A 64,964-nucleotide genomic window follows, 5' to 3' on the forward strand; every position below is an offset into this window, starting at 1 on the left:
CGATGAAACCAGACCTGAGAGTCTGCCAGCTCCTATGGGATCACTAGTGACAGAAGAGGGCCAACTCCATATAAATCTTGCTTTTATTGCTCTTTCTCTCCTTCTCCCTGTCTTATTCCCCCACTCCGTCCCTCATTCAGTATGCAGTGTCCTCAAGCAAAGTGAGATCATTATAAATCACACTTTTTCTTGTTTTCATGTGCCTTTCTCCCTCCCTGCTGCTGCTGCATCTGCACTCCTCTCTCTGCCCCTAGGGCAGCTGTGTTGCTGTGCATATGGGTCTTTCTATAAACTAGGGTACCATTTCTTGTAATAGACAACTGTTTGGAGCTTAATAATTTTCCTTGTTTTTTTACACGAATACATTAAGATATAAGGGGGAACACAGATACCTTCAATTTAATTCATGAGTTAAATCAGAACCTATGTTTAAACAATTTCTCATGCTTGTGTAACAGTATAACTTTAAACCGTCCCCTCGCCCCGAGACGGGCGCGAACCAGGGACCCTCTGCACACATCGACAACAGTCGCCCACGAAGCGTCGTTACCCATCGCTCCACAAAAGCCGCGGCCCTTGCAGAGCAAGGGGCAACACTACTTCTAGGTTTCAGAGCAAGTGGCGTAACTGATTGAAACGCTAACTAGCTAGCCATTTCACATCCGTTACACTCACCCCCCTTTCAACCTCCTCCTTTTCCGCAGCAACCAGTGATCCGGGTCAACAGCATCAATGTAACAGTATAACTTTAGACCGTCCCCTCGCCCCGACACGGGCGCGAACCAGGGACCTTCTGCACACATCAACAACAGTCGCCCACGAAGCGTCGTTACCCATCGCTCCACAAAAGCCGCGGCRCTTGCAGAGCAAGGMGCAACACTACTTCTAGGTTTCAGAGCAAGTGACGTAACTGATTGAAACGCTACTAGCGCGTACCCGCTAACTAGCTAGCCATTTCACATCCGTTACACTTGGAGTCTTCACAGATTTGGCAAAAATCGTGTGACATTAAACACTACCTTTCTTTCCTTACATAAGACTTCTGTTTGTCATTATATCATATACTAAGCATTTAACAATTGAATTACACAATGAACTATGATCCTGTTGAAATTCCTGGATATTGCTGTTGGACTCGTTTTTTGTATGGAGTTCTCGGAAGTGCACTGTAACCTCGTAACATCTCCGTATGTTATGMTGTGAAAACAGTTATCATGGGCACATCTCCATATTGTATGGATTGCGAAATAGAATAATTCTAATAGAAAGAGTAACTTTAACAAGATCAAACAAAAATCGATACTGTCATTAACGGGGCTCTTCAATAATGATGCATAATAGTTGATTGAGGTGTATTTGATGTCTAGCTGTTTAGTTTTGTGGGGAGATGATCGTGCAACGTCAGCTGATTCAGGAAAGGTGACAGTGATATGGTTCTGGATAGTGCACGCGATTGAACAACAGCCAAAGTGAAGGGAATTGACAACATTTTGGTGTGTATGTTGTTACTGCTTTCAGGATAATTAGCTTATGTCATGGACAACATTATGTAAAAATTCCTCGGCTAAGTTTACTGTCCATGTATGTTTTGATCGTTTGTTTTTCCAAGTTAAAAGGGAGCAATCGGGAACGTGAAAGCGGCTTCGATTTTTTTTTTAAATGGCTTCTATTTCATTTTTGCATATAAAACCAAACAAAACTAAATGTGAGATGTGGATTTTCACATGTGGGTGGGTTTAAATGTGGAATGCCTGCCATTGGTTAAGTGCATAGCCAACACTTTCTGTGCTTTCAAAGTAGGAGTTCACCCTTTTAACTCCATTCTATGAATCTATTATCTATTAATTAATCGATTAATAGCTGCCCATACAGTGCCACGATAAAGTAAGATTTCTCKATTTCTGCATAAGATTTAGTGTGTATTGACTTGTTAATGAACTGCTGTTACTGTAAATGGTTAGTTGACTGATATATCCTGGTTACCTAACTAACCATTGGTAATCTTATTCAATGATGCCATACAGCCAAAACAACAGTATCTATTGCTAGACTAGACACATGCCCCTAGATATAGTTAGTCAGTGGTGACACATCTAACTAGTTTCTAGACTCTGGGCAGTAGGGGCTAGGAGTTGTTTCTGGACAGGCCATGGGTATTATGGTAGTGCAGTCAGTCAGTCTGGCACTGTCTAAAAATGTTAAAGGGGCAGTGCATATAAAAACATGATTTTTCTGTTTTTTTACGATACACTACATTACCAAAAGTATGTGGACACCTGTTCGTCGAACGTCTCATTCCAAAATCATCGGCATTAATATGTATTTGGTACCCGCTTTGGTGCTATAACAGCCTCCACGATTCTGGGAAGGCTTTCTACTAGATGTTGTAACATTGCTGTGGGAACTTGCTTCAACTCAGCCACAAGAGCATTTCTGAGGTCGGGCACTGATGTTGGGCGATTAGGCCTGGCTCACAGTCAGCATTGCAATTCATCCCAAAGGTGTTCGATGGGGTTGAGTTCAGGGCTCTGTGCAGGCCAGTCAAGTTCTTCCACAACGATCTCAACAAACCATTTCTGTATGGACCTCGCTTTGTGCAAGGGGGATTGTCATGCTGAAACAAGAAAGGGCCTTTCCCAAAATGTTGCCACAAAGTTGGAAGCACAGAATCATCTAGAATGTCATTGAATGTTGTAGTGTTGAGATTTCCCTTCACCGGAACTAAGGGGCCTAGCCCAAACCATGAACCATTACAGTTGGCTATATGGTAGCGTTCTCCTGGCATCTGCCAAACCCAGATTCATCCGTTGGACTGCCAGATGGTGAAGGGTGATTTCATCACTCCACGGAACACGTTTCCACTGCTCCATAGTCCAACGGCAGCGAGCTTAACGCCACTCCAGCCGATGCTTGGCATTGCACATTGTTATCTTAGGCTTGTGTGCGGCTGCTCGGCCATGGAATCCCATTTCATGAAGCTCCCGACGAACAATTATTGTGCTGACGTTGCTTTCAGAGGCAGTTTGGAACTTGGTAGTGAGTGTTGCACAACGATTTTTACTCACTACGCACTTCAGCACTCGGCGGTCCCGTTCTGTGAGCTTGTGAGCTACCACTTTGCGGCTGAGCCATTGTTGCTCCTAGACATTTCCACTTCACAATAACAGCACTTACAGTTGACCAYGGCAGAAATTTGACGAACTGACTTGTTGGAAAGGTGGCATCCTATGACCGTGCCATGTTGAAAGTCACTGAGCTCTTCAGTAAGGCCATTCTACTACCAATGTTTGTCTATGGAGATTGCATGGCGGTGTGCTCGATTTTATACACCTGTCAGCAACGGGTGTGGCTGAAATAGCCGAATGCACTAATCTGAAGGGGTGTCCACATACTTTTATATATATAGTGTATTTCCACACACACACTATGAGGTAGGGCCGGGACGACATCAGTATCACAATATTTTTTCCATGGCAAACATGAAAACATGAAGCAGATCAAACTCTTTGGTCCTTTAATAACCTGCTGTATGAAAAATATTGTGTGTTACAGGTTGGAAAATTAATAAATGTGACTCTGGATGACAACATATGATGTTTGTTTACAACGTTAGTGTTTGAGTGCCACGATACTAACGAGTATCGCGATACTGGTATCGTCCCGTCCCTACTATGAGGTTGAAATAAAACTCTGAAATTCTGATAATGATGATAAATGCAGTTTTTGTGTAAGAGCTATTTGGAAAAAAAGCCTTGAATTTCAACCTGTTCAGGTGCTGATGGAACTTTTGGCCCACATCATGACATCACAATGTGATCTGATTATAATAGACCATTGACTGTTCATCTGGGTTAGGGGGTGGGCTCTAAACCATACTATCAGCCAATCAGGGATGTGTATGTAAATACAGTACCTGTCAAAAGTTTGGACACGCCTACTCATTCAAGGGTTTTTCTTTATTTTGACTATTTTCTACATTATAGAATAATAGTGAAGACATCAAAACTATGAAATAACACATATGGAATCATGTAGTAACCAAAAAAGTGTTAAATACTTATTATATTTAGATTCTTCAAAGTAGCCACCCTTTGCCTTGATGACAGCTTTGCACACCCTTGGCATTCTCTCAACCAGCTTCACCTGGAATGCTTTTCCAACAGTCTTGAAGGAGTTCCCACATATGCTGAGCACTTGTTGGCTGCTTTTTCTTCACTCTGCGGTCTAAATCATCCCAAACCATCTCACTTGGGTTGAGGTCAGGTGATTGTGGAGGACAGGTCATCTGAGGCAGCACTACATCACTCTCCTTCTTGGTCAAATAGCCCTTACACAACCTGGAGGTGTGTTGGGTCATTGTCTTGTTGAAAAACAAATGATAGTCCCACTAAGGGCAAACCAGATGGGATGGCATATCTCTGCAGAATGCTGTGGTAGCCATACTGGTTAAGTGTGCATTGAATTCTAAATAAAWAACAGACAGTGTCACCAGCAAAGCACCTCCACACCATCACACCTCCTCCTCCATGCCTCACGGGAGGAACCACACATGCAGAGATCATCTGTTCACCTACTCTGCATCTCACAAAGACACTGCGGTTGGAACCAAAAATCTCACATTTGGACTCATCAGACCAAAGGACAGATTTCCACCTGTCTAATGTCCATTCCTCGTGTTTCTTGGCCCAAACAAGTCTCTTCTTCTTATTGGTGTCCTTTAGTAGTGGTTTCAGTGCAGCAATTTGACAATGAATTCTTGATTCACGCAGTCTCCGTTGAACAGTTGATGTTGAGATGTGTCTGTTACTTGAACTCTGTGAAGCGTTTATTACTGCTACAATTTCTGAGGCTGGTAACTGTAAGGCATTTATCTTCTGCAGCAGAGGTAACTCTGTGTCTTCCTTTCCTATGGCGGTCCTCATGAGAGCCAGTTTCATCATAGCGCTTGATGGTTTTTGCAACTGCACTTGATGAAACTTTCAAAGTTCTTGAAATTTTTCGCATTGACTGACCTTCATGTCTTAAAGTAATGATGGACTGTCGTTTCTCTTTTCTTATTTTAGCTGTTCATTCCATAATATGGACTTGGTCTTTTATCAAATAGGGCTACAGTATATTCTGAATATGCCCCCTACCTTCTCACAACACAACTGATTGGCTCAAATGCATTAAGAAGTAAAGAAATTCCACAAATTAACTTTTAACAAGGCACACCTGTTAATTGAAATGCATTCCAGGTGACTACCTCATGAAGCTGGTTGAGAGAATGCCAAGAGATTGAGCATTGCAAGGGCCAAAGGAGGCTCCAGGAAATAAATATATATATATTTTGGAGTTATTTTCATTAAGTAAACACACACAGTGATTTATTAGACATACAGTGATGATTAAAAATTGCAATTACGTAGACTGCATGGGGGCTTTAATAGCTGTCAAATACTTGCTTCCTCTGTCCTTGGGAGAATCTGAATCCTCTCTCTTCGTCTCCTTCTCAAAACCCATTGAATGAGAAGGTCAGAGGTTCTTCCCCTCTCAACTTCTTATTCAATAGGTTATGGGAAGGAAGCGAGGAGAGGACGTGAGGAATCAATGAAATGCAATTGAGATTCTCCCCTTGTTTCCCCCCATTCCTCACCTCCCTCTCAAAACACACTGGGGGAAAGGAGTGAAGGTTCCTCCCCTCAAGCTACAACGCACTTTCAATTAGAGGCAAGAAGTGGAGGAAACAAGGACAGAGGAAGCAATAATTTTACGTCTAGTTTTCAGATACAGACTCACACACACACAATGCTTGAAGATTTTACTGATTTTAATGATTTCATTATTGGTTATTAATCAGATCAAATCAAATCAAATTTTATTGGTCACATACACATGGTTAGCAGATGTTATTGTGAGTGTAGCGAAATGCTTATGCTTCTAGATCCGACAGTGGAGCAGTATCTAATAGGTAATATCTAACAATTCCACAACGAAACCTAATATCTAACAAATTCCACAACAAAACCTAATACACACAATCTAGTAAAGGAATGGGATGAGAATATTTAAGTATAAAATATGTGGATGAGCAGTGACAGGGCGGCTAAGATGCAATACAAAGTAAATAATAGATAGTGAAGGATACAGTATATACATATAAGATGAGTAATGGGAGATATGTAAACATTCTTAAAGTGGCATTATTAAAGTGACTAGTGTTCCATTTATTAAAGTGGCCAATGATATCAAGTCTGTAGGTAGGCAGACACTTCTCTGTGCTAGTGGTGGCTGTTAAACAATCTGATGGCCTTGAGAAAYAAGCRGTTTTTCAATCTCTCTGTCCCAGCTTTGATGCACCTGTACTGACCTCGCCTTCTGGATGAAAGCAGGGTGAACAGGTAGTGGCTCGGGTGGTTATTGTCCTTGCTTATCTTTTTTGCCTTCCTGTGACATCGGGTGTTGTAGGTGTCCTGGGGGGCAGGTAGTTTGCCCCCGGTGATGCGTTGTGCAGACCGAATCACCCTCTGGAMAGCCCTGCTGTTGTGGGCGGTGCGGTTACCGTACCAGGCGGTGATACAGCCCGACAGGATTCTCTCAATTGTGCACCTGTAAAAGTTAGTGAGGGTTTTCGGCGACAAGTCACATTTTTTCAGCCTCCTGAGGTTGAAGAGGCGCTGTTGCACCTTCTTCACCACACTGTCTGTGTGCGTGGACCATTTCAGTTTGTCGGTGACATGTACACCGAGGAACTTAAAACTTTCCATTATTATTATTATTATTGTCTATGATTTTGTTGACTTAACCCATTGTATTATATTATATTATTATTATAAACTATTAAAACATATAGAAATGCTGTTGTTTGTCTTTTTTATTCTTCAGGAATGTTTAGCATGGCTATAAATGATAGAGAAGTTGACTAAAGCACAAAAAGACCTGGCCACTAGGCATGAGAAAGAAACATGCAGTTTTCATGTTTCTTATGACATTTTGAATGACATGTAAATGTTTTGTTGTTGCTTGGTTGAGTTATGGTCTCATTGTGCCTACCTATACTTTTATTCCTGTAACTACGCATGTGAAGTTGCAAGAAAATAATATTTAAATGTATCTCAAACCATTTTTAAATGTTGACCCTGATGTCAGACATTGGCCCCTTAATTTATGGGAAGACCCATAAGACCCCCAGGTTATGGGACTTGTCGGGGAAATGGCAGTCCCTGATGGATTCTATTAATAAGAGCAGCACCCTCTGAAAGGGTTTCATCTCACCCTCTTTCTCTCTCACACATAAACACACTGTTTACTAGAGACAAACACACATGGAAAGATGTTGTTTACTGCAGATAAATGGAGGTGTAAATGAAGGGTTGCTCTGATTCTCAGTGGAAGAGGAATGGAGACAGGGATGGAAAAGAGGTCTATCTCAGTGTCTGGCTGCTCAGAATGCCTGGCATATCCTCTGTATATCAGCCTGTTACACATCTTAAAAATATTCACATATGATACATTTATATTAACATTCCAGTGAAGAATGGCGTACACCAATCATTGATCCCTTTATGACATGAAATCGGCTACTTTGATCAATATTGTAGGGAAGTTTAGGGCTGAACTTGGAATGGAGGGAATGGAGGGCAGTGCCGTGGTGTCGGAATGGAGGAAGATAAGGGGGTGAGCGATGGTACTGAGATAAAGAACCACAATGCCATGATATATTTTTTTTCACCATACTTGCACCATGTGCACATACTTTCTGCAAGCTGACACAAATCTAACCTTTGAGCAGTCATGTGGATAATACAGATGTTATAGTGGTTGTTCTGAGAGGGAAGCAAAAATAGACTGTTTTTGTGAAATGTTGGTTATTTTTGATCTCTTCAAATACATGATTCTRTTCCATGGGAAGGTTTTACTACTACTACCGTCTACCATAGGGCTTATTATTGTTGCGGGCGTCCATAACAATCTAACAGTATTACAAAGAAGGGTTGTCCGCTAYGGGTTTCAAATACAGTAGCCAATCAGGATGAATTATCGATAAAATGTAAATTGTTTKATGAATTGAATAAATAATATCACAGGGAGTATTGTTAAACATATTTTGAGTATGTGTGAAATAGACTATCTGTTACATATTGACTGACATCCCATCACGCCCTCCCGCCTCGGTGAAGTAGCTTCGGCGTCTTCCATAGAATCAATCTAATTCATCATGGGGTTCGGAATCGGATACGGCAGCTGGAGTTTGTTACTCCCGTCGGTCTTTCCAAAACCGTGAATTTCCCGGTTTAGATACATGCTCTCTTGGACTAGGACAGTGCAGAATAAAATGTCGTGTAAAGATTTTCTCTCCGTGGAGCAGAATAGAGGGTGAAAACTATATTACCCGCCAAATAGGCTATTTCCCAAATCGCTCATTCGCTATCCAAGTCGGAGAGAGAAATTGTTTGGAAAGGAGAGGTGGAAGAGGCCCGACTTTGAGGTAAGATTTATGTTTTCAAGGGCGATTGTTTTTCTAACTTCAAACATATAATACACAAAATGGTAGGTGATTCAATGGCATTATTTAATCATTTGTATTGGTTTACACACTAATAACTAGTAATCACACAGCTACAACTAACTTTAAAATCCCTCCCTCGTTTTGACACTGTTGTTTCTCAACAAACTAACCTAGCTAGCCAGACAAGTAGCGAACAAGCTAACCTCGGTTATCATACATAATCCTATGGGACGCACTTAACTTTTTTCTTATGACCGACTCTTAGCTAGTTGTGGCTTTAACTAATGTCTATTTCGTACTGTGTGACATTGTAGCAAAGTTACGCAAGAAATTGTTGTTTTTCTTATTTTCTAAAAGTCATTTGTTGTGAACGTTCTTTTCATAACGTAACCATTGTGATCCCAAATCTTGCGTTCTACGAAGTGGTCGTATTGTGTCGCACAAGGTCGTTATATTTCTTTCAATTGTACCTATGTAGTTTGTTACATTCAGGGATTATGGCCATCACAGCTCTTTCTTATAACATTCATTGGCACAGATACGCTTTCCTCCCGGTTAGTTCTGGACACAGAAATGCACACAAGTTTTGAGTTTTGCGCGGTTGTAGTGTATGTAATCCCACCGCTAGAACGTGTCAACATCTCTTGCCAGGGTTTCAAATGGTCTTTAATCTAATAATGCACGTCTGTGAATTAAATTACATTCTCCCAAATTAATATTTTATGTTGCGTTCTCCAGTCAACAAACGGTAAATGTTTTGTTGTGAAAAATATTTTATCAGGATATATTGACTGGTATAAATGGGGAGAATGCGATCGAACGTATCTGTACCACTTTAGAAGACGAGGTGAAGGCATTCTGTGTTTCTTTTACCTTTGGATGTGACTGGCATGATGACAGAGAACTTTGGAATGTAACAGTCTTGAACTTTGCTACATTCCGTACATTATAGTAGCAATACCTAGCATAATAGCACCCCGTTATATGCAGGAATCAGACTGTTGCCATGTAATCTTTTTATATGTGGAATAACAAAGGATTTACCCCCATACTACAGCTGCTGCAGGCGCTATGGCCATAGCTGCGGCATGGGAGTGACGTGACATTCAGCACGGAAATGGCTTCCTAAACACAACCCCTAACCAACACTACCATCATGCTTGTCCCACTGAAGTAGAAGCAAAGCTCAGAGGTGGAGGCAGAAAGCATGGATGAATCAGTGCTGTTGGACTTGCTGGAATGCCCAGTGTGTTTGGAGCGGCTGGATGCCACAGCCAAGGTCCTCCCTTGCCAGCACACATTCTGCAGGCGCTGCCTTCAGGGCATCCTGAGCTCCCGGGCAGAGCTGCGATGCCCAGAGTGCCGTACGCTGGTGGAGTGTGCTGTGGACGAGCTGCCCAGCAATATCCTCCTGGTTCGGCTGTTGGATGGCATCAAACAGAGACCCCGCAGGGCGGGCCCTGTAGCTGGAGTCTGCACCAACGGCACAGCTGGAGTCAGGATGCAGGGCAACGGGCCCAGAGACTCAGGCGCTCCAGGAGCACAGCCCCAGAGAGGCCAGGCAAAGAGCACCCCAGTGAGGGTAAGTAGTCCACTTTCAGGGGGTTGTTAAATATGGATGAGTGAGCATGTATGTGGTTTCTCATAGTTTGAGCCAGGGCTGAAACAAATCAGAGCAAATCTGCAGGGATTAAATAGCAGCATGTTGCATTACTGGCTCTAATCTTTGGCCCAGATGAACAGTTATCATAGTGATCCTACAGCTGGCCAGCTGACTAACAGCCCAGTGCTGAATACAACAGGGACTACTGAGCAGATGACAGTTGAGCCAACAAATGTTTCCGTCCTCCTGGCTGCTAAGTACAATAGTGTCATGAGGTTCATATTGAACTGTTGTTGAACCATTCGTTAGATTGGAACATATGTGTGTCAGGTCCATGTTGTTGTGAGGGTTTTGGAATGAAGGTGATGCAGGTGTTTGTTAGGACTGACAGTTACTGTGCAGCACAGAGAGATAGTCATCAGGGGTGATGCAGAGCCAGAGGTAAGTGCTAGAATCCTATTAGCTCTCCGACAACCAGCTTGGTGCTCTGATGGCCAAGTTATGCAGCTGAGAGAACCGTCTCCACTAGAGGTCAACCGATTATGATTTTTCAACACCGATACCGATTTTTAAAAATATATAAAATAAAAAATATGTTTTTTATTTGTAATAATGACAATTACAACAATACTGAATGAACACTTATTTTAACTTAATTGATTTTATTGATGTATTATATTAAGCCTCAAATAAATAATGAAACATGTTCAATTTGGTTTAAATAATGTAAAAACAAAGTGTTGGAGAAGAAAGTAAAAGTGCAATATGTGCCATGTAAGAAAGCTAACGTTTAAGTTCCTTACTCAGAACATGAGAACATATGAAAGCTGGTGGTTCCTTTTAACATGAGTCTTCAATATTCCCTGGTAAGAAGTTTTAGGTTGTAGTTATTATAGGACTATTTCTCTCTATACGATTTGTATTTCATATACCTTTGACTATTGGATGTTCTTATAGGCACTTTAGTATTGCCAGTGTAACAGTATAGCTTCCGTCCCTCTCCTCGTTCCTACCTGGGCTCGAACCAGGGACACATCGACAACAGCCACCCTCGAAGCAGCGTTACCCATGCAGAGCAAGGGGAACAACTACTCCAAGTCGCAGAGCGAGTGACGTTTGAAACGCTATTAGTGCGCACCCCGCTAACTAGCTAGCCATTTCACATCGGTTACACCAGCCTAATCTCAGGAGTTGATAGGCTTGAAGTCATAAACACCGCAATGCTTGAAGCGTTGCGAAGAGCTGCTGGCAAAACGCACAAAAGTGCTGTTTGAATGAATGCTTACGAGCCTGCTGCTGCCTACCACCGCTCAGACTGCTCTATCAAATATCAAATCATAGACTTAATTATAACATAACACACAGAAATACGAGCCTTAGGTCATTAATATGGTCAAATCTGGAAACTATAATCTCGAAAACAAAACGTTTATTCTTTCAGTGAAATACGGAACCGTTCCGTATTTTATCTAACGGGTGGCATCCATAAGTCTAAATATTCCTGTTACATTGCACACCCTTCAATGTTATGTCATAATTACGTAAAATTCTGGCAAATTAGTTCGCAACAAGGCAGACGGCCCAAACTGTTGCATGTACCCTGACTCTGCGTGCAATGAACTCAAGAGAAGTGACACAATTTCACCTGGTTAATATTGCCTGCTAACCTGGATTTCTTTTAGCTAAATATGCAGGTTTAAAAATATATACTTCTGTGTATTGATTTTAAGAAAGGCATTGATGTTTATGGTTAAGTACAGTCGTGCAACGATTGTGCTTTTTTCGCAAATGCGCCTTTGTTAAATCATCCCCCGTTTGGCGAAGGTGGTTGTCTTTGTTAGGAAGAAATAGTCTTCACACAGTTCGCAACGAGCCAGGCGGCCCAAACTGCTGCATATACCCTGACTCTGTTGCAAGAGAAGTGACACAATTGTCCTATTTAAAAGAAATTCATGTTAGCAGGCAATATTAACTAAATATGCATGTTTAAAAATATGTACTTGTGTATTGATTTTAAGAAAGGCATTGCTGTTTATGGTTAGGTACACGTTGGAGCAACAACAGTCCTGTTTCGCGAATGCGCACCGCATCGATTGTATGCAACGCAGGACACGCTAGATAAACTAGTAATATCATCAACCGTGTGTAGTTAACTAGTGATTATAATTGATTGATTGATTGTTTTTTATAAGAAAAGTTTAATGCTAGCTAGCAACTTACCTTGGCTTCTTACTGCATTCGCATAACAGGCAGGCTCCTCGTGGAGTGCAATGTAAAGCAGGTGGTTAGAGCGTTGGACTAGTTAACCGTATGGTTGCAAGATTGAATCCCCTAGCTGACAAGGTAAAAATCTGTCGTTCTGCCCATGAACAAGGCAGTTAACTCACCGTTCCTAGGCCGTCATTGAAAATAAGAATGTGTTCTTAACTGACTTGCCCAGTTAAATAAAGGCGTAAAAAAAATCGGTGTCCAAAAATACCGATTTCCGATTTATGTAAACTTGAAATCGGCCCTAATTTAATCGGCCATTCCGATTTTAGTCGGTCGACCTCTAGTCTCCACTGACGAGAGTAAGCAGAATTATGTTCTTCCCTCTTATCCTTAGGAGCCACAGGGAGAAGACTGGTTGACGTGTTTGGTTATGTTAGGTGGATATTTGGGATCATATGTAGCATGAAACCAGTCCATGATGTTCTTTTCAGATGGTGCCTTCAGAAGGTATTCACACCCCTTGACTTTTTCCACTTTTTGTTGTGTTACAGCCTGAATTTGAAATGGATACATTTAGATTGACATTATGGGGTAGTGTGTAGGCAAGTGACAAAGTGGAATTGTGTTTTTTGCAATTTTTACAAATGAAAAGCTGAGATGTCATGAGTCAAGTATTCAACCCCTTTGTTATGGCAAGCATAAATAAGTTCAGGAGTAAACATTTGCTTAACAAGTCACATACGTTGCATGGACTCACTCTGTGTGAATGTTTTGTATATTTTATGACTACCTCATCTCTGTACCCCACACATACAATTATCTGTAAGGTCCTTCAGTCGAGCAGTGCATTTCAAACACCGATTAAACCACATAGACCAGGTAGGTTTTCCAATGCCTTCCATAGAAGGGCACCTATTGGTAGATGGGTAAAGAAAAAGGCAAACATTGAATATCCCTTTGAGCATGGTGAAGTTATTAATTACATTTTGGATGGTGTATCAATTTACCCAGTCACTACAAAGATACAGGCATCCTTCCTAACTCAGTTGCCAGAGAGGAAGGAAACTGCAGAGGGATTTCACCTCGAGGCCAATGGTGACTTTAAAACAGTCACATAGTTTTTCTATCACAGCCGTTAAACTGAGGTTGGATCAACACCATTGTAGTTACTCCAGAATACTGACCTAATTGACAGAGGAAAAAGAAGCCTGTACCGTTTTTGTTCTGATTACAGTGTTATGTTTGGGGTAATTCCAACACACTACATTACTGAGTACCACTCTTCATATTTTCAAGCATAGTGGTGGCTGCATCATGTTATGGGTATGCTTGTAATCATTAAGGACTGGGATTTTTTTTTCAGGATAAAAAATTTACGTAATGGAGCTAAGCACAGGCAAAATCCTAGAGGAAAATCTGGTTCACTCTGCATTCCACCAGACACTGGGAGAGGAATTCACCTTTCAGCATAAAAATAACCTAAAACACAAGGCCAAATCTACACTGGAGTTGCTTACCAAGAAGAGAGTGAATGTTCATGAGTGGCCGAGTTATTGTTTTGACTTAAATCTATACTGACCAAAAATATAAATGCAACATGCAACAATTTCAAAGATTTTACTGAGTTACAGTTCATATAAGGAAATTGGTCAATTGAAATACATTTAATTAGGCCCTAATCTATAGATTGTTGGTCACAGATACTTTTTATTTTAAAAAGGTAGGGGCATGTGTCAGAACCAGTCGGTATCTGGTGTGACCACCATTTTTCTCATGCAGCGTGACACGTCTCCTTCGCATAGTTGGCTGTTGATTGTGGCCTGTGGAATGTTGTCCCGCTCTTTAATGGCTATACAAAGTTGCTGGATATTGGTGGGAACTGTAACATTCTGTTCTACTTGTCGATCCAGAGCATCCCAAACATGCTCAACGGGTGACATGTCTGGTGCAGGCCATGGAATAATTGGGACATTTTCATCTTCCAGGAATTGTGTACAGATCCTTGCAACATGGGGCTGTGCATTATCATGTTGAAACATGAGGTGATGGGTGCYGATGAATGGCACGACAATGGGCCTCAGCATCTCGTCACGGTATCTCTGTGCATTCAAATAGCCACTGATAAAAAGCAGTTGTGTTTGTTGTCCTTAGCTTATGCCTGCCCATACCATAACCCCACTGCCACCATGGGGCACTCTGTTCACACCGTTGACATCAGCAAACCACTCGCCCACACAACGCTATACACGTGGTCTGCGATTGTGAGGCCAGTTGGACGTACTGCCAAATTCTCTAAAACAACGTTGTAGGCGGCTTATGGTAGATAAATTAACATTAAATTCTCTGGCAACTGCTCTGGTGGACATTTCTGCAGTCAGCATGCCAATTGCACTCTCAACTTGAGACATCTGTGGCATTGTTGTATGACAAAACTGCACATTTTAGTATCCTTTTATTGTCCCCAGCACAAGATGCACCTGTGTAATGATCATTTAATCCACTTCTTGATATGCCAAACCTGTCAAGTGGATGGATTATCTTGGCAAATGAGAAATGCTCATTACAGGGATGTAAACAAATTTGAGAGAAATAATATTTTTTGTGGGTATGAACTTTTTTTGTAATAGGCTAATGTTGCACAATCCAGGTGTGGAAAGCTCTTAGGGACTTACCCAGAAAGACTCACAGCTGTAATCGTCGCCGAAGGTGCTTCTACAAAGTATTGTCTCGGGTGTGAATACAAGTATAAATGAGATACATTTGCAAAAATTTTCACTTTGTCATTATGGGGTGTTGTGTGTAGATGGGTGGGAAAGAAATCTATTTAAATTTTGAACTCCGGCTGTAACACAACAAAATGTGGAATAAGTCAAGGGGTGTGAATACTTTGGTGCTGTAGTTGTCATGGCATCTGCTCATCTGCTCTTTCTCACCCGCCAACAAGAACTAGCATTATTTTCTTTTTAAATGGAATAATCTGGGAAAATGGTAAGTACAATGCTTACTGGCACGGCATTCTATCACTCATGTCATATGAAATGGCCTACCAGTGATGCAACATAAGATTACTGCATGTACTGTAACAGACAATCTGTAATGTTTAGCCTAGGTATTGTATGAGCTGGCTTCACTCAGTATTTAGGTATTGACAAGTTGTGTTTGGTGTATTGTACCTCATTCAATAATACTCAGTGAAGAAGCTGGGTCAATGGACAGGTTGTATGTAGTCAGTGGAATGTTCTGTTACTGTGTCTGTTTTAACCGTTCAGGTATAGAGATCCCATCTCCGCTGGGTGAAACTACCTAATGCTGGTTGAGCTGCCTCATTTACTGCAGTATCACTTCAAAATTCAGCCCATTTCAAGCTGGGCCTGTTGGAACTTCCCTCTTTTGAAAAGCCTGTTTATTGGAGATAAGAGCTAGTCATACTTGTGACTGCTCCATTATATGGTCCTTTTGAGGTTTATATGATCCCCTCAGTAAGGGGATGGAACTCGCAATGCCCTGAGCTATCATGTTTAGCCTAAACAACCGCGTAACGCATGAACGCACGCACGCACACCCACACACTACACAATACTGGGAAATTATCCAGACTCCTTCGCTTTTTCCACATTTTGGTAAGGTTATAGCCTTGTTCTAAAATTGATTTAAATTTGTTTTTCCCCCCCTCATCAAGCTACACACAATACCACATAATAGCAAAGTAAAAACAGGTTCTTTCAAATGTTTGCTAATACTTTATTACATAAGTATTCAGACCCTTTACTCAGTATTGTGTTGAAGCACCTTTGGCAGTGATTACAGCCTCGAGTCTTCTTTGGTATGACGCTACAAGCTTGGCACACCTGTATTTGGGGAGTTTCTCCCATTTGTCTCTGCAGATCCTTTCAAGCTCTGTCAGGTTGGATGGGGAGTGTTGCTGCACAGCTATTTTCAGGTCTCTCCAGGGCTGTTTGAGTTGGGGTTTTGGTTGGGCCACTCGAGGACATTGAGACTTGTCCCGAAGCCCCTCCTGCATTGTCTTGGCTGTGTGCTTAGGGTTGTTGTCCTGTTGGAAGGTGAACGTTTGCCCCAGTCTGAGGTCCTGAGAGCTCTGGAGCATGTTCTCATCAAGGATCTCTCTGTACTTTTCTCTGTTCATCTTTGCCTCAATCCTGACTAGTCTCCCAGTCCCTACCGCTGGAAGACATCCCCACAGCATAATTCTGCCACCACCATGCTTCACAATAGGGWTGGTGCCAGGCTTCCTCCAGACATGACCCTTGGCATTCAGGCCAAAGAGTTCAATCTTGGTTTCATCAGACCAGAGAATCTTGTTTCTCATGGTCTGAGATTCTTTAGGTGCCTTTTGGCAAACTCCAAGTGGGCTGTCATATACCTTTTACTGAGTGTCTTCCGTCTGGCCCCTCTACCATWWWGGCCTGATTGGTGGAGTGCTGCAGAGATGTTTGTCCTTCTGGAAGGTTCTCCCATCTCCACAGAGGAACTCTGTCAACGTGACCATCGGGTTCTTGGTCACCTCCCTGACCAAGGCCCTTCTCCCCCTACTGCTTAGTTTGACCGGGCGGGCAGCTCTATGAAGAGTCTTAGTGGTTCCAATCTTCTATTTTGTTGGTACCCTTCCCCAGATCTGTGCCTCGACACAATCCTGTCTCGGAGCTCTACGGACAATTCCTTTGACTTCATGGCTTGGTTTTTGCTCAGACATGCACTGTCAAATGTGGGACCTTATATAGACAGGTGTGTGCCTTTCCAAATCATGTCCAATCAATTGAATTTACCACAGGTGAACTCCAATCAAGTTGTAGAAACATCTCAAGGATGATCAATGGAAACAGGATGCACCTGAACTCAATTTCAAGTCTCATAGCAAATCTTATGTAAATAAGGTATTTCTGTTTTGCTTTGTCATTATGGGGTATTGTGTGTAGATTGCTGAGGATTTATTTTTTATTTAATCAATTTTAGAATAAGGCTGTAACAAAAAAAAATGTTTTAAAGTCAAGGGGTCTGAACTTTCCGAAGGCAATGTGCGTATTACCAAGTGTCTTCAAAGCACGTTCAGCATCATTTCTCTGCTGTAGCATGTTGTCTTTGTGAAGTCTGTTCTGCTCCCTCCCAAGGCATCTTACTGTAGAGAGAGAGAGAGKTGAATGGGAGAGGGGAGGGTAATGCAGGTGGAATATGTCAAAACATGAAAGGCAGAGATCAAAGCCTGGCTGGGTGCTAGAACAGTTTTATCCCTCCCTCCCTCCCTGCCCAGTGAGTCAAGGAGTGCTGGTCGACTCCTCAGGGACCCTTCGCCTCGCTGCCCCCACTTGGTTCTCCTCATATTGAACTCAGTCCTCCACCACCCCACACTGACTCCCTCTCTCCTATTGGACTCGGTCCTCCATCACCCCACACTGACTCCCTCTCTCCTATTGGACTCGGTCCTCCATCAACCCCAACACTGACTCCCTCTCTCCTATTGGACTCGGTCCTCCATCACCCCACACTGACTCCCTCTCTCCTATTGGACTCGGTCCTCCATCACCCCACACTGACTCCCTCTCTCCTATTGGACTCGGTCCTCCATCACCCCACACTGACTCCCTCTCTCCTATTGGACTCGGTCCTCCATCACCCACACTGACTCCTCTCTCCTATTGGACTCGGTCCTCCATCACCCCACACTGACTCCCTCTCTCCTATTGGACTCGGTCCTCCATCACCCACACGACTCCCTCTCTCCTATTGGACTCGGTCCTCCATCACCCCACACTGACTCCCTCTCTCCTATTGGACTCGGTCCTCCATCACCCACACTGACTCTTCGCTCCCTCTCTCCTATTGGACTCGGTCCTCCACAACACCACACTGACTCTATCGCTCCTCTCTCTTATTGGACTCAGTCCTCCACAACACCACACTGACTACCTCGCTCCCTCTCCTATTGGACTCGTCCTCCATCACCCACACTGACCCCTCTCTCCTGTTGTCTCAGTCTCTCCTTCAGTTGTTGTGCGTCTCTCGTTCTTTGAACTGGCCCCTTCAGCTTGGCGCTCCTGTCCAGCCCTGCCTTCCCCTCTAATTCTTATCTGGCCCAGAGAATGGACTTGAGGGAGGAGGGTGGAGCCTGACCGACAGATGCATACAGGGTTTTGTTTCTGCTCTCCCTCTGATCTGACTGACTGACATGGGTGTCAGGAGGGACTTGGGGGAGGGCTGTGTTTTTTTTGGGGGGGGGGGGGGGGGATGCTGAGGTGGCAGACAAAGGGTAAGGAAGGAATGCTATGGGAAAGGTGTTAATTGTAAAAGGGTCAATGGTCCCTCCCCTTCCTTGACCCTGGCCTGTCACAATGTAACAGAAGTCACCAGTGGTGTGACACCGTGGCCCTGGCATGTCTCTGAATAATGGGGAATAAAGGAGTTGAGCAGGCAGCCTCAGGGAAAGGCTGTGTGACTGTGGAGGGGACCTCATCACTGATGAGTCAGGTTAGCTCTATGGCTCTCCGATTACTGGGATGTTCTGTCCTCCTGGCTTTGTTGTTGAGTCATACTAGAACAACACAGTAGTTTTCCATCCTCCCACAGGTTTGGATGAGATGATCATTATCATGTGATGTGGGTAAAAGCCGTTGTAAGTGGAAGTCAGGGGTCAGGCTCAGGGGTCGTGGCTGTGTGGGGTCGGAGCCAGCAGAGACGGATTAAAATAACCTGCTCATTAACACAGAGGGGGAGAGGTCCCTCCCCCTGGATGTCTTTCATTTGCATTTTAGTCTTAGAGAAATTGTTATTCTACTGAAAGCTTAGGCTGGTTTTAAAACATAATATTTTGTCAGCAATGGATTGCTATAGATGTGTGGACGATTGGCCAAGTGTCTTCAAACTGAAAACTGATTTAGTAGAATGAATCAGTGTATCTGAAATTGGTCCACAGCTGGTGTCATTATCACATTGCCACTTTTGATGGGACGTTAGCTTTGTGTGAAACCCAGRGCGTACATTTTGTAGAGGAGGTTGTCTGACATCCTGCTCGACGGCAAATGTTGAATTAACGACGCCGGAGGAGAGTTGTGTGAGCTGGACCTCCTGTCGTGTGGGCACGCTAGCGTGTGTGCGTTGAGGGGAGAGATGCAGCAGTATCCTCTCCTGTCTAGCTGAAGCTCGGGGCTAGAATTAGGCCGTTGTTTCCTCTGTAGTAATGATGCGTTAGTAGAACTCATGGCTGCTTCCCTCTCTTTCTAGGGCTMGTAATTGCCGGAGACCTATTATCACGTTAGTTAGGTGCCGATACGATATGTATTACGATTCTCACAATTCTACTCTATTGCCATTCTCTATTGCGATTTGATGTTCCAAACATATTGCTCACTATATGTCTGCTGCAGAGAGACGAGGGAGCCATGAGTGAACGAGTTTTGAACAGTCAGTGCTTATAAGTGCGTTTTATCTTTTTGTTTTGTACTTGTTTTTTTTTTTAATGGTGAGGAATAATGTTGTTTACTGTTTTGTCCTGGTATAAGTGTCTCATTCAATTCCAGTGCTCCTCCTTGCGTCTGAGTCCTGCTGCTGCTGGCCCTCTTTGATGACGTCATATTGTTGTTGGCGGTGTTTTCTGCTGGCTGTCTGGCTCACTTCGGCCTGTGTGATGGAACCACCTCATTACACCCTGACTCTGCCCACACACTGGCAAACGCATACTTACACCTCCACTGGGAACAGATGAACAGGCCCTATACTTTTCCCTCTGTCGTTCTCTCTCCTTCCTCCTCATTTTTCTCACATTGCCTATCTCTCTTCTCCTCTGTATTTCCCATGGAAGTCCAGAGGGAGCAGGTAGTATTATTGTCTGCGGTTTTGATTATCCACCTAATGTCCTTCTTTGTGAAACCATCACCATCTCTTCTTTCACGTCTCTGGGGTGCCCATCCTTTCTGCTAAGTAGCGTCTTCTGCCCCCCCCCCCCCTCCTCCTCGTGGCTGTAGCCTGTCTCTCTCCATGTTAAAGGGTTCATGAGATTAGACTGAGATTGATTGGCCAGTGAGACAGCACTGCTCACATTCTGGCACTAGCAAACACTTCACTGTGTATGTATGCTCGGAATCAGGGCATTATGTCTGGGTGTACGTTGCCAGTGCTGGCTATGCTATGGGACTGTCCCTCTCTGAGGTTTACGTCATTCAAAGAATGTTTTCAGCTCAGAAATGTAAGGTGTATGTAGGTCTGTCTRCCCGGACAGAACGGTGTGTCTGTGTTAATGTATGTCTGATCTTTTTATCTGCCTCCCCAGACAGACCTGAGAAGCTGTGCGTGTGTTCAGACAGAGCTTAGTGTGTGTATGGAATGCCACAGGTGGTCAACATCTCTGTTTTCCTAAACACTGGGCCTGTCTGGTCTCGTCCAAACGGCAAGCTCACACACTCAGCTTCTGCTTTTGTGCTTGTTGTTCGTGTCTGTAGTGAAGTTTGGTAGCTGTTTGAACTTTAGGTTATGCTCTGGTATGATATACGGTGGCTGTACATTAATATGGCTTTAGCAGTGTGTGTTAAGAATCAGGCAGGCAGACGGGGAGGCGGGCGGGCAAAATGGGAGGCAGGCAGACGAGGAGGCAGGCGCCAGAGCAGCTGTTGCCCCCAGGGCAGAGTCACCTGCAGCATCTGCCTCCTGTCCTGACAGACAGGCCATCTTTACTTTCATCATGTAATGTAAGGCTTAAAGGGAKATTTTTCTTGTAATCATTGGCGTTACTAAAACAACTGTAATTTTATAGACTGTAAACAGTCACAATTCAGTGTGTATGTGTTTGTTCTGTTGTCTGTGAAGGTGTGGTAGGAATGTTGGTCTCTGTGTAAGCACTAGACTCTGGGTGGCCTAAACTCAGCATTTGCCAACCCCAGGCCCCCCTCCACATGCCCCCCAGGCCCCCATCCACATGCGCCCCATACCCCCAACAGCTCTGTCAGCATGAGGTTGGGGGGGGGTTGTTGTCTGACCTCTATTTTAATGCAGTGCTGACACACCTGTGATGACCAACCAAACTCTCTTCCATCTACTGGGTCTCCAGAGTGACTGTGTGTGTGGTTTTATATACTAACAAACTCATGGCGCAAGTGTCTCAAACACACAACAGCAGGCGCCTGGCTATGCAGCCTTGGGTTGATCATAGGGTTGCAAAGTTCRGGGAACTTTCAAGAAATTCCCTGGTTGTCCAGAAATTGATTCTGGGAATTGGAGTTGGGCGGTATCCAGATTTTCATACCGTTTCTGTACCATACCAGGGTATACGGTATTACCAGAAGTGCCCACGAGGGAGTCTGGCCTTTCGGCAGTCTCAACGTGCAGCTAACTAGGCACGTTGTTGTATTGTGAGGCTTAAAATCAAAGCAGAGGTTCTGTGATTGGGATTTGCAGCATGTGAGCTAGCAACTTTGGGCAGACTGGTTTCGTCTGGACAAACAAACGGTTGCTTAGCAACTGGATACCAACGTGTTCTGCTGTGATTGGAGGATGGCTGTGAGGGTTAAATCGAATCAGGATCAACTCCTCGGTTCTCCTCTCTCATTAATGATATAATACATTTTTGAAGATGGCAGAAAGGCCTGTCTTTGGCAATGACAAGAAGTGGCAAGGAGTGGAATGTTAGCGAAAGAGACTTGTACTCCAACTAGAATGTCTCTGCTGTAACCAAGAAGCTTGGTATTGACATCTAGCCACTTAATTAGCAAGTTAGCAAACCAAATGCAAAGCTGGAGCCCTGAGCTGGATATCATTTATTTGGTACTTCTTAGATTTCTTATAGTGAAAAGCAGTGGCACAGCAGCCCCCGGGTGCCCCCAACAACCCCTCTCTGAGTATATGGTATAAATCGTCCAAGCCTACTGTGAAATCTTAAAGCAGGATTTGAGAAAACCAGGGAATTTGTTGAAAGTTCCCGGGATTTTGCAACCCTAGTGGATCATAACCCCATATTCGCCCTGAACTTWGGTCGGTTAGTCAGTGAAATTAATGTTTGACTGTGTGTCAGATGTTTGAAATCAATCACATAGTGGTGCGCCATCTCAATTCCTCTAGTCCCTCTGGCCCTGTAACTCCACAGCTTTAACAGAGCAGCTTGACCTCTGACCTTGTGGTGTTYTTGGTCTGTGATCGGTTGACCATTTGCTGGCCGTCATGTTAAGTGTCCAGTTCCCATCCCCAGGGTTGAGTCATGATTTGGTGGGAGTTTCTTTTTCAGTTGATTGACCTCTGACCCCTTGCCCATTACTCCCACTGTGGAAGGTGTGTGTGCCTCACCTTTGAGGTTTTGCATACAGATGTGTGGTCCATCTTCTGGAAAGGAGAGATAGGAAGTAGGTAGAGCTGGGTGATATGGCCTGCAAATCATAACTCATTTCCTTTCAAACCTATGGGCGATTCACGATATCTCGACCAGTCAGCAGTAATCGGATAAATTCAGGGCTTGTGAAGATATACCTCGGCTAAATATAAGCCTTCCACAGCCATAATACCCAATAATGATTATCAAAATAGTCCAACCTGCTTTTCTTTTGCAATCACTGATCTCTCAAGTCTGTCTATTTTAAAATTCCTTTTTTGTTAAAAATGTAACCAGAACCATGCATAATGCACATTCACTAATAATGATTAACTTCTTGTAGCAGTCTTTATAGAAAATTAACACCGGTCTCATAAACAATCTCTTAAGCACGAGCTAGTGAGGAAGTAGGCAGGTATTCTTTATTTTTCAAGTTTAGTCAACTTGGATCTACTTGCTAGCTAACAAGGTAGAACAGTTGAATTGTTATCAACACACCCTTCTGTCCATCTCCAACTGTTTGAACAGCATGCTAACCTGTCCACTTTGTTCAGATGATGAAATCAAGTGATCTACCTTATTTCTCAGAATGAGAACGAGTTTCCTATTCCTTATGTAATTGTTTTATGCTTACTGCACATTTTATAAAAGACTAGACAGCTAGTATAACAGTATTTGGTTAAAATGCTACTCGCGGTGCCGCAATGGCGCGCCGGTCGAACTGAGCATTAATTTCCCAGAATCTGTGTTAATTGGTACACACGTTTTAGTAGTGTCCGCTCTGCTCGCAATTTTGAATAGTTGAGACATGAAAAGGGTATCGTTAGAAAGGTTATGTTCTCCTCTATTACAGTAAAATAATGTCTCCATGTGTCTCATTCTGTTGGACCAAACCTCAAATGCAAGTAGTGAGTTGAAACCGCTTGTCAGAGGAATATGTGATCTCTCAACTTTGTTGACTTGAGTGTCAGAGGGAGGGGCTTGGTGTGTGTGTAAACCATAGAGGAAGAGGCCAAGCGAGAGGTTTCAATTGCGCTAAAAACAGTCCCAAATAAGCCTGATGTGTTTCTATGGGCTTATTTTGGACCTAAACTTGTCGCCCGCCCTTGGGACAACGACTCCCACTCCCATTGTTAGGGTGGAGACGTGCATCTTGTCATTACACATCTCTGGTGTAGATGGGAAGGTGCGCACTGCACAGAAGAGTGAAAGAGACGAGACCAAAAAGACACCCACTCGTTACAGGCATTTGGAATATCGAGCAAAAACATGCATTCAAATGAATTGGATTATATCGCCCAGCCCTAGAAGGAAGGCAGCCACACATGCAGGCTTCCTCTACCCCCTCCACTCACTTTTCTCTGACTCTCCTTTCAGATCCCTTTCCTTCTTGCAAGGGAAATCAGAGCCCTGTGTTTGTTTATCTGCAGTGTGCCGATAAAGTTTCAAGTTTGTGCTATGGGGCCCAGGGGCACAGTTAATCTGCATTTGTCCCCTGAGTGACATCCCTCTCCCCATCAGAGGGGCACAGGGGAGCCAGCCAGGCACTGAGACCAGGGGATGTGGTGGGGCTTGATGTGCTTATGGGTGATTATGGATGATTATGTATATGGGCTATAACAAGGACTATAGAAATGGGATTACAGTACAGCCACCTCTCTCCCCTTTCTCTCTCTCTGTCTGTCTGTGGGTGGGTGGCCATAGAAACACTTCTCTTCTGAGGGTCAGGAATCAAAGCCRTTGGTGAGAAGCACAGAGCTAAAGAGCCTGGGAAACTGTGTGTATGGGAGATTGTTAGAAGTGGGTATAATGGTCAGTGTATATTGTTTGTTACTGAAGCGGTGATTGAGTGATAGAGAGGGCCCTATGAAGCTGCTGCTGGTGGGAGCTCTGGGTTTCAGGTTGATGTTGGCCAAGGGGAATGTGTAATTTAGAAGGCTACTCTCTTAACCTCTGACCTGTCTCCTTTCGGCGCCTTGTCACACACACACCCGCTGCAGTATGTTTTAACTTTACCAGACTGTTCCTCTGCTGGTCCCACTGGAGCGCTGACCCTTGGCCTGTCTGATACTTGTTACTGATGCCTTGTGTCTCCTAGAATAGATTGTATTTATTCACATCCAGTCCCAGTGTTCTGAGTATGGAGAGAGGGGATACCATTGGATACCGCTGTGAATGGAAACCAGTGGATCTCTCAGCTGCTCTTCATCAGCCAATTGTTGCATCATTTGATCACCTCCCACCAGTTCTCTCAGCACATACCACTACAGTTGTATGATTCTTCGATACTGAATCTATTTCACACAGAGCCACGGAGTGTGTGTGTGGACATCCCGTGTGAGGGAGGCAGTGAAGGAGATATCAAGTGTTCTCACTCTTCATGTGTGGGGCCTCCTGCTGACAGTGTGTGATTTTAATTATTCAAGTTGGTTTGAATAGAAAAGAGGAGCGCTGTTGAGGACCGAGGGAAGGCTCTACTTGTTGGTTATTCTGTTTCACACACGCTCTCTCCTCTCTCTTGCTCTCTCCCGCCACCCTGACTAGAAACAATCTACCTGGGCACACCTAAGTAATGTCACGCACGTCTTCCTCCCTGGCGGGCTGACCGACKTACTTCGGGAGCCCCGGAGACAAGCATGTCTGTTTTAGTTTGTTTATCTGGGTGACTCCCACACTGATCCAGTGGATTTGAACGTCGTCATTGGGGTGCACTCATGGCTGATATAAAATCACACCCACACAGGCGCAGTGAGACCCAGGTGTCTCTGCTCTGTAACCATGCAGATGCGGTCAGTGCACAGTGGCAAACCGTGTTGGAGTCTGATGTCACAGTCCAGGTGTATTGATATTGTGTGAGCTGGGCTCTGAGCTGCTGATAATAGCAGTGTGCGTCCCTCGTTAGCTCCTACTGTATCTCACAGCCTGTCCTCTGGAGCCAGAAACACACAGCCCCTCCCTCCCATAAGCTCTTTCCTCCCTCCCAGTCCCTTCCCTTCTCACCACCAGGCAGACCAGAACATAAGCCCCTGCCTGCCTGTTATTAGTCTGCCCTGACACCCTCAGTCTGATAAGCTGATGAAGTCCAGCTGCTCTGCAGAGGCTCTGGCCTCTGAGTTCTGTTTGTACAGACAAACAAAACCATTTTWATTTTTTTTGCTTACGTTGCTGTGATTRGATGTGTTGCTTCAGGTGCAGAGACTCAGTCAAGGTCTTGGTAGACAGGACAGGGGTCAGGTCTAGTAAGGGGGTTGCATAAGCTGGTGGAGTTCACAACGGGCTGACTCTAATAGTCTAGCTCAGGTCTGCCAAAATATGGGGGGGAAAACGAGCGTAGAGCAGCCAGTCCGTTGTCCCTGGCTCTCTCTAGCTCCGTGGCTCTAGAGCTCTGCCAGCATTCATCAGAGGAGAAGAAATGCTAGCCGTTCGATCTAAGCTGTGGGTGTTTTGGGAGAACACTGCACACAACACACTCCCATACTGGATTACACACACACAAACGTGCGCTTTCTCACAGAATGGTGAATGATGGACATAGCTGTGATGGTCTTTGAAAGGGGGAACAGATGCAGCATTTGTATACTGGTCCTTTGCCGAACTGCTTTGTTTGTCCACTGTAGAGATGTCCAAATACCAGCCAATGCAAACAACCGTTTAGCTGCCCACTGTTTCCTTTCTGTCCCCAAAGGCTGATGCCCACAGGTCTGAGGCCCGAAAGGCCAAGCTCAGGCCTAAAGGCCAGTGGTCTGAAACTGCCAGGATCAACCCACAACCTAAAGTCTTAACACTGGCCATTGGTCAAGGCCCATCAGGGCCCAATCACAGCCCATGTAAATTGACTGTGTAGTTTCAACTCTGTTGGTGTGTTCCTCTTGTCTAAACGCTGCTAATTCAGGTCCTGCGGTGCTGCTGTCTGCCTAGCAGATGATCCAGTCCTCTGTTAAACAATTAACCCTCCCAGTGCCACTACCACGGCCAAGGCCAAATCAGTCCAGTCTGACTCAGCAGGACAGGAACAGCTGGCTCTGCCTCAGTTTAACTGATTGACTTGACTGGAACAAAAGCCTACCGACAACCATGCTGCACCCGCTTCCTTCTAGGAGCTGAGCGGTAGTGGAGAGTTCTGGCACTTAGTATTCAGCTCACACCGAGCGGCACTAGATACACCGATAACTATGACATTTCGTAAAGTAATCTCTGAGTTAGTCCCAATCTCACTTTATTTATTCTAAAGCCTCTGTCAGAGCTCATTCTCGATTAGGAGATTGAAGATTCCTATGTTCTCTCTTGCATTTTCCCCTGAATAGGCAGAAAACTCATGGATGGAAACATGAGATTTTAACGCTGACTTCCCTCTGAACTCTGTGGTTCCAGAGTGGGCCCAAAGGCTGACATCTGTGGGAGAAATGGTGAACGAGAGGGAGGCTGAGCAGAAAACAAGCCCTTCAGAGAGGGGAGATGTGAACTTGAGAGAGGAGTTAATGTGCGGATGTTGAGCCTCTCGGGGCCGCTCTTAAAGCCTGCTCCTCTACTCACCAAACACAAAATCCCAGCCTCATCTCCTTCAGCCTGGAGCAGCACGACGCAGCCCGTTTAACATGCCTCAGCCAGAGCAAGATGGACTGGGAGAAGAGGAAAATAGACAGATAAAAGTGGAGGAGTTTTTGATTCATTGCTTTTAGTGACTGCATGGTCTTTGCGTGGCCAAACTGGCCCAGTGGAAGATCCCTGGTGAATTACTGGGAGAACTTGTAGTGTACTGCTCTTGCGCGCCTCACTGCAGGCAGGGATATAAAGTGAACAGATTTCTGTTTGCTTGTCCTTCTGGCTCCCCCAGCTGTTTCTGCTACATTATATTAGTCCTGGCCAACAAGCCTGCTGGGGCCCCGTCTCAACGTGTCGCTGTGTGTTTCTGGCTCCTGTTGGAGTGGAGGTTCTGTCAGAAGCATCACCATCACACTGACACTCCTTTCTCAGTTTCTCTTCTCGACCCCCCCCCCCCCCCCCCCCCCCCCCCCCCCCACCTTCCTCTACTCCCGCTCTTCTGTCTTTTGATCATGCTTCCTCCCTCCCCCTCTTTCTCCTGTGTAATGTGAGTGGGCTCTTTCCTATGAGAGAGAGTCTTTAAGCCCACTCAGTGTATGAACTGGCACAGGCATAGAGGGTTCTGTTCTCAGTTCTGCTGCTTTAGCCAGACAGACCATGTGATTCCCCCAGCCACCCAGAACCAGCCTCCACCGCTGGAATGGGGCCAACCAGCCAGGTAAAGGCTAGACACGCACATGCACTCACACGGTCCATGCACACGCGTGCTCATGTAAGATGGCAACTTCACTACAATGCATCGCACCTACACACACACACACACACACACAGAGCCGCTCACAGCTTTATCAAAACCGTATGGTCTTCCATAAACCCAGACCCCCTTCTTGGCAAACTGGTTTCTTTTTGATGACTAATCTGTAGCTTACTACTAAATGCTCCTGCCTCAGCAACGTCTTAGTTGTACTTCCTTGTGTTGAATTTTTTTATGGATTTTTTCCCCCCTCTCTTAAAGTGAATTCTGAATGTAGCCTAGTCCCTGGTTTAGACCTGCACATGGCTGCCTCATGGGCCCTTGCTTTGTCCAGACTCCAGGAGAAAAAGCCAAGGACTGCAATTCCCAGGAGCCCTCACACTGCAGCCCAGTGAACAGGCCGTAAAGGGAAAATTTGTTTGGGTCATCGAGTGGCTACTCCTGAGGTGTGTGTTTATAACTGACACTCAGGGGAAGGGAAGCAATGGCTCTTTGTATGTGCATTAGTCTGGATGAGAAAGACCTTTAGTAACCTGACCTAGGGATGAGGTTTGGGCGGTATCCCGGGATTTACGGTATTGCTGGTGTAGCACACAAGGGGGTGGCAAAAAATGCAAGGTAAGCCCATTGGGCCTCTATTACCAGAATACCCCCAAATTACACAAGTAATAGCGAACTCGCATAGACGATAGCTGAATGCTAACTAACAAAAATGAACATATACTAATTGCAAAGACCGACAACTCCAGCTAATAAAGTAGTACAGGCATAGCTAGTAGCTACTGAATGTCATTTTTCGGTGAGTGTGGACATTTACAAGCGAAAGTGTGAGATTTTTCAGTTGCACAAAGTTGTGATTCATGCTTTTCTGACGGAAGAGCAGCATGTGTACACGGAGGGGAGAGGAGGAAGAACAGAGGGGGAAAACGTTAGTGGGAAGCACAGGGAAAAAATAACTCATCCAGAGCTCTTTAGCTTCTCAAACACGGCAGAAAGCCGGTATAAGATATCTGTTGGCAAACATTTAATAGTAATGGCATACAAGTATGACTTCATCACCTCATATGCACAACAGAGACTCGTGGACTCACCAGCTCCCGCTTTCTCCCGTTGTGCTATTTACAAACACTGGCTTAACTGTTCTGGGGAACTACGGTAAGCTTCATAATGTGAAGAACGCAATCTGCTTCATATCTTAACATGTTGCACAAGTTGACTGCATATATTAACTTAAAAAGTAACTACAAATATTCACATTTTTGGAAAAACCTACTAGGATAGCAGGAGGAACCGGAAGATCGTTAGTGCAGTACACCGAGCCAGTAGTAGAGTTGAGGACTAGTGAGATGTTCTGTTCATGTGTGAGCCAGACCTCCATCTGTTCACTCCTCTATGGTGTGTTACTGTAGCTTTTACCCCTCTAGAGAAGGTGATAGTCCATTAACTTCAGCACTGCCCTACGCCCCTCCCCTGGCCCCACCAGGCCCCCCAGGAACTGCATACCCCTCTGACTTTGAATGACTCTCTTTCATAAGATTCACTACATTGTAAAGAGGCCCATAAATAGCCCTCAAAAAGGCTTGCTGAGACGAGTTGCCATAGAAACCAGTGGTTGGAAGTTAGTCTTTGTCTTGGTTCCGTGCAGGGGCAGTAGGAGCAGTAACGCTAGCTAGCTGCTCAATGAACAGACCTGTTTGAGGTCATCTGAGAGCGCTGGAGGTAGACTCCGATCTGTCTGGCTTCCTGAGGTAACCTTTACAGGACTCGGATAACCTTTTAGAGGACTCAGACAGGACGAGTAAGTCTATTTATGGCTAAGACTTACTAGCCCTCTATCAGAGTCCTGTTTAACGGATCACCCACTCATCTTTTCTCCTGATCCGTGCTTTCTCCATGTGTCCGGACTGATCTGCTCATTCTTACCTCCGATTAGAGACATCAAACGTTCAACCTGCTGCACATACCCTATGGACCATCCAGTCTAGAGTGCCTGGTTAAATTGTGCTTGGGAGCATTTTTTTTAATAAAAAAAAAAAGTGGTTAAACTAGTGAGATCTGATTATTGAACAATTCTTACCTTCATTTAGGATAGGAAATTAAGCTATTTAATTGTTTTGCCATATCTAATTCATGTATATTCCGCTGCTTTCATGATGTGTACAGTATGTGCTACTACATTACACAAGCTGGTGTTTTGACCACATTGAATTGGGGGGAATTAAACATCGTTTTTACCTCCGATTGGGTGATGTTAGTATAAAAGTCTAGTCAACAAGATGACATGATCATTTGCTTAAACAGAGCAATATCTTTATTTTGGTACTGTTGATTTTGTCATCCACGCTGGAGGTTGCAGGACTTAGAATGCAATTGTCATTTTCTTTCTCAAATGGCACCGATAATTCGGGGGAGAGGGATAAAAGTTGCTGGCCACACCAATACATGGACATGACAGTCAAACTATCACTTAAATAACAGTGACAACCAACCGTTGTCACTAGGGATCTAACGATCCACCGATACGCATCGGTCCCCAGTTCGAATGTTTAAGATATGAGTGTATCGGTCCGCAGGAGCCCAAACCGCTCCAAATGTAGCATGCATCTGTCAGAAAATCTATTAAGTCCCAAATCGCCAGTTCACAAATGTCTTACTCATTACTTTCTTTCTACCTTCTGAAAATATCAAATTTTGTGACAACTGTGTCCTCTCCTTCAGTGTGGAACTAAGCATGTCACTGATCTACAAGTAATTTTGCATGCCGAGCAACCCCAGTATTAGTAGCATAGTCAAACTGCGAGTTGTGTGCCGCCTCACGCGCTGACCAATGAGAGGAAGGCCTGTTCCTGATCGGGCACATCTGGTTGTCACCTTCAGCATTCGAATGTTTGAAGTGTCCTGCGCAATATTAGGCTTTACTAGTTGAGTGACAACCAATGTAATTTGCTAGGCAATCATTTTTTTCTTCAAATGCGCTGTTGAAAATGGTGTTTTCCAGGTTTAAAAGTAGCCTTAGCTAGCGCTGGAGACCAACTCTCATCTGGCTATAACTTACATGCTGATCAGGGCTTACGCACGCAACTCAATGTTAGGAAGGTGTTCCTAATGTTTGGTATACTCGGTGTATAGTCATTGGCTATGTCATACACTACATGACAAAGTATGTGGACACCTGCTCGTCCAACGTCTCATTCAAAAATCACGGGCATTAATATGGAGTTGGTGCCCCCCCCTTTGCTGCTACAACAGCCTCCACTCTTCTGGGAAGGCTTTCCACTAGATGTTGGAACATTGCTGTGGGGACTTACTTTCATTCAGCCACGAGCGTTAGTGAGGTCGGTCGCTGATGTTGGGCGATTAGGCCCGGCTCGCAGTCGGCATAACAATTCATCCCAAAGATGTTCGATGGGGTTGAGGTCAGGGCTCTGTGCAGGCCACTCAAGTTCTTCCATAGCGATCTCGACAAACCATTTCTGTATGGACCTCGCTTTGTGCACGGGGGATTGTCATGCTGAAACAAAGGGCCTTCCCTAAACAGTTGCCACAAAGTTGGAAGCACAGAATCATCTCGAATGTCACACTGTTGACATTTCCCTAAGGGGCCTAGCCCAATCCATGAAAACCAGCCCCAGGTCATTATTCCTCCACCAAACTTTACAGTTGGCACTATGGTAGCGTTCTCCTGACATCCCCCAAAGCCAGATTCGTCTGTCGAAGTGCCAGATGGTGAAGCATTACATTTACGGCGTTGGAGACCCACTGAATATAAATTAAACACTTTTAAATGCAGATGGCTGTCTTCTACAAATTGTCCACTAACCAGTGACGCACACATTATTTCCAGATTCCGTGTGGTTTTTGAGCTGTGTTAGTATTAACAGGATGCGCAACCTCATCTCCCCCTCTCACGCAATTGATTTCTGTGTGATAATCGATAGGAGTGATTGACAAACGTATTGCATTTCTCTTTTGGTGACCCACTTATCAAAATGCAATATTCCAAAATGTTGCTGACTGTGTTCTGCAGGTTGTCTTCTAACCAGTGACGTGAAGGACCCTTCCCCCCCTAATATTTGAGTGATTTGAGTGTTTTCAGAAAGTATTCACACCCCTTGACTTTTTCCACGTTTTGCTGTTATAGCCTGAATTTAAAGTTGATTACATTTAGATGCTGTGACACTGGCCTACACACAATAACCCATAATGTCAAAGTGGAATTTGTTGTTTTTAGATTTKTTTTTACAAATGAATTAAAAATGAAAATCGGGGATGTCTTGAGTCAATAAGTATTCAACCCCTTTGTTATGGCAAGGAGTAAAACATTTCTTAAGTTGCATGGACCCAGTCTGCAATAATAGTGTTTAACATAAAAAAAWTTATGACTACTATCTATGTACCCCGCACATACAATTATCTTTAGTGTCCCTCAGTCGAGCAGTGAATTTCAAAGGGCAAGGGAGGTTTTTTTTTAGGATAAAAAGAAACGGAATAGAGCTAAGCACAGGCAAAGTCCTGGAGGAAAACCTGATTCAGTCTGCTTTCTGACACACTGGGAGACAAATTCATCTTTCAGCAGGACAATAACCTAAAACACAAGGCAAAATCTATATTGACTTAAATATGCTTGAAAATCTATGGCAAGACTTGAAAATGGCTGTCTAGCAATGAGCCACAACGAGCTTGAAGATTTTTTTCCCCTTTAAGAATAATGTGCAAATACTATACAGTCCAGGTGTTAGACTTACCCAGAAAGACTCACCGCTGTATTGCTGCCAGAGGTGCTTCTACAAAGTATTGATTTAGGAGTGTGAATACTTATGTAAATGAGATCTGTATTTCCTTTTCAATAAATGTGCAAAAATGTCTAAAACAAAGTTTTCACTTTTTCGTTATGGGGTATTGTGTGTGTAGACGGGTGAGACAAATTGAATTCAGACTGTAACACAACAAAATGTGGAACAAGTGAAGGGGTATGAATACTTTCTGAAGGCACCGTCTCAAATATTATTTTACCATATCAAAATATATTTTGGCATATAGTGTACTATATCTGCAGGTTAGCGTTTTTTGTCATGGTGAGATTCATTTATTGAAATAGCAGACATCACAACTGGTTCACCTTGCCGACTCTGACGAGCTCAAATGAACCACATTAACCCCCAATTGAAGTATTCATTAGGTCCTAAACTATGGATTTCAAATGACTGGGAATACAGATACAGTGCATTAGGAAAGTATTCAGACCCCTTGACTTTTCAACATTTTGTTACGGGCGGCCACTGTGTTCTTGGGGACCTTCAGTGCTGCAGACATTTTTTGGTACCCTACCCTTCCCCAGATCTGTGCCTCGACACAATCCTGTCTCAGAGCTCTACGGACAATTCCTTCAACCTTATGACTTGGTTTTTGCTCTGACATGCACTGTCAACTGTGGGACCTTATATAGACAGGTGTGTGTGCCTTTCCAAATCATGTCCAATCAATTGAATTTACCAGAGGTGGACTCCAATGAAGTTGTAGAAACATCTCAAAGATGATTAATGGAAACAGGATGCACCTGAGCTCAAGTCGCATAGCAAAGGGTCTGAATACTTAAGGTATATTTGTTTTGTATTTTTTTATAAATTCAAAAAAATTCAAACTGTTTTTGCTTTGTTGTTATGGGGTAATGTGTTTAGATTGATTTAGAAAAATGTTTATTTAATCCATTTTAGAATAAGGCTGTAACGTAACAAAGTTTTGAAAAGTCAAGGGGTCTGAATACTTTCCCAAATGCACTGTATGTGTCTGTTAGTCACACACTTTTTTTTTTTTTAAGTAGGAGTGTGGATTAGAAAACCAGTCTGTATCTGGTGTAACCACCATTTGCCTCGCGCGATTGTCCCCAGCACAAGGTGCACCTGTGTAATGATCATTCTGTTTAATCAGCTTTTTCATATGCCACACCTGTCAGGTGGATTATCTTGGCAAAGGAGAGATGCTCACTAACAGGGATATAAACAAACATTTTAGAGAAGCTTTTTGTGCATATGAAAAATTCCTCAGATCTTTTAGCTCATGAAACATGGGAACAACACTTTACATGTTGCGTTTTATAATTTTGTTCAATGTTGTTAATTATTTCCTTGACCTTCCTTAGTCCTTTCCCTGCTTATGATCCACAATCAGAAGACCCCCCCCCCCCCCAGGATTGTATGTACAGAGAGGGCGCAGAGAGAGAAGGCAGGGAACAGGGAAGGCTGCGCTCTCCCAGTGGTCATAAACGAGACCATTAGGAAGCAATTTAAAGTAATGGCACTTTAATGAAAACAAGATGGCTACTGCCTGTAGAATTCCACACTTTCACATTGTGTCACTCCCTTCCTGTGTGCTTTCTCAACTCTAGGGGAGACTCATCAGTAAATGGTGACATGTTAACTGAAGACCGAATGCCACGTGCTGGTTGGAGAAAGATACTGTTTTGTCCAGGAATGTCTGGGATCTTTCTGGCTCCGGGGGGGGCTGACAAAGACCGAGCCCAGGGGCGAAAGACATGGCTGGAAGAAGAACAGCTCTACAGTCCTCAATCCTCCCAAACTGGAGACTGGAGTTTTCTTTGGCAAAGGGGTTTTTGTCTACGATCTGCGTAGACCTCACTTCCCAAAAGGCACCTGTAGTCAAAGGACTGTGTGTCCGATGGCCATCTATGGCAGTTGCTTACTGTTACTTGGTAGAGTAGCTGTGTGATGAGCAGCAGACATTTTCTTCATAATCTACTACAGTAAATATAAATCATGGCATGTATACAGCCTATGATTGCTCAGTTAAAATGGCAGATTGTTTTTCTAGTGCTGCTGTTGTCAGTGGTGGTTAGGGTTAGTCTAGTCCACAGGCAATGACCTAAGCTTACCCCTGTCTGTCTTTCTGCGTGTGTCTTTATGCATATAGTGTTTTGTGTAGTTGTCTGTTTGCTCGCTGGTTTTTGACATCTGGCTATGCTTTGGAGCAGAACAGTGTTGTAATTCTGTAATGATTCGATGCTGTGGAAGTGAATACTATTACAGCCAAATCCACATAGCACTCCACTCAGGTCTAATTGCATTATCTTTGATGAAGGTAGGATTACACACACCATCTGATGCCAGACAATATTGCCTTTCACCAGGGTTCCCCAACTGGCGGCCCGTGGGCCAAATCTGGCTTGCGGGTGACTTCTATTTGGGCCCCCCCCAAGTTTTGAGCAAAAAAAAGTTACTCTACTGCCAATGTTTGTCAATGGAGATTGCATGGCGGTGTGCTCGAATGTATATACCTGTCAGCAACGGGTGTGGCTGAAATGTCCAAATCCACTCATTTGAACGGGTGTCCACATGCTTTTGTGTATATATAGTGTATATGTGATCATATACAAATGTAAGCAAGGTTTGAAATTATTGTTTTAGTCAAATATGATATCTGTTTGGACTTCTTGCGGTCAATTTGCAGTTATTTGTAATTATGTTCCAGCCCCTGACCATCTGCTCAAAGAATCTTCCCGCGGCTGAATCTATTGATGATCCCTGCCCTCACACGCAGCCTGTTACTGCTGCTCTTGCACATGCACGCACACAAACACATTTTCTGCAAATTAGAGAGTGCATAGTTGTGGATCGAAATAGTGTGTTTGTGTAGTCGGCCTCTCTCATGTGTGATGTGGAAGTATGTTCAACCGTAGTCCTCACACCACCACACACTCAGTAGGTCTGTGATGGTGTACTGTCAAATCATGTGCTTAAATCTATAACCAGGGCAGAAGTGATTAGTTGTGGCCTATAGTCAGATTCTCATTAGAGGTGCAGTGGTGAGATAAAGCTCCCTGCTCGGCTCTGTCTGATACAGAGTTATGCTGATGAATGATGACTTCCATTAAACATTTCATTCAGAGCAGCTGTTAATGTGGGCGGGAGAGGGGGGAGAGGTAGAGCGAGGGAGGGAGGGGACTAGAGCGAAAGTTTACCCTCTTCCCTTGGCTGTATTTAAAGCCTTAGTATCTATTGATTTCCATCTCATTGCTCTCCCTGGGAAGGGAGCCCCAGCCACCTCAACACACAGGTATCAAGGCTTTATCTGTGGGAGCGGAGAGGCTGAGGAGCAGGGAAGATGTTCCCTGACGCAGTCTGTTCTGTCTGCCTCTCTCCGGATGGGGGTGAAAAGCCATAAGAGATTGTACCATTTGTGTGGGGGATGCTCTCCCTCTTTTATAAACAAGAGGGCATTGGCATAAACTGGTACATTGTGAAACCCAGTCGTACAGTGACTAACACAGTCATGGCGGGAGGGCTGGCGGCCAGTTGTTTGGACTGGACTGAAGCCTGGATTAGACTCCTTCATGTTGGTCCAGTTCAGACACATTAGCATAGTTTCCATGGTTGCAAAACGGAAACGACCCCCCCCACCATCCTTTTTCCATCTCATTCATGCAGACCAACTCTTCCATTCAGAAGCCCCCTCCGTCTCTTCAACCCCCCCCCCCCCCGCCCGACCCCCACTCTACGCTATCTCTCAAACTGGGGTGGAACAGGGAAATGTAAATCTGCTGACGGCTCCTCTTGTGTGAGGCAAATCGAGTTGAGAGGGAGAGAGTCTGTGACTGCGTGTGTGTGGAAAGCACTACTGGACTGCAGAGAACTGGGTTTGTGAGGAGAGTAAAGTCAATACTCAATACACTGACTGTAGTTGGTGTGTACTGACCATTGTTGAGTTTAAAGGGCCCTACACACCCTATGCAAACAGAGCGTCGTATACGGTCCGTTCCAACATTTTAGCCACACAAAGGTACACAGAAAGTGCCGCTCAGTCACTGAGTTTGCGTACGGTGTGTAGCGAGCTTAAGGGTGGTTAACGAACAGCCATGTCATGAAAATGAGGCGACCTGAATGTGCCAACAGTCTGAATGTACACAGTTTTATATCAGTTTGTCCTTTTTCTTCGTCCTTTTCTCCTCTCCCTCTTCTGCACAACATGCAGTGTTATTTTTAAACGAGTAGCAGCGCTTTTAATGTTAATGTGCATTTACATCTGGGGGGCTGCCTGCCCCCCTCTTCTCTCTCCCCCGGACCCCCCTTAGCCCTGACCATCCTGTGCAGCGTGTGATTGGCTGTGAGGTCCAGGCAAGACYGAGCCCAGGTCTAAGCAGGGCTGTGTGATTGTGCGCGGGCGGGGTAATGTCTCCCTGGCTCAGCATCACAGCTCTGTGTTCTGTACTCTCGTTCTCGTCTCAGCCGCGAAACACTTCATTAGCCTTTAACAAGACCACAGTGCCTGCCTGCGCCAAACTCTACTTTCACCTCTCTCTCGTTCTCTCGTTCTCTCTCTCTCGCTCTCTCTCTCTCCCTCTCTCCCTCCCTCTCTCCCAGACCCTCTTTCTATCACCCATTTCTCTTTCTCTTTACCTTTGACTGTATCTTTCTCCGTTCTCTCTTTAATGCCTAGTTTCTTTCCTGTCAGTGTTTGGATCCAGGCACTGTTGGTAGTGATTGTGATTCTGAGCACTTCTAAAGGCCTCTAACAGGGTACAGGGAGGGATAGGAAGGGGGTAGAGGATTTTTGGATGGGTGCCCTCCTCTTGGACAGCCATCCTGAATGGGGCTCATTGATCCCCCTGGTCCCCCCTCTGTGTTCTCACCCCTGAATGGTCCTTTCAGGGCTCCGGACTAGCAGGTCGAGACCACCAAGCCTTCCTGTGTAAGAGAACTGGGCCAGGCCCAGGGCGTTTAGACTGCTGCATTACACATACACACACAGCCAGCCAGCCACAAACACCCAAGCTCACCACAGTCTCACTCTGATCCTGTACTACAACCGACTTTCTCACTTAAAGGGGCCCTAACAAGACACATTCAGTGTCTCTCGCGCGTGCGCGCACACACACACACACACACACTCAGACAGATGCAGGTTTTGTTAACTGCATTCCCAAAACAAGGAGTATTCTTATCTATTGCTTCTTCTTTCTTCCTGCTCCTATAGCAAGTAGGCCTTCCTTTGGTTCCCATAGTATCTGGTGTCTGTTTTGGGCCAAGCTTCTTTTAGGTACATCGTTTGAGTCTCTTTCTCGGTTAGAGAGAAACTGAGAGGTGAATGCCGGTGAGAGCGGTGACTGAGGCCCTCTCTGACTTGGAGGAAGCCGATGATTCACCTGAGGGAGGGATGATAGGCTAGTGGTGAGTGAGGGCGTCGCGGTCTGTCTGAAAGTGTTCCTCTGCTCAAGTCAGGATGGTTTATTCCTGATTCCCTCGTGTGTGTGTGTGTGTGAGTGACCCATCACTACTACCCCTCACTGTGCTCTCTACTACCCCTCACTGTGCTCTTGTCCCTAGTGGCTCTGGTCTTCAGTTACACCTCTCTGGGTTTTGAAAAATTTATGTGCTTCTGAGTGGTGCTCCATCAGTCCTGATATTTTGGGTCTAGCCTGAACTCTCGTTCTCTCTCTCCCTCTACAGGGTGTACCCCAGCTGCCCTGTGCCAAGGCCCTGTACAACTACGATGGCAAGGAACCTGGGGACCTCAAGTTCGGTAAGGGTGACGTCATCATCCTGCGACGTCAGGTGGATGAGAATTGGTACCACGGGGAGATTGGCGGAGTCCACGGTTTCTTCCCCACCAACTTTGTCCAGATCATCAAGCCACTGCCGCAGCCCCCGCCACAGTGCAAGGCCCTCTATGACTTTGAGCTCAAAGACAAGGAGGCAGACAAGGATTGCCTGCCCTTTACTAAGGTGAGTTATAGACAACTTTACTAGTGTTGCACGGTATACTAGTATCACGGTACCAAAGTGTAATACTACTTATGATACCAACATTTTAGAATACTGTAGTACCGTTTTCATATAGTACTACCAACTTTTTCGGCCCTACCAATCTAAAGAAACCCACTAGCGCCTGTTATAAAATGTTTCTAAAGTCAGTTGTTTAAGTTCAGATACATTTTTGAAGCAACAGCAACTAGTCTCTTGTCTGCACCGGTCCAATGTGCAGTTCACTTTCWTGCGCATATCACATGTGGCAGATGTGATCAGCCAGCGACATCCTCTACCAGCCCTCACCCACCTGCTTCTCTCAGCATCCCCTACCAGCCCTCACCCACCTGCTTCTCTCAGCATCCTCTACCAGCCCTCAACCCAACCTGCTTTCTCTCAGCATCCCTACAGCCCTCACCCACCTGCTTCTCTCAGCATCCTCTACCAGCCCTCACCCACCTGCTTCTCTCAGCATCCTCTACCAGCCCTTACACCACCTGCTCTCTCAGCATCCTCTACCAGCCCTCACCCACCTGCTTCTCTCAGCATCCTCTACCAGCCCTCACCCACCTGCTTCTCAGCATCCTCTACCAGCCCTCACCCACCTGCTTCTCTCAGCATCCTCTACCAGCCTCACCACCTGCTTCTTCAGCATCCTCTACCAGGCCCTCACCCACCTGCTTCTCTCAGCATCCTCTACCAGCCCTCACCCACCTGCTTCTCTCAGCATCCTCTACCAGCCCTCACCCACCTGCTTCTCTCCGTCTGCCCTCCCAGCGCATCTATTCCTCCATCAGTTTTGTAAATATAATATAGCCTTGATGATGAGTGGGGATGGAGAGAGACCCTGATCAGTCTTCTGTTACATGTGATACATTGGAGCAGTGCACAGAGCAAGCAAAGTTGATACATTGTATATCATTTCATCCCTGATATAACCAAGAGCACAGGCCAGTCTGAGTATAGGCTTTGCAAGTTCGCTGCCATGCAGCAATGCCAGAGAAGAAAAACAGCTTTGCAACAGCATGGAAAAAGGCATAGAAAATGTCAAATGGTATGAAAGAAATGTTGACTCATATAACCGGAGCTAACGTTTATTCTTCCTGCACGATTTTGCGCGCATTTGATATAATTTCACAAACCATGTCGCGAGACATTTTTAAACCAATCCCTGACCGCTAATTATTGGTTTGATAACACACAATTTTCAGTCATGTTACCAAGCTAGCTAACAACCTGGTAACTTCACAGTAGATCTAGGCAAATTTGATTGGCACAGGAAGAAAGGAAAAGGGTCTGCTACTCACAAGATGTTTATTCAAAGTTAGGATTCATATAGGCCTAACTATATCAAAAACCTATATTTTTCTGGTGCACCTTACATTCTGTTTGGTGCCTAACATTTTTTAAAGTTGGGAGCAGTGTGTGTTTGTGAGTGTGCTTATGAGTGGTGTGTGTGTGCTTATGAGAGAGAGAAAGAGAGCGAGGGAGTGTGAGTGTGTGAACTGATGAGTAGGTTTCATGCAGTGTTTTCCCCTTACTGACACAATGACATGCAGATCATTATGCATGTATATTCCTTCCTCCAGCAAATCACAGGTAGACCTTTGCAAATATGAGAAATTAGCCATTCTATGTTATACATTGAACAGTGTGACGTTATGTTCAGTATGTGTTTTATTGAGTAGAAGTGTGAACATCAGTCACAGATTGGTTGTGTAGCACATGAGCATAACATTCCCCCCCTCCCGATACTACTTGATATCGTGATACTTGGCCTGGCATCGTTTGTAAAATGTGGGTATCGTGACGACACTAGACTTTACAGACGTACCACATAGGACATAGTAGCAAGAGTTTTAATTACAACGTATACTATTTTTTTCTAAGCTGTCATTTTCCTGTTTTTGGAGCGTCTAACCGCTCAACTGTTGATTGTAAAAGCTCTGTGGCTTAACCCTGACCACACTGAGTGAGTTCGTGGCGGTCTTTGTGGACGTGTCCTGCTGATGCAATACATTTTCCCTCCTAGTGTAGAGGACCAGTTATCCACGCTCACACTGCACCTACTGTACAATTGCTAAGCGGGTTGGAACAAATTATTTTCCAATCGAAAACAGAACCCCCAAAAAAATCATTCCACTGTTCTAACCAGAAAAATAAAGTTCTGAACCGGTTCAAACACCCAAAAATTACCGGTTTATATTGTTCCTTTTTAAACCTCAAATACATTTCTTTAAAAAAAAACATTTTTACATTTAGTTTGACATTAAATGGCTTCACCAATCAGTGCGGATACAGCAGCTCATAATGGAGCAGGTAAGCTATTTAATCTGTATAGGAAGGTTGTTAAGAGCATATTGTCTTTTGCATGGTTTAACCATAATGAAAGACAAACACACACTGTGCTGCCAGTCACTATGGACAGACACATGTAGGGCGTGAGATACAACTGAAATTTTGCAGGTGGGGWGTAGGAGACTTGAAGCACTGGGCATCTTATGACACACGTTATCTGAATTAGATGACATTATAGTATCCTTAACTAGCATTGAAAAAGTTAAATTCTTCTCTAATTAAACATTTCTCTTCCTAATTTCTGAATCACAGTTGTAACATCGTCAGCATTCTACAGTAACCTATGCTTCCGCAGGGGCAGGTAGCCTACACACGCACTGACAGGCAGACACTGGAACACGTTTCTGAGTGACAGAGTGAGGGCTTTGCATAGACGCTAAAAACTGTCACATGAATAGAGCTGTGATGCGATTTTTGTGGGACAGGGAAAAAAATGCCCAGAACGTAAAAGAACAGCATTAACCGGTTCCCATGTGTTTAAAATAACGGTTCTGTTCCAGAACAGTATAAATGTAAAATAATTGTGTTATTTTAACGTATCCCTGAACCGGTTCCAACCCCTGTTGCTAAATTACTTCATTCCTGGATCTATTCAAATATACCCAATGGGTCATTACTTTCTATCTTTGACTTTTATAAGCTGTCTGCTGTTTTTTATGTCTTATGAGCAAAATCTGAAACAAAGGAAAGTGCTTGGCTTGTTCCTTTCTAAACAGGATCCAGTTTATTGCTCTTATAATGCAGTCTAGCCTTAATGTGGGCACTTCCTTTTAGTTTTTAATAAAACATGTTCTCTCTCTCTTCATAAAGGATCTAAAACTCTGCTGGTTAGCAGCATCTTTAATGACAGTCTGCCCAGTAACAACCTCTCTCTATTTTCTCTTCTAGGATGATATTCTGACTGTGATTCGCCGAGTGGATGAAAACTGGGCAGAGGGAATGCTGGGGGATAAAATAGGAATCTTCCCCATATCATATGTTGAGGTAAGCGAAATGTTCCTCCAAGTGTTAACCGGAGCGTCCCTGATATGTCCAGGGGAGCATTTTACCTCAGGAAGAGGTTGGAAAATGCTGAGTGTGTTAGTGCTATAATTTTTGCTTTGTTAGACATCTTGCGAAATGTGCACATTAGTGCTCTCTCTGCTCTCCCCTGTTGCTTCGCCCCTGAAAACGGTCAAAATATATTTCACCGAAGTACTAAACATTCCAGTAGATTTACTGCTGATTGGGCATCCTGAGGTAATTCACTGTCCTACAAAAGCCTTACTGATCACTGCTGTTTTAGTAGAGAACTGTCTGCTGGGATGATGAACCTTACCTGTGTAATAGACCTGAAACATAACCGGAGAATGTAGAAGTAACATGCAGAAGTAACCAGTGGCACTATGAAAACCTTTTCGAACAGCATTTCTCTCTTAATGGAGGAGCATGGTAGAGAGAAACACAGGAGTGGGCGGAGACATGTCATAAAAGGAAGCACAATTTGAGGAAGGCAAGACCTTTTTCCGTGTGAATGCTTTTGTGAAGGTAATCTTTGATTCTGACGTCGAAAGTGACATTCTTAGAAGCAGAGGAGGAGAAAAAGGCCCCATTCATGTGACAGATTTTTAGGTTTGTCTAATATCCCGACGGGGGCGTTTTTGAAGGGAATGGATGCGAAACCATTCGTGCATATACAATTGGCTGTGTTTTCACAGCAGACATACTATGTTTTCCTCCAAGGAAGACATTTTTTACTCGTGTCTCGCACAGGTTACACAAATATCCAAATGATGAGTACTGTACATTCAGCATATGTCACACAGTAAATAGCTTTTTAAAAGAAAATATGAACAATTCTGGCACTGTCAGAGGACAAACTCAAATCTAGGTCTTGCATAACCACACTTGATTATGGATGGGGAGTTCTGTCTGTGCAGTGATTCTATACTGATACCCGTTCTATATTTGGCTGTACATCTGATCTAGTGCTACGTGTGTACACGGGACCACTTGGTGAACCCAGCTTAGCACTGCCTCTCCTCAGGATTGGTGTGAAAATTCTCCGCTTTGATGTTCTAAGTAGAGGAAGAGCAGCTCGGGGCTATCTGTGTCGTGGAGTGCTCCCTCGTCCTCCCTGTGATTAGCTAAACCCTTTTTAGTGTTCCTCCTTTGATTCCTGCCTCACACGAAAGAGGCCGTGAAGGCCTGCAGTCTCCTCCGCTCGCTGGCTGCCTGAAAACCCTCCACTCCCCCTGAGCCCAAGGTCTTCTCTCAACCCCCTGGCACTGGCAGCATTCTCAGCACACTGCTTTCTCCCATCAGATAACGGCAAAGGGTGGTTTTCACTATAGCTAGTTTCATTATGAAGAGTGACAGCTTTCATTATCATATTAACAACTCCCTTTCTCTCCTATCTACCCCTCTACATCCTGATCTCCATGTTCTCCCTTCTCCTTTTCCCGCCTTCCCTTCCCTATGTCATCCTGTTTCCTCTCTCCTTCTGTAGTTTAACTCTGCGGCCCGCCAGCTGATTGAGTTAGACAAGCCTGGGGACTCCAGTGGGGACTCTGGCGAGGGMGCCTCGTCGGGCCCCCAGAGTAACGGGGGCCCCCACCGTGCCGGGGAGAAGAAAAACAGTAAGAAGCGCCACTCGTTCACCTCCCTCACCATGTCCCACAAGCCCTGTCTGGCCCCGCCCCCCCAGAGACACTCCATGGAGATCAGTGGGCCGGTCCTCATCAGCTCCTCCAACCCCACGGCAGCCGCACGCATCAGCGAGATCAGCGGAGGACTGTCCTGCAGCGCACCCTCACAGGTGAGATAGGAGGGAGAGGGAGCTACTGCGTTCCCTCTTGTCCAGTGTCTTTGTACTGTTTGGTTAGGGGCCTTGTATTCAACGAGGAAGCCACTAAATCGAGAGAACCTTATGTCTGAAGCACTCTTGTATATGATGAATGAAATTAATTTACCCATAACCCAAAGTCTATTGTACCTAGTAATGAATTCCTCCACAATTTATTGTAGAACTTTGTTCTGAACAACCCCCTTAAACCAGAATTGTAAAAACCATCCTGTTGGCCAGCATAACAGCTCATCTGTCTATGGGTGGGTGTCTGTACTATGGACTAGTGTATAATCACTGCCATTGATTTCATGGGATAGGTGATGGACTTGTCACTCTGTCACCAGATCTGTCATAACCCTCAGTGTGTGTCCTGCTTCCTGTCCATGTCGGCTCCACACTGTCCATCTGGGCTTGTTAATCAGYCGTAATGAGTGAGGAACCGAGGGAAACTATGTGCACTAAAGACGCTCATGCAACAAGCACAAACAACAAGCAGATTCCACACTTGTTTTCATCAGATGTTTTTGTTCCCCGATAAAGATTCCCACTCTCCTTATGTCAGCAATTACCCACACTTCCCTCCCTCTCTCCACACGTCATGCCGAACAGGCCAAGGCTTCGTCCAAGCGTTTGAAATTACGGCTGCGTGACTCCACTCGCCCGCAAAAAAAGACTCCAGCTTAGCCCCCGAGGTTTCCACAGCAACCTCGGAATGGCAACCACTCACAGCTGCTCTGTGGTTGTCAGGCTCTGTAGAGGGAGAGGGAGAGGGAGAGGGGGGGTGGCTGGGGGCTTGACAGACACAGACAGGCAGACAGTTTAGCAGGCAGACAGACACACAGACTATGAGATTGACAGACACACAGACAGACAGATGATTCGTTAGCGTGTCAGGCAGGCTGAAGCGTTCTGTGACTGACGGGGGGCTGTGAGAACCTTCAGTAGGTTGCTTAGTTTTTCCCCCCATTTTTTTTCTCCAGTGGAGAACAGCATAGAGGAGCATTGAGACGACAGCTGCCTCACCCCAGCCTGCTTGGTGTACAGAGTAGGGACTTCTATACTGACATTGCCAATGAGCATACACTCTCTTCACATGAAGGTTAAATGTTGACTTCATTTCATGAGTGTTATTTTGGTTTGAAGTACACTATATATACAAAAGTATGTGGACATCCCTCCAAAGAGTGATTTTGGCTATTTCAGACACACCCGTTGCTGTCAGGTGTATAAAATTGAGCACGCAGCCATGCAATCTCCATAGACACACATTGGCAGTAGAATGGCCTTACTGAAGAGCTGTGACAACGTAGCACAAGGATGCCACCTTTCCAACAAGTCAGTTTGTCAAATGTCTGGCCTGCTATATCTGCCCTGGTCAACTGTAAGTGTTATTGTAAAGTGGAAACATCTAGGGGCAACAACGGCTCAGCCGTGAAGTGATAAGGCACACAAACTCACAGAACCGGAACGGCYAGTCCTGAAGCGCGTAGCGTGTAAAAATCGTCTGTCCTCGGTTGCAATACTAACTACCAAGTTCCAAACTGTCTCTGGAAGCAACGCCAGCGCAATAATTGTTCGTCGGGAGAGTCATGTAATGGCTTTCCATGGCCGAACAGCCGCACACAAGCCAAAGATCACCATGCGCAATGCCAAGCGTCGGCTGGAGTGGTGTAAAGCTTGTGCACCATTGGACTGGAGAAGTGGAAATGAGTTCTCTGGAGTGATGAATCACGCAGTCTGACGGACAAATCTGGGTTTGTCGGGATGCCAGGAAAATGCTTACGGCCCCAATGTTTAGTGCCAACTAAAGTTTTGATGAAGGAATAATGGTCTGGGGCTGTTTTTCATGGTCCAGGCTAGGCKTCTTAGTTCCAGTGAAGGGAAATCTTAACGCTACAGTATACAATGYCATTCTAGATGATTCTGTGCTTCCAACTTTGTGGCAACAGCCCCGTGCACAAAACGAGGTCCATACAGAAATGGTTTGTCGAGATCAGTGTGGAAGAACTTGACTGGCCTACACAGAGCCCTGACCTCAACCCCATCGAACACCTTTGGGATGAATTGGAATGCCGACTGCGCGCCTGGCCTAATCGCCCAACATCAGTGCCCGATCTCACTGATGCTCGTGGCTTCTTGAAAGCCTTCCCAGTAGAGTGGAGGCTGTTATAGCAGCAAAGGAGGGACCAACTCCATATTAATGCCCATTCTTTTTTTTTTATGAGATGTTTGACGAACAGGTGTCCATATACTTTTGGTCATGTAGTGTATCTTAAAAAATTTGACATTTCTTTACGTATTAAACCAACATGGCTTTATCGTCTATCGTCTGACAGCATTCAGTGGTCTCCCTCGTAGTCCCCGGCTTCTTCTGTCTGTTGCAGCAGTCAGAAATTGAGCATTTATTTTGGAGGGTGTGATTCTCTTCTTGGTTATATTTTGAGTAGGAGAATAGAATGGACCATTTGAGTGTCTTCTCGCTGTCTCACCCCCTTGGGCATTGGGCCGCAACACATTTCAGACACACTAACATGCTTTACCCACAGCTTCTCCTGGGAAACGGCAGCCTCACAAATCCTTTCTCCAACTGCTGGCATTCCTCTCTCTGTGTGTGTGTGTGTGTGTGTGTGTGTGTGTGTGTGTGTGTGTGTGTGCCGACAGCTTCTCCAGAAACAGAGTATTTTTGTGCATCCATATACCTTTTCATTTTGGGAAGATCCAGCTCTCATTAAAGCTTTGGCCCCACAGGGAGAGGGGAGAATGATGTATTTTAAACTCTTCAGACTTTATCTGCCATCATTATGAACGAGACACACTCTTTATTATAAAACCTCCGTTCCCACCTGGGAGGTGAGCCTGCTCTTTGAAACAGGCGCTGTACGACTCACGATGGGTTTGATTTATTAATGGGCTTAATAAAAACACATATAAAGATGGAGCGAGACCCCAGGTGGAATCTGTGGCTCGGCCTCTCGCCGCTCTTSTCTCGCTCCTCTTCTCTCGCTCCTTCAAAGCAGACTGAAAATCAACAATGGGAAGCAGTCGTTGCCCGGGGGGCCAGAGGGAGGGAGTGTATGGGAATGAACACGCCCTATGTCCACTGCTTTTAWTTTAGAGGGAATGGACTTGAAGAGACTGTTGACTAAAGGAGCCTGTAGTATATGAAAACAGAACTGCTACTCTTTAATGTGTTGTAAATCGGGAACACTTATGTTGTAACTGATGTGCTGTACACATATACACTAACATATGTGGCTCATACACATATAGCTAAATGCTCAATGCAGACATCGCCTAGTACAGTACTGCAAGTGTGGGTACTGCAGCCCCTCACGATGAGACGTTTTTGTGGCCGTCTTGCCTCATTGCACCTTCCCCTGCTACACAGTTGATTTGAGTTTGAGGTGGGTCCTCTGTAATGATTTACCTTGAGGCTGCTCTGTCTGGGGCAGTCACGCATGGTTTGTGGGGAGTAAAGGGTACAAGGAGACATTGTGTGTCCAACAGTATTGCCCTGTGAGTCAGTGTCATGCAAAGCGTGAATCACTGTGGTTCACTTTCTCTCAGCAAGGGACCTCAGCAGTTATCCGTCTTCACCCGGCCAATGAAAACTTGTTCTTGACAGTCATATGACCTCACCCAGCCAAGCGTGTCATCAGGACACCAGCACAGCTTGACTTAGCCAATTGGGTCCACCGCTGCTGTGAAGGCGACATTTCCATTCAATGTGACATTTTAAGGCCGTGTGTGACATGTTTTAGAGACTGGGTTGGGTAGGTTACTTTCTAAATGTAATCCGTTACCTGTCAAATTGTTATCAGTAATGTAACTGTTGGATTATCCAAACTCAGTAACGTAAATTGCTGACTTTCCTTATAAGAGGTATTAGAAGAAGACAAAKAGGATCCACCAAATGCATTTGGTGTGTCATCCTAGTGGTCTCTGACTTGTGGTTAGATTCGCTCAGTTGGAAAAAAAACTTAAACCTGCGCCTTTTTTCAAAGCTGAATTGAATGTCATTGAGAAAAACTATATTGACACCTTTCTGTTTTCGCGAACATCCTTTCTGAATTGAAAAGTAATCCAATAGGGAATCATCTAGTTTTTTAAAAGTATCTCTAATCTGATTACTATATATGTGCTGGTAACGTAACTGGGTCCTGTTTTTTTGTAACCCAATTGCATGTAATTGATTACATGTAATCAGTGGCTTACATGTAATCAGTTACTCCCCAACCCTGTTTAGAGATTAAATAACTAGTCTGTTAGATCAAACATAAGTCTTCTGCCCATGTGAGACTGGATGCGAGGAGACGGACTAGTACAAATGGAGGGTTGCAACTATCGTTGAAATGCCATAGTTGTTCTAGCACACAGTCCTGTGCCCTGTGTGTAATGCTATTATATTGTATGGGAGTAGTGGTGGTATTGAGGAAGTTGTCTGACTTTGTCCATCCTCAACAGGTACACATCTGCACAGCTGGACTCATAGTGACCCCTCCCCCCAGCAGTCCTGTTACTACGGCAACTGTCTTCACGTTTCCCCCGGAGACGAGCTACGCATCCATCCCTGTGGTAGGTGGAGTTCTCTCTTCAACTGAAACTACGCTACTGGGCCTCTAATACTGGCTTTAAAAGATTTTAAATTGGCCCATGGCACTTCACTTACATCAGGTTCCTCTTAAAACGGAACCTGCATACAGTAGCGTATGGGCGCCTGCTGCCATGGCTGTGCCGTGTTCAGCTGGGTGTGTGGCTGTGTTGCTATGTGGTACTGCTGAGAATGTATACATAAAGGTTGAGCTCTCCGCTTCAATGGAGAACTCCTACATGATGTTTCTCTACAGATGATTTCTCTGGCCTGCAGGCAGTCTAATTATCTCCGCTCTAGCGTCAGCAGTGCACCAACACACACACACACAAGCATGTAGGCCCTTCTGAATGCTGTGCCACTCCCTCCCCCATTGCTCCATAGTAGTTATGTCTGTCTGCTCCTCAGGCCTGTTAATGTCAAGTTGAGACACATTTATCTTGTTCCTTGTTTATTTCTCTGCAGATACAGAGCTTTTAGAAAGTAGTCATACCCCTTGAATTATTCCACATTTTGTTACAGCCTGAAATCCATTTATTTTGTTTTTCTGTCTCACCTATCTACATGCAATACCCCATAATAACAGTGAAAACATGTTTTGGAAATGTTTGAAAATGTATTGAAAATGAAATATAGAATTCTCATTTCCATAAGGATTCACACACGAGTCAATGCTTTATCACCTTTGGTGGCGATTGCAGCTTTGAGTCAACTTGGGTATTTCTGTTTCAGCTTTTGCACATCTGGATTTGGGGATTTTCTTCCTTGCAGATTTTCTCAAGCCCTGTTAAGTTAGATGGGAAGTGGCTGTGAACCGCAATCTTCAAGTCTTTCCACAGATTTTCAATGGGATTCAAGTCTGGGCTTTGGCTTTGCAGGTCAAGGACTTTCACATTCTTGTTCTGAAGCCATTCCAGCGTTGCTTTGGCTATATGCTTAGGGTCATTGTCCTGTCGGAACGTAAATCTTCGCCCCCAGTCTGTTGTTTGCACTGTGAAGCAGGTTCTCATCAAGAATTTGCCTGTATATGGCTCCATTCATTGTTCCCTCTATCCTTACCAGTCTCCCAGTCCCAGTTGCTGAAAAGAATCCCCATGATGCTGCCACCTCCATGCTTCACGGTAGGGGTGGTGTTAGACGGGTGATGAGCTGTGCCTGGTTTTCTCCAGACATAGCGCTTTGCATTCAGGCCAAATAGATTAAAAAAATTCTCATCAGAAGACTATCTTTCACGTGCCTTTTTAGTAAACTCCAGGCGTGCTGTCATGTGCCTTTTTCTCGGGAGTGGCTTCCGTCTGGCCACTCCCATAAAGCCCAGATTGGTGTAGTGCTGTAGAGACTGTTGTCCTTCTGGCAGGTTTTCCCATCTCAGCCAAGGTACTCTGTAGTTCTGTCAGTGGTCATTGGGTTCTTGGTCACCTCCCTGAACAAGGTCCTTCTTGCCCGGTTGCTCAGTTTGGTTTTGACGTCTGGGTAGTTACATATTTTTATCATTTCCCAGTGATGGAGACCACGGTGCGCTTGGAAACTTTCAACACTCTAGAAATTGTTAAACCCTTCCCCAGATATAAGCCTCATCACAATTCTATCTCAGAGATCTACAGACTTCAGACTTCATGGTGTAGTGTCTGCTCTGACATGCACTGTCAACTGTGGGACCTTATAGACAGGTGTGTTTCTTTCTAAATCATGTCCAAACTATTGAATTGGCCACAGGTGGAATCCAATCAAGTTGTAACGACATCTCAATGGTGATCAAAGGAAATTGGATGCACCTGAGCTCAATTTGGAGTGTCATAGCAAAGGGGTCTGAATAATTATGTCAATTAGATGGTTCTGTATTTCATGTTCAATAAATTAGCTAACATGTTTTCATTTGTCATTATGGGATATTGTGTGTAGATGGGTGGGGAAAAATCKATTTGGAATTCAGGCTGTAACAAGAAAAAGTCGAATAAATGGGTATAAATACTTTCTGAAGTCACTGTACATGGATAGTTACACATGTTTAGAAGAAACCCACCTCTTTCTCAGTACACRAATGTGTATGATTGTGTAATAGTTGTTTAGGTCTGGTTTCTGTCCCGTTAGAGGCAGAACAAGGATGAGAGCCCAGAGGAATCTGCTGGCCGGTGGGCTGAACTATATAATGTTTAAAGAAATGTTTTTACTTTCATATGGTCCTCATTAAACACAGCAATGGATTCACCAGGCCCCAGTGTCGTTTCTATAGCAACAAACAAGCAAACAAGCACGCTGGAGATTCCTTCCCAGATCTCGGGGGAAGTTGGGGACAAGACCAAACCTCTGTGCCAAGCGATACTCTCCCTCATTGAACAGAGTAAATGATATCCCTCTTTCACTGACCAGTTTCTCTCATTATGTAACACCTAGTCAGTCATTGGTTAAAAGGCCAGGGGTGGGCCTCCCGAGTGGCGCAGCGGTCTAAGGCACTGCATCGCCATGCTAGAGGCGTCACTACAGACCCGGGTACGATCCCAGGTTGTCACGGCTGTGATCGGGAGACCCATAGGGCAGCGCACAATTGTCCCAGCGTCATCCGGGTTAGCGGTGGGTTTGGCCGGGGATGCTTTACTTGGCTCATCGCGCTCTAGCGACTCCTTGTGGCGGGCGCCTGCAGGCTGACCTCTGTCATCAGTTGAACGGTGTTTCCTCCGACACATTGGTGCGGCTGGCTTTCAGGTTAAGCGGGCGGGTGTTAAGAAGCGCGGTTTGGCGCGTCATGTTTCAGAGGACTCATGAGAGCTATAACAGTAATGTAACACTGTCATGTTGTGCTAAAGGCATGTAATTGTTTATTTGTGGTTCCGGTCTTTCTTTCGGCTCCATACAAAGATGTTTTTGTATGTGAGAGATTCGATTCAAGCTTACTGTAAACTGTTCTAATATGCTGTCTAATCTCTTTCAGACTGTCGTTGTTGATGTTTGTTGTTTTCATTGACAGGATGCTCTCCCTCCTCCCCCGCCGCCTCCACCACAATCCTCAGCGGTGGGAGCAGCCTCCTCGTTGGCTGCCAGTCAGAGACCCTTCCCCAGCACTAGCGAACAGTGTGGGCGGCAAAGACCCACAGTGTGAGTACACACACACAGATGCATGTAACACTCTTCCACGTATAAAGTACAAGCACGCTAAACCCGAGAGAACATGCAGTGAAACAGCAGGTTCCACACATGGCTAGGGCATGGGTCCTTCTGGGTGGGTTCTGGGAGTTCTCCAAGCCTCTGAATGACCCCTAAGCTGTCAGTGTGGAGCACCAGAGGTTGACCCAGAGCTCTGTTGACGGATGAAAGGGCAACACCTGTGGGGGACAGTCTCCTGGGTCCTATCAGAGACCCTGTCTGTCACCTTTGACCCCTGGCCCCTCACATCATTACTCCTTTGAGACTCCAGACACCTGATTGGAATTAAATACGGCCCACCTCCCCAAAGCGTGTATCTGTCCGTGTGTCTACATTCTTCTTCATTTCCCCTCCCCTGACACCAGTGAAAGTGTCTGCTGTCTTTTAGCAGTGGTTCTTTAAAGCCTCTGAGGTTCCTGGAGACATGCCTTTCCCACTCCCTTTACAGCACATCTGTGGTGCTCTGACCCACATAGCTGTGTCATTCAGAACGTAACCATAGCATTCCTCTATAGTAGTATAGTGCAGCTTTCTCTTAATGTACTGTAGGAAGACCAGTCCAGAAGGGACTGTCCACCTCTGTCTTCCAGTAAGGGTTTCAGAGAGAGAGAGAGAGAGAGAGGAGATGTTGATGAACATTCTTTAGACTGTGGTAGGGGGGTAAATTTAGCTCATGTGACAGACTAAATGTTCGAAACACAACACGTCTTCGATTGACTCATTTCCTCCTGAGGGTAATTGGACAGTCCCCGTGTGTGTGTCCATATGTGTTTGATGTTTCCCGTCTCTCTCGCCTCCCTCTCCAGCTACGTGGCCCTGTTTCCCTACACCCCCCGTAAGGAGGATGAGTTGGAGCTGAGGAAGGGAGAGATGTTCCTGGTGCTGGAGCGCTGTCAAGATGGATGGTTCAAAGGCACATCCATGCACACTGGCAAGATAGGAGTGTTTCCTGGCAATTACATGAGCCCCGTCAGCAGGTCTGACGCAGACCTTACGCACCACACCACACACACACACCATACATACACGTGTGTGTGTATATATACTATATGTGCACACACACACGCACACACGTACACACTGATTATCTCTGTATATGCAGCGTTCCTAAGGCTCCCCAGCCCTAACCCTCCTCCCTGTCCTCTGTTTGTCCCATTAGGACGGTGTCCGGCAGCACCCAGCCCAAAGTGCCCCTTGCTCTGTGCACCCAGGCTGGGCGAGGGGTCACCATCGTCAGCCCCTCCACTCCTCTGGGGGCCATCGTTCCAGGGCCTGACTTCAACAAGGCCCTCCCCATCTGCCCGGGCCCCGCCCTCTCCAGCCCTTTACCCGCGGGCATGGTGACGGCTGCTCACGTGACAACGGGACAGGCCAAGGTGCTCATGCACATGACGTCCCAGATGACTGTTAACCAGGCACGCAACGCTGTCAGGACAGGTAGGGTCCCCTGGGGGAAGAGGAAGGGTGCAGGCATACATTCCATGTAGCCAGTGTAGGATAGTGTATGTGATTGTGAATATATGATGAAAGGGGCATATGGTTCTGTGTGTATAGTCTAACCACATGCCTCTCTGCCCCCAGCTGCATGCCACAGTCAGGACCGGCCCACGGCTGCTGTGACGCCCATCCAGTCACAGACATCTGTAGCCTACCTGGCAGTGTGCCAATCCCAGACCTGCTCCTCCTCCTCCAACCCTGCCCAGGGCTGTGTCCGCGCTGGGGTGGCTCTGGGATGTGCTGCTGCCTCCCTCACCCCCCCAAACGTCAGCGCCGCGTCCCTGGATGGCGATGCCCTGCGACAAGTGGCAGTCCTCACCATGCCTGTCGGCAACGGCAACTCCATGTCAGCTAACTCCTCCCTCGCCTGTCGGCTGGACAAGGATGGCAAGGTGGGCATTCGTGATAGCACCCTAGTAGGGATGTGCATCGATCCCTTTCCAGATGATTCTATACGTATCTAGATACTTGGGATCCGATACCATACAGGAACGATACGTTTTAGTTCGGTTTGATGTGATACGATTCGATGCACTAACATTTGATGCATGAACACATTTATTTTCCATTCTAAATTAAAATCTGCTGATGGAGCTCATATATAGCACAACTTTGGATTTCACCCCTATCTCATAATAAACATTAAGAACACCTGCTCTTTCCATGACAGACTGACCAGGTGAAAGCTGTGATCTCTTATTGATGTCACTTGTTGAATCCACTTCAATCAACGTAGATGAAGGGGAGGAGACAAGTTAATTGAAGAAGGATTTTGAAGCCTTGAGACAATTGAGACATGGATTTTTGTATGCGTGTCATTCGGAGGGATTGATGGGCAAGACAAAAGATTTAAGTGCCTTCGAAAGGGGTATGGTAGTAGGTGCCGGAGCACCGGTTTGTGTCAAGAACTGCAATGCTGCTGGGTTTTTTACACAACAGTTTTATGTGTGTATCAAGAGAATGGTCCACCAGCCAACTTAACACAACTGTGGGAAGCATTGGACTCAACATGGCCAGCATCCCTGTAGAACACTTTCAACTACAGCTGACCCCATTTAGTCGACTTGTTTGATCGATAATATTGTGCCAGCCATTTTACAAACATTTGAATGCTGAAGGTGACGTGCAGATGTGCCAGATCAGGAATAGGCTGACCTATTGGTCAGCGCGCGAAGCTGCGCACAGTTTGGGCTCCCGCGGACCGATGCACTCCATATCTTAAACATTTGAACTGGGGACCGATGCATATCAGTGAATCATTACATCCCCACAACTTAGCCATCAGTATTCCTATCTGCAATGTTAGCATATCTCTCACGTTTGTATATAAAGTGTCAAGAAAAAGTATGTGAACCCTTTGGAATTACCTGGATTTAATTTAATCTGACCTTCATCTAAGTCACAACAACAGAAAAACATAGTGTTCTTTACAATAATTTGTGTTATTAGTTTATTTTTCTTGTCTATATTGAATACATAATTTAAACATTCACAGTGTAGGTTGGAAAAAAGTATGGCTAATGACTTCTCCAAAAGCTAATTGGAGTCGGCTAACCTGGAGTCCAATCAATGAGACGAGATTGGAGATGTTGGTTAGAGCTGCCTTAACCTATAAAAAACACTCACAATAAGCGTTGCCTGATGTGAACCATGCCTCGAACAAAAGAGATCTCGGAAAGCCCAAGATTAAGAATTGTTGACTTGCATAAAGCTGGAAAGGGTTACAAAATTATCTCTGAAAGCCTTGATGTTCATCAGTCCACGGTAGGACAACTTGTCTATAAATGGAGAACGTTCAGCACTGTTGCTACTCTCCCTAGAAGTGGCCGTCCTGCAAAGACGACTGCAAGAGCACAGCGCAGAATGCTCAATGAGGTTAAGAAGAATCCTAYAYTGTCAGCTAAAGACTTACAGAAATCTCTGGAACATGCTAACATCTCTGTTGACGAGTCTACGATATGTAAAACACTAAACAAGAATGGTGTTCATGGGAGGACACCATGGAAGAAGACACTGCTGTCCAAAAAAACGCACGTCTGATGTTTGCAAAAGTGCACCTGGATGTTCCACAACGCTACTGGCAAAATATTCTGTGGACAGATGAAACTACAGTTGAGTTGTTTTTCAAGGAACACATATCACTATGTGTGGAGAAAAAAAGGCACAGCACACCAACATCAAAACCTCATCCCAACTGTAAAGTATGGTGGAGGGAGAATCATGGTTTGGGGCTGCTTTGTTGCGTTGGGGCCTGGACAGCTTGCTATCATCGACGGGAAAATTAATTCCCAAGTTTATCAAGACATTTTTCAGGAGAAGTTTAGTCTGTCTGCCAATTGAAGCTCGACAGAAGTTGGGTGATGCAACAGGACAACAACCCAAAACACTAAAGTAAATCAACAACAAAATGACTTCAACAGAAGACAATACGCCTTCTGGAGTGGCCCATTTAGAGTCCTGACCTCAACCCGATTTGAGATGCCGTGGCATGACCTCGAGAGCAGTTCACACCAGACATCCCAAGACTATTGCTGAACTGAAACAGTTTTGTAAAGAGGAATGGTACAAAATTCCTCCTGACCGTTGTGCAGGTCTGATTCGCAACTACAGAAAACGTTTGGTTGAGGTTATTGCTGCCAAAGTTGGGTCAACCAGTTATTAAATCCAAGGGTTCACATACTTTTCCCACCCTGAATGTTTACACGGCGTGTTCAATAAAGACATGAAAACGTATAAATGTTTGTGGGTTATTAGTTTAAGCAGACTGTGTTTGTCTATTGTTGTGACCTAGATGAAGATCAGATCAAATTTTTTGACCAATTTATGCAGAAATCTAGGTATTTCCAATGGGTTCATATACTTTTTCTTGCCACTGTAGCTACTTCTATCATGCCTAGCATATTTGGCTGATGTGAAACACGGCTACAGTGGATTGGTGAAATAGTTCACATTTGCACTAAGTTTCTGGTTCCCTTGTTTTGAATACCAGGCGCTCAGTATTTTTGTTGAACACAGGAGTCCTTCCAGTTTATCTTTAGAAACAAATTCTCACACACAGCTCTCTCTTTCACGGGTGGGCCCTGGGAATTGAGTTAGAGAGTGAGAGAAACTCTGCTGGCGGCAGCCCTGAAGACATCATTACACAACAGTGATTAGTCTGGAGCAAATTCTCATCAGGCCCTAATGACCATGACAATGGATTATGTTTATGCAGATTTGTCTGTCCACACAGTGAGTTCCTGTAAGACAGTCTATATGCAGCTTACATCATTATCGTTCTTTCATTCTGCAGAGGGAAAAGAAAGGTATTCTGAAGCTGTTGTCGTCTAACAAGAGGAAGTCTCGCCCCTCTCCCCCCTCATCCCCCACCCTGGAGGCAGAGCAGGCTGCTACGGGGGAGGTCTTCCAGGGGGCCATGGGCCCCGACATCACCCCTTCTCCCTCCTCTGCTGGCGTTGTCGTGGGTAACCATGGCCGTGCAGTCCCCTGCCCTGTGGAGCCTGAGTCTACTGCAGCCACTGCCTCCTCTTCATCCTCCTGTTCCTCAGCCCCGGAGTTAACACACCGTAAGAGCAGCCCCTTGGATGGATGTGCCCCCATTGCCCCGCCCCCTCGCCAGGCATGCTCCTCCCTCACCTCCCAGCAGCACGACGCTCGGCCAATCCTATGCGAAAGGTACAGCATTTCTTATATTGTAGAACAGTGACATATTGTTAAAGGTCTGTCTGATGTTGTGATTCTGCTGGAATTGTGTGTGTGTGTGTGGCGTCTCTGATCTCCTGTGCTTCTGCAAAGTGTGTCAGTACAGTATCCCCTCTGATCCCCCCCCCCCCCCCCCAGGTACAGAGTGGTGGTGTCCTACCCCCCTCAGAGTGATGCAGAGCTGGAGCTCAAAGAGGGAGACATAGTGTTTGTTCACAGGAAGAGGGAGGACGGCTGGTTCAAAGGAACACTCCAGAGGAACGGCAGGACCGGACTGTTCCCTGGCAGCTTCGTAGACATCATCTGACTGACCATCTGACTCACACTTGACCACAGTAGACCGACCGTGACCTGACCATACCATGAACTGACCATCAATGGAACCACGTCTGACTTTGTTGTTGCCTTGTTTTGGGGCCAAGCTGCGAGCCAACCAGCTGAAGTTGCTAGGGACAGGATGAGATGGATACATACACAACATTCAAAGTGGTCCTCTAAGCACAGAGGAGAAGAATGATGAAATCATTTAAACAGAGCTGAAGAGGAGCTAGCTGTCAGTTGGAAGCACGGTGGACCGAGCTGGAGGAGAGCACACTACTCCTGTTGATTTTCTTTTTGTCAGTTATTTATATCTGTAACAATTCAAAACGTTAAATGTGTGCCTTGTACTGTTCCTCACTTTAGTGTATATAAAGAAACAAAGACCAGAGAGTCAGAACTAATAATATGAACTGTTAATAGATGGAAGTATGACAAGTTGTAACTTATTTTTGTGGGGAGTTTTTTTCTGGAAAAGATGTGCTTGACCCTTCGTCGTTTAGGGGTTTTAGTCGGCGCCTGTCTTATGACATTTTCCTACATCACTTTGTGCTTGTCTCTCATTGGCTGCCGTGCTGCATGTTATTGCATGGTGTCTCCACTGATTGGCTGTTTGAGCGCAAACGTAAAGAATACAGCAGATGGAAGAATCAGTGATGTCATCAGCACATGCAGTGAAGCAAGAACAGGTGTAGGGGTGGGCCCAATTCCAATCTGATCCCTTGAACCTATTCTTCTATTGACTGGAAGGGAAGGTAATCAGCTGGATGTCATTAGCTCCATACCCTCTGGTTGGGTAGTTGGAGTTTCTGACATATTGCAAACACCCATCTTTTCGTTTGACATCCAATTTGGCCCAGAACCTCTCTCCAACAATGGAATATGCACAACCTCCTCCTGTATCCCGTGGACCTTTTGGTGTTCCAAATGGCTTCTCCTTTGGCTCCAGGACCTCTTATTGGAGAGCGGGAGAGTCATCTTGTTGGAATTATTATACCGTTGATGATCTGATGCCTGGTGAGGTTTTCCAAACATTCCCATAACGTTAGGAAAGCCAGCGTCTGCTGTTGATTTACATTATTATTAGGGATTTTGTTTTGGTCTTGCCTTTCTTGACATGTTAACTAAAACTAAAACACTCCATAGATGTTGCAATCAAGTGTTACTTACTGTATATTGTTCTATGTGTACTTATTGAACATTGTAGCTGTTCCCCCACTCCTCTAATAGTAGACCAACCTCATCGGACATACTGCAGCTCAAGATCTCAAGTGAACGACAGACACAATCACATACAACACAGGAACCATATCATGTGACTGATAGTTACGTCTTAATAATATATGGATATCTCTATTCACTTGGATCTATACGACGCCAGATGCTCTGGACAGCGCCTCCTACAGCGTGGAGATGCAGCAAGACATCTGACAGGCCTGCTCTATGTATGACCTTCACGGGCTCTCAACCCTCATTTCAAAGATGAATTCATTCCTAACGTGTCGTCAATACAAGACAAAACACTGCTTGCTTATAAAGCAGACTGTTTTCCTAATGTAACATATCACTGATATCACTCCCCCCAATGCAATCTAGTGTTTCTCCTTGAAGTTGCGAGTGGAGGTTTTTTTAATACGATCAATGACTTGGACAACGTTGATTCTTGGTTTTGTCGGGTTTAGCTGTACAGTGCGTCTATACAATGTGTGTGATGTTAGGTGTTCTATTGACTTGAATATGATTTGTGATGATTTGTGTGTGGCTGGTTTGAGTTTTGGTAGCCGTTTTCTGTTTCAAAGCACAAAAAAGAGAGCGAGGTGCGATTTTGATTGGGTTTGGAGGATGTGACACCTTAGAGCCCTGGGTCCTACTTATTCTCAGCTACTTTTGATTTCAAAATAATCCAGTCCCACTCCACACACACTCCACCTCATCCTCCTCCATAGGCCTTCAGTCATTGTAATGAGATTGACAGCACTGCTAGTAAGAAACACCAGACACCACACGATGATGAGTTGATTTGATCCAATCTCATATTTTTTGGCAGTGTAGAAAAGTCTAAAATGGATTATATTAGTCAATGATGGACAGTAAGTGGCTGTTCTATTGTTAGTGTGCTCCCTTCACTATAGCACACCAGGCAGACACCAAGAGGCTAGTGTCCTTGGTTTTCCACCTGCTGCAGCCTCTTCTATCAGATGTTATGGTGCAATATCAACAGCTGAGGCCACTGTGTCTAAATGACAGGTTGGARCTGTAGGCACTAATCCACCGCAACAAGAGATTTGCTCTTAGTTTGCTCCTAGCAACTGAGTATCAACAGTCTTAAGGGAGTTGGAAGGTCAAATTAAAACATTTAAAGATTGAGGACATTTTAAACACCAGATAGTGCTGCATTTTGGAGATTTGATATGTCAGACCTGAGGGGAATATTTCCCAAAGCATGTTTAAGTGGGTGTTTGTGTCATACAGTAGCTGGGACCACTATGTGTGACTGTTGGATATGTTGTAGTTTTATGTTGTTTTGAAATAACATTTGAGTTGGGAGTAAAGGCTCTATAAAGTGGTACGAAACACTGTTCAGACCTGTTTGCTTCTCAATTTGCCTATGTAGAATGAACCTAATGTTCCACTGTTGTCTTGGCATTCACCAGCTCCACCTCACCTCTAATGCTGAACTGGGTTTTGCATTTCTGTTACTGATGAGGCTTTTTTAAATATGTTTTTTTTCATACATTACACACACATTTAACTACTGTACCATCAGTATATACAGATGTAGGATCTTAATTTGAGCCAGTTTGCTACAGCATGAAGATGGTCCTGCAGCAACAGGAATTATGTGGATTACAATTAGTGGATATTCTTGTAGGGGCTGATACATTTTTTGTAATTGTACATTTCAAACCTCAAATACACTGCAAGTTTTACATTTCCTGCATTGCAGCAAAGTTCTCCTGCAACAAAGTGATCAAATTAAGATCTTACATATGTACCTTAGTCATATTGATTTTCACATATAGTTTAATGATCAAATAATGACTTTCTCTGTCGAGAACTGAAGCAGAAGGCAGAAGTGTACTCCCAGAAGTGGGAGTTCCTGTGAACATGTTGTTACTGTAATCTCATGCCTTGTTGGAACACAAGGTAGCACTAAAGTCTGCTTTATTAAACTAAACAGATTCTCCGTATGCCAAGGTGACTTGCTTGATTTTTTTTGTTTGTTGCCGGGGGTGTTATTAGTTTTATATAGTTAGTCTGATCATGGTGAAATTGGCATCCATTCAAAACAAAACATTCTTTAAGTATGAGGGAATAGCACATTTTGTAAAAATAACTAGAACAATAAAAGCTAATGGTTTCCATGGATTTTGTCAGTCCTCTTAATTTCTGTGTGTGTGTCATTGCATTTAGCTGGTCTCTTCCTGCCAGTGTAGAGGTGTCTGAAAGCATTACCACAGACATGAGGGACTGAAGACACGACAGCAAAGTCACCTCTCGTCTCTATTCTCATCCCTTTGCAGGATCTGCTTAAGATTGTGCGTATGTATTGAAGCAATCCTCTCTATGTATGAGCCATGTTACAATCCCCACCAAGTGGGTTTACCTTATTGGCGCGATGCGTAGGGTGTTTCCCTTTTACACCAGGGTTCGCTTCCCGCTCCTTCCATTCACTACATTGGTGTCAGAAGTGGGATGGTGGCCGTGGGGCCATCGGAACGCACAGACCGGGACTTGTGGGGTGGGGCTGAGATTAGTCAAAGCACAGGGATGTGCCTTCCTGTTCAGAGGGGGCAGTGTAGCGGTCCTCGCTATATGAGCCATGTTACAATTCCCACCAAGTGGGTTAACCCTATTGGAGCGATAGGTAGGGTCCGACTTCTGCCTTTCACGCCAGCAAACCAGGCTACAGTAAGTTTGTAAAATGCCAATTGGTCTGTCTGTCTGTATAGCCCTATATCAACTGTGTGTACATAACATGGAGATCAGGGCCTCGTTTCAATGTTTTTATATGTTCAAAAATTTCTAAACCTGTTTTCGCTTTGTCATGGGGTATTGTGTGTAGATTGATGAGGGGGGAAATTAATTGAATCCATTTTAGACTAAGGCTGTAACGTAACAAAATGTGGGAAAAGTTGAGGGGTCTGTATACTTTCCGAATGCACTATATACTCTAACATCACTTTGTCAGGCAAAGACTCAACATTAAAACTCAAAAGAACAGAAAATGACTCTTCTGTTTCACTACTCACGCCACCCTGTCTGCGTCTCACCAAACGACGAGCATTACAAACAGGGAATCTTCCCCTTCGGTTGGTCAACTTTCATATTTCCTGCTACCTCAGTAATCACTCRCTTCAATGGAGCCCTTTTCTTGAGATAAAACATCTCTTGCCCCCATTCGTTTAACTTGGAGCGGCTGCTCCCTCTGACCAGCAGAAATACAAACAATTATCACAAGACCACTTCTAGTCACCTTCACCGAGTCCGCAGCACCCTACTCTGTTTTCACCCACCCTAAAACCACAAATGGGTCCACTTTTTCCCAAAATGTCACTCCTACCGTCAGACTCATCTTTATCCTGACACTCAGTGCAAGCCTCGGGCTCTGAGAACCTCACCACACTTACAACCTCTCTCACTTCCATTTCTCCTCCTGTCTTCAATACGGTGTACTGCTCACTCTGCTTACACTTTCTACCATTCTTTAACAAACCATCTCCCTTTTTTCCACCATTTTAACCGATTCAAGCTCACCCTCTTCCTCCCTCTCTTCGACCTCCTCTGCCTCTCTTTTTCCCTCCATTTCCCTTTTTCCCTCCATTCCTCCTCCGTATTCCAAGTATACGTCTTCTTATGATAATACTGTAATGACCTGACTAGATCATAAATTAACAATTGTCCAGACAGAGGCTTGAGTTTGCGAATTGACGGTTTATTAAACCAACTTTACACAGGCTACTGTTTGGGCCGTAGCACACGCCAAATAGATGACAGATAAKCCACAAGCCAATCGTGACCTTCTCTTGTGAAGCCCAGACGTAAGAGAGAGAGAACAAAGGCTGAACCTGGTCTTAACTTCCAATGCTCCACCCCCCTGCCCAACCCCCCTCCACGCCACTCCGCCAACCACCAGGATGCCCGGCATCAGAACATTCCAGGCATTCCCGTGATTGGCAGATAGCAGGTTGATTGACATGTCGGACCCCGCGAACACTGGGTACTGGTCAGTACAACACAACCACCTCCTAGCCTAACACATAACACACAGCTGTCTGTGCGGGTCGCTACACAGCCCCCCCACCACAAAGTCCCTCGTCCCCGAGGGAACAAACAAAGTCTCTGAAGCGACCCGGAGGTCTCCTTTTCCTGCGTGGCCGTGATGGTCGCAGAGTGCCCCTCTGGGAACCAGGGGATGACGGCAGGGATATGGGGGACAAGGAAGCGGGAACGGGTAATACAGTCCGTGGCTCTGGGGAACCACGCGGTGACACAGGGGGGGAGACAGGGGGAGTGGGCTGTCTGGAGCCTTGTCTGCGGCACCTGGGGGTGGGTGCCTGGAGAATGTCATTGCCAGAGAGGGGAATTGTGTTGCCCCCCTTCTTCGGAACCATGACGACTGGCGCCGCAGGGGCATGTCCTGATGGCTCAATGAAGTCTGCCCGCTGCATCTCCAACACAGCCTTGTCTGCCGCCTCCTGGCGTGCCAGCGGGAACGGCGGGAACGCATCTTGATGGGTCGAGCATCACCTGTGTCGATCTCATGCTGCACCCAGAATGAGTCTGACCCACCTCTTCCTCACTCAACGCAAAGCTGTCTCTGAATTCAAACAGCAACTGCCACATACAACGTTCTGCTGCTCGGGGTCAAGACCAACACAGTTTCCCCCCATATCTCCCTCACTGCAGACAGTTCCTCTCCTCTCCCATCTGGGTAGCTTGGCTGGTGGGGGTGCGGCCCGGGCTCACAGAGGGCTGTGTCACGGAGGTAGCTGGGGGGAATGTAACACAACCGCCGTAGGTGACAGGGGACTGGGGAAAAGTCACACACTAGCTGTGGGGGAGGGGCGCAGCCACTGAGTCTCTGCGCTTTAACTTGTTGGAGGTTAAAGGGTTTGTTGGTTGAGTGAATGTTGACATTAGGGGGGCCATGGTGACTTCCGGCCCTCCCTGGAAGCTCAGTGTGCCCTATTTAGGTCTACTGGCAGGCTGTGGCTTCCTAAGAGTTCCCAAGCCCAGGATCAAGGGTTCCTGCACAGCCGCCACCACACAGGAAATGAACGCACCAGTCTGCCCCCTACTGATCAGAAGTCCATTATTCCTTCCCTTTCATGGGTTGCAGCCTTCAACCTGGACTGTTGCGGCAGCTGCACACAGTTGTAGGCTCACCTGAGTCCATACCTGGACAAATATTGGCTCTACCAGGGTTATGTGGGACCAGTGTCCACCAGGTGCGGAAGCAGGGCACCCCCTCCACAGTGACAGGGAACATGAAAAAAGTCCCCAACAACAGTCCGGCCCACCACAACACAGGTCCATCCGCTTGCCCTCGTCTGCTTCCTGGGGGAAGTGGAAGCCCTTGGCTTCCCCGTCTGTGCCGGTGGGCTCCTCCTGAGATGCTGGTTGGTTGGGATGAAAGCCAGGGGTCGCACTCCCGGTCCCTAAAATGGCGGACCGAGCACCGTTTCCCTGAGCTCTGGGGGACATGGGCAATCTCGGCGCAGATGGCCTGGCTGGCCACAACCCCAGCAGACCCTGGGACCAGGGCGTGTGTTTCGTGCCCGCCTGTAAGCGCACAGCACGAATGAGTTCTGTCATTTCGGCCCACGCCATGCAGCGCTTTTTCCGGCTCCGGGCCCTGCTGTCTGCCCCCGAGCTCGCACAGAGGGTGTTGGTCTCCCTGCACCCAGCCAAAGCCCCAAGCTGCAGCCCCAGCCCACACCAGCTCCCTCTCAAAGCCATCTCCAAGGTGGTCTGCATGACTCGGAATGAGCCAGCTGGGTCTTGTATGCCGCAAGCTTCGTGGAAGAGCGCCTGTTATGAACTGGTCCCGTGTCTAAGCTCGCCTGCACGGAGGGGGCATGTGAGCATATGCCCGCCGAGAGAGGCTCTCAATGTCAATGTAGCTAGCACCCGTTAGAGGCTCCTCCAGGCTGCTTGCGTCTATTACTGTCAGTTCGCGAGCGCAGCTAGCCCGGGCTGTACACACTGTCCATAGCGCCTCCTCAGTGCGCCACTAAAGCCACCATAATCATGTCTGTCCTCGGGCTAATCAATATCAAACAGGCCAGAGCTTCACGTGAGGCATAAAGCCAACTGCAGTGCCCTTTCTTCATCCACCACCCCCTAAAATGAGCTAACAGTTCAACTGAGACATGAAAGCTTCCCAATCGCCTTACCGGAAACTTCGGGGTCTTAACAAGGATACGGACGCAGCCGGGAACTGGGCGCCGCCATGTTTTGTTTAATCCTGAGCCCCAGATTCCTCGTCACGCCGCGTCGACGTCACCACTTCGGTCCGCCCACCAGAATCGCGCGAAATACAGTCGACGAAGCACTCATGCCCGCTCAGCAGCCCATCGCTCTAACGTCCTCCTCAAAGCGGCCTCTGCGCTCCGACGCCCTGCGATCTTCCTCAGACAGAACGCCCCGCGTTCCATTCACACGCACCTCCTTGGCATAATCGTCCCCTTCCTTCCACCTTGCACCTTTCGATTCCTCGAGCATTTTCAGATCCCCCGTTCCACCTAACGGTAGCTAGCTCACATTAAGTCAAGCTAGCTGTAGCTTGGCTAACTTGTATCAACGTATTTTTAGCACTTCTGACGACCAATGTAAGACCTGTGACTTAGATCATAAATTAAACATTGC

At 45.4% G+C, this 64,964-nt stretch overlaps 1 protein-coding gene across 2 annotated transcripts; it reads left to right on the forward strand.

Moving 5' to 3' along the window:
- The first annotated feature begins 8,130 nt into the window (after nt 1–8,130).
- On the forward strand, nt 8,131–60,459 carry LOC111972298 (E3 ubiquitin-protein ligase SH3RF1-like). Of its 2 annotated transcripts, XR_002878414.1 has the most exons (13): nt 8,131–8,467; nt 9,546–10,070; nt 38,362–38,637; nt 41,905–42,000; nt 43,505–43,813; nt 48,308–48,418; nt 51,400–51,527; nt 52,382–52,552; nt 52,735–53,012; nt 53,157–53,464; nt 56,365–56,747; nt 56,913–58,109; nt 58,323–60,459. XR_002878414.1 is itself a non-coding variant. In XM_023999261.1 (12 exons), exons 2-12 carry the CDS (start codon nt 9,696–9,698, stop codon nt 57,079–57,081), a joined length of 2,604 nt encoding a protein of 867 aa, XP_023855029.1. In that variant the 5' UTR covers nt 8,131–8,467; nt 9,546–9,695; the 3' UTR covers nt 57,082–60,459. The 2 variants fall into 2 exon arrangements, 1 of the variants encoding a protein (XP_023855029.1); XM_023999261.1 differs by having other exon boundaries at nt 56,913–60,459.
- The last annotated feature ends 4,505 nt before the right edge of the window (nt 60,460–64,964 follow it).

This window comes from Salvelinus sp. IW2-2015, linkage group LG13 (assembly GCF_002910315.2).
Source record: "Salvelinus sp. IW2-2015 linkage group LG13, ASM291031v2, whole genome shotgun sequence".
In the NCBI taxonomy this organism is placed as follows: domain Eukaryota; kingdom Metazoa; phylum Chordata; class Actinopteri; order Salmoniformes; family Salmonidae; genus Salvelinus; species Salvelinus sp. IW2-2015.